Raw genomic sequence first — 69,656 nt, forward strand, 5'->3', positions numbered from 1 at the left:
GCCAGTCCCAACCCTCAACTCATCTTCTAGCTTCTAGCCTGTTATATAATCAGCTCTCTGTCTACACTTGGAAATAGTCATGGCTCAGCAGAGCGGGCTGAAGGTATGATGAATGATCCCGGCATCAACAGCTGACCATTAGATGCTCCCAAAGTGGCCTGAGTGCCTGCCATAGCTCAGGTTCTCCAGCCCTTCCTGGGAGGTGGCCTGCAGGAAACAGTCTTAAAGTGGCTCCAATGTTTGGACATTTATGGCCTGAGTGCCTGGTGGATCATCTTGCTTAGCCTGCGCAGCTGTGGATATGGGCAGCCATTCTAGTCCACTTTAGCCTCCTAGAAGGCTGACAGCCAGGTGTTCCCCACTTTGATGCCATCGGCACATCTGGGCATCCACTGTCCTGGGTCTTCTACCAAGGCCTTTGGGTAAAGAAGAAGGGGAGCCTAAGAAACTGGGTGAAGGGCTCTCTATCCTGGTTAAGCTTTAGGCTGCAGAATCCCACAGCTGCTCCATCCCATTCATCATAGACCACTGAATCACTGCCGTGCTGACACCAGTCCCCCCAGCCACAAGGAAGTAACCACACACTCTGATGCCTGCCCCCCCCCCAGAGGGACAGAGCCAAGCACACCCTCTGGGGACCAGTCACTAAGCTTTACCCCTCAGAGACCCATGGCTGGACTTTTAAAGACCACTCGGTCTTATCATGTGCAAGGTGAGTTGGACTTCATTCCCAGTACTAACAAAAACCATGATTATGATCACCCATTTCTGTATCTTTCAGTATCTTCCAGGCCTGATAACATATATCCATTATCCCAGTTACTCATGAAACTAAGGCAGGAGGCATTGGAAATCTAAGACTTGCCTGGGCTGTAGAGAATTCTATACTAGTCTCCAGAACCTGTATAGATTCCAAATGGAAAGTAAAGAGACTGGGGATATAGCTTAGAGGTTGAGCACTTGCCTAGAATGTGAGTGGCCCTGTTTTTAATCCCCAGAGCCACAGAAAATAAATAAACAAATGAGGCTGGGGGCGTAGCTCTGTGGGTAGAGCGCAGGACACAGGACTCTCTCCAATCTTCTGCACCTACCCACTCCCAGACCCTGTCCCTGCTCAGTACTGTCCAGTAGCCTGTACCTTCCTTGGGAGTTTACAGGTCCTGGATTTTCAGAGAACTGACACAGGCCCCACAGGTAACCTAGGTTCCCTAAGGGGAACCACCACCCTGCCTGTAAGGGAAGGACGTGGTCCTCTGGCACTTTCCTGCCTGTCTGACTCTTCAGGCATTCTCCCCAGGGGCCTGTCAGCAGTAACTGGAGCTGGCTCCAGCACACAGAGCCAATTAATCACCTTTGCCAGCAGGTCAATCCTCCCACAGCCTCCAGGGCGCCCCCTGCTGGCCAGATCCATGAATCCTTTCTACCCCGCATATCTAGTCGGAACTAGACACTTCCCATTTTTCTCTCTTTTTTCTGTTTCCTTAAAAAAATATGTGTGTGAATTTCTTGTCTAAATTCACACACATATTTTTGTTTTTCTAATATGTGTTAATGCTACGTGATAAGATGTTCTGGTTCCTAGTACCGAAGGTTCAACTTAATGTATATACTGAAATCCCATGCATGTGTGATTTTTTTTTTTTTTAATGGTGCTTGATGAAAACAGCCCATCCTCTGCAAATCCATCTTGTTCCTTAGGCATTCATTCTATCTTTGCTCAAATTGTTTTAGGATGGTGATTTGTTTCCTGGTTTTTTGTATTTGAGTCTAATGCACGTTCTAACATGATAGAGGCAATGCATTATTGTTTTGCCACAGTTTTCTGAAAAGTTGATATTTTAGGAATTGTATTTCAGATCTTAAATAAAACTTGTTTCTAAATTATGTGTGCGTGCGGGTATGTGTTTGTGTTCAGCAACCTTGCACACCAATGTGCTACACTCTTATCTTTCTTTCACATTTTACTTTGGTGTATGGGAGTGTTTTGCCTGAGGTGGTGGCTAGTTTTTATGTCAACTTGACACAGGCAAGAGTCATTTGGGAAGAAGGAACCTTAATTGAGAAAATACTCCCACCAGATTGGTCTATAGGCAAGCCTGTGGCACATTTTCTTAATTGGTGGTAGATGGGGAGGGCAGTGTTTGTGGGAGATGCCATCCCTGAGCTGGTAGTTCTGGGTACCATAAAAAGGGCACATTATTTTCTTTTTGGCCCCAGCTCTGTAGTAAGACATGGAAGTCAGAAGTAACTGACTCAGTTTCCTCTCTAGGAGCCAACAGCAGCCACCATTGCCTGTGAGGAGCCAGGAGCTGATATGTGAACCCTGCCCTGTTACTTCTCAGGGTGTGAGAGCCTCTTAGGGCCATGGTTTCTTCAATGCCAAAGCAGTGCTCACCTTACTGTGCCGGTGAAAGAGAGAAAGCAAAGAAAGCTGGCACAATCCTGCATGGTCCAGCAGCATTTCCTCCCCGAGCAGGTCCTCACCGCTCTCCTCTCTTGTCATCATGCTCTAGTCATTTGCCTTATTCGGTGTCAGACAAAGTCCCCTCTGTTTAAAAATTACTTCAGGCTGGACATGGTGGCCTCTAATCCCAGCACTTGGAAGGCAGGAGCAGGTGGCTGTCTGTGAAATCGAGGCCAGCCAAGGCTACATAGAGAGAGTCTGTCTCAGAAATAAACTAACAACTGCTTGGGTAGAGAGACACTTCTGTAGCCCTCTCTAAATAATAACTTCCAGTTAAATGTCTCCTTGACCTCCCATATTTTCTTTTTTTTCATTGTTGCTATAGTTAATTTTAATGTGTCAACCTGTGGTGTGGGATGTCCTTCTGTATGCTGTGAATGTGTGTTCCTTTTATTGGTTGATAATTAAAGCTGATTTGACCAATGGCCAGGCAAAATATAGCTAGGCAGGAAATCCAGAGTCATGGAGAAAAAGAAGGCAGAGTCAGGGAGATGTCATGTAGCCACCAAAGGAATAATGTGACAGAACATTACCAGTAAGCCACAGCCTTGTGGCAATACACATATTAATAGAAATGGGTTAATTTATAAGAGAGAGCTAGCCAGAAACATGTCTGAGTCATTGGCCGAACAATTATATTTAATATTAAGCCTCAGAGTGTTACTTCATAATTGGATTTGGGGACCTGGTGGACAGGGGAGAAACCAGTCCAGTGGGACCGGGAGAAGCAGAGAAAAAAAAAATCCAACTACAAACCTGATCAGAGGCTAAGGCATAGCTAGATAGCTAGTGGGATGTTATTTCTGGGTGTGCAAAAGGATGTTTGGAAGGTAACAGCATTTGAATGGTTAGACTGGGTCAAAATTGCCTTCAGTGGGCTGGTGAGATGGCTCAGCCACTGAAGATGCTTACCACACCAGCCTGGGACTGGAATCAGTGTAAAAGGATGGATGGAGTAGCACACATCTGTAATCCCAGCACCCCACAGCAAGACAAGAGGTACAAACAGGAGCAGAACCCTTCCAACTAGCTAGCCTGGAGTATGCTGCATAATGGTAGAAGCAAGAGAGATCCGGTCTCAACATGTGGTTGGAGAGAGAATCAACTCTTAAAAGTTGTCCTCTGACTTCCATACTTGTACTGTGACATGCTCACACCTGAACTCTCCCTCATTCCCTCCCTCTTCCTCCCACATACATCATATAAATGTGCACACTATAAACAATAAATAAAAGATTTAAAAAAGATAGTATTCAGCAAGCAGATACGAATTACTTGACCTACAGAGAGCCTGAACTGAGCAGGACTGTGTAAGTGAACAGGAGCTCATTTTCATCATGAACTCTGGCATTCACGTTCCACATGGAGCTCCTGGTCCTCCAGACTCACACTCACACTGGGATAATCTCTGTTCTTCTGGCTTCCCTGGGCTTCCTGTATGTGTACAGCAGATTTGGGCATTCTTGGTTCCCCAATTTCCTGAGATATTTCTTTACATCTCTATAGTCAGAGATCCTTGCTATTATTCACTGGGGATGTCCTAGAACTTCTCTGGGATGCCAGAATATGAGGAGTTCAATTCTTTATGCAAAACTGTGTAACATTCACATGTAACACATACACATTCTTCCCAATAATTATTTAGGTTTTAAAACAGCCTTACTGTATAGCCCAGGTTGGCCTCAAATTCAAGATCCTTTTACCCCAGCCTCCTGAGTGCTGGGATTACAAAACACTACACCTGGCTTCTTCTTTATACTTTAAAGCTTTGTATACTGATGTCTAGTGTGATAAGTGTTATGTGAATTATTGTAATAGTAAATTATTTAGGGAATAGTGACGGGGGGGGGGAACCTCTGTATAACAGGTGTAGTTTTATCTTGTTTTCCTGAGACATTGGAACCCACCCTTGTGACTGTGAGGCTATGGCATCTGGTTTTCAATAAAATGCCACTTATTGGTTACTTACAAAATTGCTGGACACCAGGCTCCTAAACTGAGCTCTGACTACATCCAGGGTAGAAAAGAGTCTCTTTTGTTCTCTGTGGTGTCCTCTCACAGGGCTTTGACCTGAGCATTCCCAAAGTGTGTTCCACCTTAGTGTATCTTATCATCTCTCATTTGTTTCTTCTCCCTGCTTCCAAATTGTGGTAATTTTTGCTGTTTTGCTTTAAAACAAAACCAAAACAAAACAAAAAGCAAAACAGAAACCTTACACATCTACTTGTTTCATATGTGTCAGTTTTGCCTGCATGTATGTATGTGCATCATGTGCATGCCTGGTGCTTGCTGAGGTTGAAGAGCGAGATGGATCTTGTGGACTGAAATCCAGGAGGACCCAAAACCCAGGTCCTCTTCGAGAGCAGCCAGCACTTTCGACAGCTGAGCCATTTCTCCCGCCCTTCTGTTTTGCTTTTCTTCGAGTCAGGGTTTCTTGTAAGCTCAGGCTGGCCAGCTCTCAAATGCTGATTATCACAGACGAGTGCTACCACGCCCAGCAATTAAGTTCATTTTTTGCACTAAGGCTTGTATGGGTCTAACGGAAAAGGGCCTAAGAATTAAGGGCATTCACCTTTAATCGCACTCTGTGCCCCTCGGGAGTGGCTGGAACAGATTTGGGATGCCAAGTCTCCAAACCAACCCCGCTGCAAGTTTCCACACACCCTCACTCACCCCCCTTATCCCCGGTCCTGGCCACCCCCACCCGGGCAATGACGTCTATTTGCATACACCGTAGCCAAAGGAAGCGTTGGCTCAACGACGATTTGCATAACCTCGTGCTATTGGCTGGGAGGGCGGCGCGGCAGCCAATGGTTGGCAGTAGTGTTTACAGCGCGGCTTGGGTGATGTAATGGAATCCTGGCTGGCTCGGCGGGCTCCCAGCGGACAGCGCGGTGACGTAGCGGCTTCCCCGGCCGCACCCCGCTCGCCCTGCTTGGTGCGGGCGGACAGCTGGGGCATGGCCTTACCCCGACACGGCACTGTTACGGGGACTGCCGCGTCCCTTCCGGCTCGGTGTTCCGGTGTCGGGTCCCAGGGAGGAGGGCTCGGGCCAGATCCGGTCACAGGCGAGGTGACAAATCTGGAACTTGACACCGGAGGATGACCGAGCTCCTGCTCATCTGGTAGTGCAATTACGGACTTCTCACGTTGTCAGCTCTGCAGCTCTGCAACCTTTGTTTTTGTTGACTGGAGGGAGTTTGATTTCGTAACACTAAGGTTGCAGAGGATTTTGGTGTGTTTTTAATCGAGAGCACTGGCTTTGATTTGTGGGAAATCTTGCGTTAACTTCCTCCATTTCCGGCCTGGTGACCTGGGCCACTTTCCCACGTTGGCCTGGATCATACTCAGTGGTAACAACAACAACAACAACAAAGGACAACAAATGTGGAAACACTTGATGAAGCGCCTGGAAGGAAGATACTCTTTGGTCCATCCCTATTCCAGTTCTTGCTTGCTTGCTTATTTATTTATTTATTTATTTATTTATTTATGGCTTTTTTTTTTTTCTAAGACAGGGTTTCACTGGGTAGCCCTGGCTGCCCTGGAACTCACTCTGTAGATCAGGCTGGCCCCAACTCAGAGATCTGCCTGCCAGTGGTCTTCTTGAACCCTGGGATAGCCCTTGGGAAACCCTCTCTAGGTGACCCCATTTATTTATTTATTTGTTTATTTACTTATTTAGTCTTTGAGTGTATGCTTAAACCTGGGAAGAGGTAGGGGCACCCCAGCCAAGTAATTCTTGATCCTAAGGCTGAGGAAGGGCCCTATAAAGGGAATTCCCCTTTCCAGCCCCAGGCAAATTCTGGGTGAGACCTAGGCAGGGGAGTCCCTTTTGGGCCCAGCAGGTTAGTTAACCCCCACATCCTCTCAATCAGGCAGGGAGGAAGTGAGATGTTGACTCCCCAGCGATGGGCTGAATCCAGGCCACTAGATGTGGTAGATGGGCTTGGGACTTATGGCTCACCATGACTTAATGTTTTTCAACCCTATCCTAACCCTGTCTCATACCTTGAAATTTGGGACAGCCTAACCTCCATGGGGTATCCTTTCTCCATTTCTAGGTCTGTACCCCACATCTTCTTCCTCCAGGGTGGCCTTGGGATTGAGCCTCTACACACTCTACACACCCCTCCTTAGCACCATGTCATCTGGAGGTCTCTTCATCTTCTGACAGCTTCTGCCTATACTGTACTGATATCCTATTACAGTAGAATCAGCTCAAAGCTGCAGCTCTTGCCTTCCTGTCTTAGAAGCTCTCTAGAATGTAGGTCAGTACTAGTGAGGACTGTGCTCATCCCTATCTGCTCCTGGAGGTCAAGCCTTACAAACCAGTGAGTGGTCCACCTGCCCCTTGGCTCTCCAGTCTACAGGAGTAGCTGGGAAGGGGCAGAAAGACATGGCAAGGATGAAGGGACACCATGGTTGAGTAGACAGTACTCTCTGAGAATTAGAAAACCAGGCTGGGGGGGGGGCGGTGCTGCTTGGCCACTGACTAACCGAGGAAGCCGGTTAAGGGAACCACAGTGGGGCTGTTTGTGGGGTATCTGTTATAACACTAAGAGGTCCACATTGTCCTGTCCTTGTACCCCCTTCCCAGAAACCACCAAATAAACACCAGCTGGGCAGAACTAGGCCAGGCACTTTGCAGGGACAGCTCCAAGGCAAGAATCGTAGCCCTGGCTCTCCCTCAGGTCTCCTTGAATGGCCACTGTCTGCTACCCTCATGTCTGCTATCAAAGGCACCGTCTTCATGATGGTGCTATGGAACAGGTATGTTACCATGCTTGTGCCTCCAAGGAGGAAAAAGGAGCTCAGAGCAGGCCAGTCACTCCTTTCAAGTCCCACATCTGGTGGAAGCTGGGGGGCCAGACAGTCTGACTCCTGGGAAAGAGCAAGTAGAGCTAAGTCTGAGTGCCTTCCGGCCAGGGGTGCCCTCCACGCCCAGGGGGTGCCCTCTGTGTCCAAGTTCCCTCCATAGCTGTTCAGATCGCTCGGTGACCTGTATCCATCACATGCCACTTGGACCTCAGCCCTCCTGCCCTCTTCTGCCATCTCAGCCAGTCTCTTCAAGCTATCCAAGACTGTTAGCATTTCACATTTTGCTATCTGCTTTATTTTATTTTATAGGGTAGATAATTGAGGCAGGTTGGGGTAAGAGTATTTATAGAGAGACCTCTGTGGGCTGGAAGCCTCCATGGAAAAACTGCTAACAGTTTTTTTTTCCATTCCTGTCTAAATAAATGTATTTCTCCTACACTGGCAAATATTTGAGAATGTATTTTCAAAAAGACTTGTGGAAAAATAAAAAGAGGGAGCAGGGGAGTGCCTTCTTTCCAGCTGTTGGAAAGGAACTGCTAGGGCAGGGGGGAAGCCATCCTGAGGCTCCTTCACTCCTGGCCACTGTTGTGCCTTGGCTCCTTTGTCTGCAAATGGATATACTGTTGAGTGTGGGGAAGAACAGAACTCATTCTGGGATTTTGACGTAAACCACAGATTCTAGGGTTGGCTAGAAGTAGGAGAAAAGGGGGTTGTGGGGTTACCAGAGAGTAGGGCAAATCCAGGACTTCTTGGGGGGGGAGAAGAATGTGACTCTGGGAGTGATTGCTGTGGAGTTTGGGGGTCTCCTGAGAAAACCTCTGAATGTAGAAGGGATTTTTGACCACGTGGTTCCTGGCTGGCAGCTGGTGCACTGCACAAAGCAGGATCCTTGAGGATGGATTATCACTCCCAAATGGGTCCCCTTCATCACCTCCCAGTCAAGCAGGGTAGGACAGAGACACAAGCCACCCCTTAGCTACCCTTGGGTTTTCCTTTCTGGCCTGAGGCTTTGTTAAGTTTTCTCCAAGATTGAAACATTTCATTTGGTAGAGTCGATCATTAAGCAGGAAGGGAAATGGCTTCAGGAAGTCCCTGAAACTGACCAGATTTACTGGGCCCCTCCCTGTCAGAGTAAACAATAAGAGCTGAGAATCTCTTTAGAGGAAGTGGTGCTGAGCTCCCTCAGAGTCTCAAACAAGCTGAACTGCAAGAAAACTCTTGAGACCAGCCAGCTGCCTGGAAGAAACAGAAACTGTTAGTCAAGTCTGCCTGCCTGGAAAAGGTTTAGGCCAACTGAGGCACCTGGAGAAGACACTCTTTGACACCTTGAGCTACCTTCAGGCTGTGCAGTGTCCTCCAGGTTCTCAGCTTTGTGAGCTGTCATCCATGCAGGGTAGGCTTTGGTGACACAGCTGTCTTAGAGTTATTTCTGCTCCTGTATGTAACCCCACATCCATATTCCTGTAAGTAACCACAATAAAAAAACCCATTCATTTGCCAAGTTGAGCTTCAGTGGTATCTGTAGTGAGTAGACTTGTGTATTGTGTCTCCCCAGGAAAAGTTTTGTCACACAAGGTAATTGGCACCCAAACAGGGTCTCACAGAACCGAAGATGAGTGGAGAGGTGTGAGTGCATGGTTCTGGCTATGGGTAGCAAGGCATATAACTGAGCCTGAGAAGCCTGAGCGGGTAACATTTGCTGGGAAAATTTCCATAGCGGTGTCCTTGCCTCTCTCTGTTAGTGTGCCTTTGTGCTATGACAGCAGTTGCATGGTTCTCACTCTGGATAGTGAGACATGCAACTAAGGCTGAACTGTCAGGGTTAGGAGTGTCTGTGGGAGGAATTACAGCATGGCAGTCGTCCCCTGTGTGGTATGGGTGGTATGAGTGGCATGCTTGCTTGATGAGCAGGGTCCACCATGTGAATATGGAGATACCCTGAGAAAGTTAAAGGTTATGGGGAAATGTTATAGTGTTTGAGATTAGCATACACGGGTCAAGACGGTTGGCAAGCAGTGGCAGAGGTTGTGTGCAGTTACAAATGTGTCTTAAATGGAGATGGTGGCCAAGCAGAAGCTTGTTTGTGTAAAGGGGCAAATGCAACAAGAGAGGGAGGTGGGACTAGCATCCTTCATGTTAGCCTCAGATCTGACAACTAAATTAGATAAACGAGAGGATGAGATAGGTAAAAGCAGTAAAAGATGCCCTTGAAGTCCAACCTTTTGTAGAAAACAAAGGGAAATCTATGTGTAACCCAGCATGCAGGGCATTAACCATGGCCCAATGCGAGACACTAGAGTGATCAAGAAATACTCAACCCTTCAGCTTCTGGAATTAGGGAAGATTTTTAAACAAGCAATGGAAGAGCCTGCCTCTGGCTGGCTTGAAATGCTGTGGGGCATGGGAGTGAATGGGATCAGTCTGACTGTAGAGGCAGGAAAACTGAGTGATGTAACTTCCCATCCCTCCTTAAGGCCAAGGCTATATGACCTGCCACAGTGTTAAGGAAATGAGTCCCTGATGGATTGGCTTATCAGAATCATTAGGGATACTTGGTTATCTTGGCCTGAAGTCTCAACAAATATCAGAGGCTGGAGGACCATAGAAGAAAGGCAGATGCTATGGAGGTCACTAGGAATAAGAGAAGTCATGTTGGAACCCCAGTTTCCTGGGCTAGATAGAACTGTGTTCACAGAGGAGTTAAGGAAAAGGCTGACCCAGCAGGGACCTCAAGGCTAGTTTGGACCTTTAGTAGCTTTGCTGGGCCCTTAGTTGGGGCAAGATCTTTATAAAGTAGAGCAGGCCTTGGCAGTGTAAAGAGTTTGTAAAGTGAGAGAGCAACTTAGAGGAGGTAATGAAAGGATAAGTCTGGCTGCAGTACTCAGGAAATGTGGTAAGATTTATGTCAAGCTGGAGTTCCTAAGGAAGAAGTTGACGAAGCCCAATTGTGTGCTGAGGGGCTTCTGGATGGCTGTAAAGCCTCAGGAGCACATTGTGATGGGACAATACAGGTAAAGATGATCAAGCCTGTCTCAGGGCTGAGTAACGATCTCCCCATACTAAGGAGAGTACATTTTCCTCCAGCAAAAGGTTATACTCGGGGCAGAGATGCTTTGCCCAGTTAGGAAGTTCCCCAACAGCCAGATATGGTGGCTGGAAAGTCAACAGCTACAGCTGCATCCACAGTGCCAACCCAGGCAACTCTGTTCTAGGGAGCCCGCAGGCACAACTGGCAGAGCATGCCCTTGATCTCCCCACCCTGGCCCTGAGTAGGTATGAGAAAATTAAGCCAGTTTAGGGAGGCCTGGTGGAAGAGCTCCAGGATATGGAAATGTAATGGCTCAGAAAGAATGATTAAGGATTACAAGGAGCTAATTAAGTTAGTGCCTCCTACCCGTGCTTTGTACCCAACCTTGATCTGTGGAGGAAGTAACTGATACAAATGGATGGAATCTTCCTGTGCTGTGTTAGACCTTGCTTCTGTTTGGCTTTTTTAGTATCTTAGTTGTGAACCTCTGGGCTCACTTCTTGACAGTGAGAACAGGTGAAAGCAGACTTGTAGAGTGCATCACCAAGGATATCTTTGTAACCCCACACATAGGCAGTTTGACAGGCACATCCCATCTATCTAGTTTGTTATGAGATGGGGGTGTGGGATGTTGCTTTGTCCTGCCATCCTCTGGCAAACATATAGATGATATAATGATATATAAATGATAAAATGCTGGCCTCTGAGTGTTTTGCATATTTGGAAAACCATTGGAGAGACAATCCAGTATGAAGGTACTTCTACCTACCTTACAATCCTACTGGGGCTGGGTTAATTGAAAGGAAAAAGAATCTAAAAGGACACTCCCAGTGGCTTGGGTTAATGAATGAAAACCCCAGTGCCAGGGTTGGGCTACCTTCCTATAGGCTGTTGGCCAGGAAAGCCCCCGAGGTCCCCACAAACCATAAAGGCCACTGTTACTGCTGTTGGTTGTGTGCCTGAACTAGATGGTAGGACCCTATTGATGAAGACACTGCATGTACATACTTTTGGCTGTAGGACATGGAGCAATCAAGCCAGGACTGAACTGGGAACTCCCAACATGCTGGCTGGCTTTCATAGTGCCAGAGGTGGCTATGTATGCTGCTAGTGGGAAACAGTCACCAACATTGCCGCTTGCCTATCAGTCCAGCATGACGAAATACTGACACGGCGGGCAGGACATGCCTGCTTGTGCTGTAGTGGCTCAGCTATCATGAGTAAGACCAACAGCCTTCCAGTTGGATTTAAGGCCCTCTCCTGAAGAGAGAGTTCACATCTGGTACAAAATTTAGGACAGAAACCTGTGGTTGGGGAGGTCTTAAGTCCTAATGGGAAGCAACTTCTATGGTTTTACCAGATAGATGGGATGTGCCTGTCAAACTGCCTATGTGTGTTTATGCCCATATATCACTTATTCTCAGCCTCAACTCATAATGATTGGTGATGCTCCCAAGAACAAGTGATCATTACTGTGGCACAGCAGCCTATTTCTTAGCCATAGTAGACATCATTAATCACTCCCTCCAGGCCAGGAATCATTGTTGAAGAGGGCCCCGAAAGAACTGTAGGAAGGGATAGAATGTTGTGTAATAGCTTTCTCTTGAGATATCAACATTCCACCCTACAGGAAATGATTGGAAATAGCTTCAGGAAGTCTCTGAAACAGACCAGATTCACTAGGCCCTTCTCTGCTAGAGTAAACAATAAAAGAGGAAGTGACGTTGAACTCCCATGAAGACTCTCAACACTAGGTGAACTGTAGAGAAGACCAAGACCAGAACAGCTGCCTGGAAGAGGTGTGTAGACCAACTGAGACACCTGCAAAGACACTCCAACCTTTTAAGGGCCTGCAGGCTGCCTTGGGGTGCTCCAGGTTCCCAGCTTTGTGAGCTGCCATCCGTGCCAGGGTGGACTGTGGCGATGCAGCTGTCTTTGGGTCACTTCTCCTGTAAGTAACCTTAGTAAAACTCATTGTTTCACCAAGTTGGTCTGTCTTGGGCTTCTGATCTGTGGCGAGTAGACCTGAATGTTGTATCTTGTCAAACAACAGGCTTTCCATATAGCCTGTGGGAATGGGCAGCTGTGTGGAGAGAGGCTTCCAAAGGATAGGGTGGCCCTCTTATTTTCAGAGGCCTAGGACCACCTTGACCCCTCATCCCGAAGGTCTTGGTGAAAGGTATGTGTTTAGCAATGGCAGTCAGAGATAGGATGCAGCCGTGGATCACAAAGTTCACGGACGAGCCTGGAAAACCCCAAACCTGGGTGCCTACTATGTGCAAGATTAATTACTCCACAGCTGCGTGGGTCTGGGAACTACAGAAGGTGGCCAAAGACTAGAGGCTCAGGTTAGGTGACTTATCCTAGGCCACTCAGGCCTATGGGAACAGCTGGATCAATGTCCCTGCCTCAGAAAGTAGTTTTTCAGGACATATTTCACCCTGTCAGAAGTCTTGTTACCTGCCTTCTCCCTTGGAAGCCCTGTACCCTGCTACCTAGGTTCCTGGCCTCCGGGGTGTTATACAGTCCCACAGGCTGAGTGGCTGGTGTCATCTTGGGGTGCCCACAGGCTCAGAGGTAGCCGGGGTCCTGACCTCCCAAGCAGCCTAATTGCTGTGTGATTTTGGGTTGCAGCCAAGTCCTTCTTGGCCTCAGTTTTTCCACCTAGTGCTCAGGGGAAGTCCCAGGCAGATGTATTCTTGAGTTGAATGTCGGGGCGGTGTCCGGGAGGCCTGAGAGGGCTCACCTGGAAACAGCAACCCCACCCTGGCTCCGGGAGGGGAGCGTTATGTAACGGGGTGTGCGGCGGGAGAGCTTTGGGAGGCGGGGGACGCGGGGCGGGACGCTCGCGGCTATTCCGGGCGCCGCTATTTTTAGCCCATTGATGAGGCTGCGTCGGCCGCCGCCGCCGGGATTCCGGAGACGTCAATGGGCGCGCGTCACGGTCCCCGCCCGGCCGCTCGCCGAGGGAGGAGTTGGGGGCGGGGGGCGCGGGCGCGGCCGGAACCGCGGGCGGGGGCGCCCGGCGCGGCGGGAGCTGGAGGCGGCAGCGGACTGGCATGGGCGACCCTACGGGCCCGAACGGGTTGCGAGCCCGGAAGGCGCGGGCGGAGACGCGAGCACAGCCCGCGGGGCCAGGTGAGGGCCCCGGGCGGCGGGGACCTGCGTCCACCGAGCAGTGGGTCAGCGCCGTCCTCTCCTGCCCGCCCCGGGTGCTTCTTGGGAGGGCGGGCGGTGCTGGACGCGGCCAGGCCCGAGGCATCCCTCCTGGTCCCGGTCCGCCGGAGCCAGCAGCCCAGGCCACCCGGTCGGGGAGGCTACACCAAGCTCCTGGAATCTATTTGGGCTTGGGGACAGCGGTGACTCCAGAGGGTGTTCTGCGTGGATGCAGGGCTCAACCCCCTTAGTTGGACACAGTCCCTCCTCCTGCGTCCGTTTGATTAAGTGACCCGAGGGACTAGATGTTGATTCACGGAAATCTGTCACCTGGGTTTGGGGCTAGTGCAGTAAGCACGCTCTGGTCGGCTGGTTCCCAAATGGTGCTGATGGACCCTGGACTCCAGAACTGTGGCATCACAACCAAGGGAAATGTACATATCAGTGACTTGGGCGAAGACTTGACAACGAAGCCAGCTGGCATTATGGTGACCCAGAGCTAAGAAGCCAGCTGGCATTGTGGTGACCCACAGCTAAGAAGATTGACAGAGTACTGATTTTTGATGATGGTGTTTGCTGGGCAGAAGAATGGCTCACACCGATGAGGCAAATGGCTGTGATAAGAAATGGTGAGCCCTTGGCTGTCAGCTCAGAAGTTCAGGCCCCAGTGCTCATCTTTGCAGCCACAGAGCTTCGCACCTGTTCCTTGGGAGGGGCTGAGACTACTCCATGTAGTGGAGCCAGGTTCCTGATGCACCCGGATAGAAGGATGGATGCCTGGCCAGACTCCCAGAGCTGGGGGGCCTGGGCTCTAACCACACCTTGGCCAGTTCCAATCTATATGACCTGGAGCAAGTGTCTTAACCTCTTAAGGTCTGGTCTTTCTCAGTGCATAATAAAAAACAGTCCTTTACTATGAGGCTGCATTGAGAAAATGCCAGCAAAGTTGTTAGCGTTGCTTTTATTTTGTACCCATTGTCCAGTGTGGAGTTGTGTCCAGGTTCACAGAGCTTCAAGATGTGGAGCTGTGATGTCCAGGCCCACAAGGGCTTCAGGAGGCCTGCCATTCATGCCTTGTTGGAAGATGCTTCGCAGGAAGGTCTAGCAGTTCTGGTGGGTTCTGGGGGCAGAGGGGTGGGGTATGCTGGCTAGCCCACGAGGTAAGATCTTCTGATTGATAATTTTGTGTTTCAAAGGAAAGACTCATGTTTCTGTTGGATCTGTCTGGAAGTGGAAGGGACAGTTCTGTAGCTGGAATGTTACCTTCACCTATCTGGCCTTCCCCCTCCAACTCAAGTGTACACCTGTGTGGGTCATCCCTTGCTCCCCAGCCTACAGGCCCCAGCATTTGCCCATCTCTGTTTCAGATTGAATGCTGTGTTGCTGGGCCCACAGCGTTGTTTTCTAGTAGGGAGACAGGTGACAGTCAAGTGGGAACTGAAGACAAGCGTGGGGGTAGGGCGGTAGGTAGAGGTCTTTGAGAAGGTTAGATGGAATGGAAACCTGATGTATGGGGAGGAAGCAGACAGACAGACAAACGTGGGGCAGTAACTTCCCACAGCCAATACCAAGGCTGTGGGTGGTGAACGAAGGCCCGTGTGACTGGAGAGTGTGGAGGAGGGCTGAGTGAGAAGTGAGAGCTGTACTGAAGTTGAGGCTGATGTATGCCCCCCTTTAGAGACCACCCTCCCCTCTTTTGAGCTGCTTTAGCCTTGGGTTGCCCTGTGCACAGGGCTTGTAACCGGTTCAATCCTGCATTTGTAGCTGGGCCCAGGGTGTTGGCTTGCTGCAGAAAGACCTCAAGGGCTCCTGGGTCTTCCCCTGCTCTGGGCACACTGCCCCCCTCACAGTAGTCCAGGAACGCTGACTATGTGACCGGTAGGAGGGAATTTTGATCTAGGGACAAGAGATGGGATAGGACATCTGTTCATCAGAGCTATGAGTCAACTTCTAGGTACAAGGTGCCAGGCTCTGGTCCCTATGTCAACAAGAGAGAGAAGACCTTGGGGCTCATGCCACCCTATGACAGCAGGTGCATGGGAGGGCAGCAGCACAGCCCCTCTGGGAGGCAGATTTAAAGCCTTTCAGACATGTGAAGGATGCCAGTTGCTCCTTTTTTTTTTTTTTTTTTTTTTTTTTTTCTGTAATACTAGAGAACCAAATACAGGGGCTCTGTGTCTGCTAGCCAGGGCCTGTACCACAGCTGGCAGTTCTTTGAGGGAAAATCTGGGTGTTTCGGCCACAGGAGTGTTCCTTAGCCGGTGACCTCGGAGCAGAGGTCAGGAGCATGTGACCCATCCTTGGGCCTTCCCCTGTCTCTGTTCTTCCACCTACTGTTGTGGAAATATCTACTTCTCTTTTCCCAGCCTTCTGGCCTGCAACAGCCAGATAGCTATGAAGACTTACCCTTGCTTTACTCTGCCCTCACTCTGGTCTCTAGAGGGGGGGGGGGATGAGGACCCAGAGTGGGAGAAGGCAGTGGAAGATAGGGCCAGGGTCAATAGCCAGTGCTGGAGGGGAGCTAGAAAATCTAGGGTTGGACGACACAGCCGTGCTCCACTCTGGAAGCAGAGCCCAGGTGCCCAGAAGTGCCTAGGATGGAGCCAGAGTCTGGAGTTAGCCTTTTCCTTTCCTATTATTTTTTTTCCTCCTCTCTTCTTCACCTCCTTTCCCTCCTCCTCCACCCCCTTTTCTACTTCTTGTTTCCTATACTGGGGGTTGAGCCTAGGACCTTGTCTTTGCCAAGCGAGCCCTTTACTATTATCTTTGTCCATTCTACTTTGAGACAGGTTCTCACCAAGTTGCCCAGAGTGGCCTTGAACTCTTCAAGTCGAGTCAGGCCCTGTTTTCTCCTGTTTTAGCCTCATGACAAACTGGAGGTTACAGGCTTCATGAAGAGGCCCACCTTGGGGAGGGTAGTTTTTGTATGTGTTCATTTTAGACTTCCCAATGATGATATATAGCAATATGTGTGCTTGGATCTGTTTTCTGAGACCAGTTTCACCATGTAGACTTGGCTGGCCTTGAACTACAGAGATCCGTGGTGATATTTTGTTTGTAATCTAACAAACAAAGCTTGCCTGAAGATCAGAGTGCAGAGCTAAGCCACTAGTTAGCCATAGAGTACAGGCAGTGGTGACCACATCTTTAATCCCAGCACTCGGGAGACAGAGGCAGATGGGTCTCTGTGAGTTCAAGACCATCCTGGGCTACATGAGAGTGAGTCAGTCTAAAAGAGAAACATCTCACACCTTTGACCCCAGCACTAGAGAGGATATAAGGCAGAAAGGAGCTCAGTGCAATCTCAATGAGTCTGAGGTAGGGTGGAGAGCATTGCAGTCTGAGGATTCATGCAGACAGGATTGTCAATTTTGGCCTGAGGTAGAGGCAAGAGCTAGTGCCTGGCTGCTTTGCTCCTCTGATCTTCAGGCAAGCATTAGTTTACAAACAAAATATCACCACAGAGATCCCCTCTCTGTGCCTCCCAACTTGTCCTGTTATAAATCCTTTACACGTTAAGCCTAATTAAAGCTGCTGGGTTTAGAGATGCATGTCACTTAGAGACGGTCATTGCTTCACCGAGAAAGGAGAAGCTGGGAGAGACTGTGTCACTTGTTGAGGGTCTATGTGCTGGGACCACGATTTGAACCTAGATACCCTGGTACCCCCTCACCTCACTGCCTGAAGTTGACCTTCCTGTTTAGGGACTGAGTTCCCATTATAGGAATTTGTGAGAGTCTCCTTGCTTAGGTTCGGGTTCCTTGAGACCAGGGAGGCCCAGGGAATCTTACCCTCTGCGGACCTCTGGGCTCTGGGGCCAAGCTGGAGGCCTGTAAGGCAGGAGAGTGGTTTTCCCTGCCCTTTCAGGGCCACTTTCTCTCTGCTACCCATCCCTATCTTCTCAGGGGCTTCAGGCAGGAGCAGCAGGAAGAGGGGCCACACTGGCAGCGGCAGCATGCCTTCTTGGCTCTGAAATACTCAGATGCATCTCCTGGCCACCTTCATGTCCTTAAGGGGCCATTGCCCAAATTGTCTTGTCCCGCCTGGGTGACCTAGGTCCTGCCCCCCATCCTGACCCCTTGTTTCCCAGTTATGTTTTTCAGGAGCATGTCCCTGATGGCTATTTGCTTGTCACTCATGCGGATTCCCTCCATAGGCCACCATGGACAGAGGCCAGCCCCTGCCCCTCCCTGGTGACTTGGCTGCATTGCTGGGCCCTGATGCCTGAGGGTATGCCTTGAGTGTTGACAGAGTCCTATTGGCCCATCCAGAGTGGTAAGTCCTGCTGCTGTCCTCGGTGCACCCCTGGGGCCCTTGAGCAGGTGGGGTAGAATGGGGACAGAGGTGGGTGCAGGGCTGCCTGGAGAGGATGTGGTCTGGGGGGCTGGAGGGGGAAGCCCTGCCGAGGCGGCAGGCAAGCCAAGCCGAGGTTGCTAAGCATGGGAACATCTGATTTCTTCAGAGGTGGGGTGATGCGGGGGTGGGGACGGGGAAGCCTTATGTTCTTAACAGCTTAGGCTGGAGGCTCTGGTCCTGCTCAGGGGTAGATGAGGGAGGGGGGTGACAGCTGCTCTCAAGGCAGCCTGTGCATGGTTCCAGGAAGCTGAAGGGTGGGGCGGGTAGCATAGCAGGGAGCATAGCAGGGGCATGTGGGTTTGAGGGTTGGCCTGTTTCCAGGGTGTAGGTACTGCATCAGGGAGATACAAGTCCTGGACTATATATATCTGCCAAGCATGGGGACCACCTCTGTCACCATGGCATTAGCCATCCAATATTCTTGAAAAGGAAAGTTCCAAACATGTGGCCATCCCTAAGGTGTCCTTTGCCATCAATTTGCCCCCCCCCCCTTTGAGAGAGTTACGGGGGAAGTGGCTTCTCATGGTCCTGCTAGGATAGAAACCGTGTGGGGTGAAACCAGGTGTGTGGGGCTCCTGGTGAGCCTAGAGGCTGGCATGGTGGAGGATGGGTGATCTGTAGTGGAGGGGATGGGCTTTCTTACAGGGTCCCTGAGACCTGGGACACTGGGTGAGGCCAAGGGAACGCAAGATTTGGTCACCGTGCAGAAGGGAGTTGGGATTCAATCTGGTGTCCTGGACATATGCCCTGGTACTCTCTCCTCTTTCCTTGGGTCATAGGACCAACAATGCCTCTGGTTTGGGAGACTTTAAAGCAGTGGTTCTCAACCTTCCTAATGCTATGACTCTAATACAGTTCATGTTGTGATGACCCCAACTATAAAATTATTCTCATTGCTACTTCATAACTGTAATTTTGCTACTGTTGTGAACCATAATACAGGCATGTGCATTTTTCCATGGCCGTAGGTGACCCCAGTGAAAGGTTGCTTTGCCCTAAAGGGGTTGTGACCCACAGGTTGAGAACTGCTGCTTTAGGTGATTGGGCTACTCATTGGCTCCCTCAGCATCCTCAGCCCTATTGTGTCATGCAGAGCTGGTGATTAAGGGGGGAAGCGGCTTGGGGAACAGCTCCTGGGAGCTGGGCTGAGTGTGCACTTGGGAGCCAGCTTCTTGCTGGTAGCAAGCTCCATACCATCAACTTAGGTTGGGGACAGGGAGAATTATTGTTAAGTGGAAGGGGCAGGTGGCCCTAGTGAGCAGAGAGATCTGGACTTGGGAAGCACGTGAGACAGGGTGGCAGCAGAGGCCAGGTGTCTGTCCTTTTGGCCCATGTTTCTGCCTCCAGCCTGGACCTGGCTCCCTGCATACCAAGTCTCCCAGCATTCTTGTTTGCCTTGTTGTCTGGGTGATGCGACTGGATGGAACTCCCCTGTCAAATATATTGCCAGTGCTACCCTGAGGGGCTGCCAGCCAGAGCCCCGTGAGTGTTAGAGCTGCTAGTCTTGTGACGTGGGCACCTGTTTGCCAGGCCTGGGCACAGGCCCAGGGTCACGCTCACTCTGGGGCTCCCGTCAGCTGACTATTTTGGGCTCTTGCTGACCTGGGCCAAAGTCAGGCCCCAGCCAAGAGGGCCCTGAGGCAGCTTTCCCGGTCCCCAGAGGCCAGCTCTGGTTTCTGCTATATAAACAGAAGAGGACACACTGGCTTGGGGACAGTTCCCATCCAGAGTCTGCTCTGCCAGTCTATGGCCTCAGCTGGGAAGTGCAGGCTGTCACAATTCCCCACTGGGTTTCTTGAGGCTGTGAAAAGATCCCCACTAACCCTGGATTCTTCCTTCATTGTCTGGGTTTGTGAGGACGAGAGCTGGTAAGTTTTGGGAGTAGGGATATTGAGGCACATGCACATGTGTGTGTGCGCGCGCATGTACACACATACACACACACACCTGAGTTGTTTGGATCTTTTTTCTTCTCTGCCCATCCTGCCAGATGTTTTCCATTGTGGATGGTATGCTGAGTCCTTTGGCTTTGAGGAGAGGGGGAAAGAGGAGGAAGTGAGGTTGTCAGACAGTCCTGGAAATGGAGTGTGCATGCAGCACTTGGTGATGGAAATCAGACTTGGGAACACTTTGAGACTGACAGTAGGGACATGGGGGACAGATTTGCCCTCTCCTTACTCAGAGAGTGCCAACTGGCTGTCCATATGGCCTGGTGGAGGCTTCCAGGTTACAGCTCAAACGGAGGAAGAAAGAAGTGTCTGTCTGGCTATCTGAAGGTTGCTCTCTGGGCTCTCAAGGCTCCCTGTCCTGTAGGAACTGGCAGCTGGGCTGAGGGGAGGTCTGTTAATCCCATATATTCTGAGTGCTGAGAAGCAAGGCTGTAGTGAATCCAGCTCACCACAGACATTCTCCCCGGGACCTGGGCCAGAGGCAGCCTCTTCCGTGGGAGCTCCCACACTCTCTCCTCTTCTTTGGTTCTTAGAAAAAAATTTCCTCTTCTGGACAGGGTCTCTAACTGAATCCAGAGCCTGCCACTAAAAATACTTTAACAATAGGAAAGTGTGGCGGCCTTCCGGCTGAGGCTTCTTATCAGGGAGGTTTTATTTTGAATTTGGCTTTGTGCTGGGGAGGTTGGGTGGGGAAGAGACCTTGGGTAGGGTTAAGGAAATTTGGTGGGTGTGGGAATCCTGCTGGGAGACCCTCCCACGTGTAGAACTGGCTGGTAGAGATGCACCTGAAGAGCTTGCGAGCAGGAGAAATGAGGTAGCCTTTCCCTGAGGACTTTGACATCTGTGCCTTCCTCCTCAGTCTGCCAGTTCTTCTTGAGTCTAACCTTATTCTTATATGCTGTGTATAAATTTCTTCTGCCTGGGAATTAGATGGGGTAGAAAAATCACAGATTTGCAAGTGGCTTCTGTGGCTATGCTGACTTCCTTCAGTACTCAGCCCCCCCCCCCCACACACACCCTGAGTATTAATCAAGCCTTTGTTGCATTCCTCAGTGCTGGATAGAACTTGCATCTCTTTTCTCTCAGCCCCTCAGAGGGGAGGGGGTTACTGTTTAATTTTCAGAGACCAAGATGGTAACCCAGGTCCTTGGTCTGTCCCTGTGTGTCCCCTGCTACTCTCAGGTTTCTGCTGCAGGTTCCTGGCGTCCATGTCCATCGGCTTTGCTTGCTCGGCCTTTCCCTCCCCCAGGGAACTGAATTCTCTCTCCACCAATGGTTTTGAGGGGGTCAAGGGATCCAGTCAGGTTTCAGTAGAAGGAGATTTGCTGGCCTGGAGCTCTTCTGATTGCCTGTATGAAGGGATCAGGGTGCATAAATGGGCTAACCTGGGAATTCAAACTGGGAACCTGTTTTTGTGTGTGAGGAGGGCCACAGGATATCTGGTCACTGCAGGGCCCAGAGAAGGACCAGGAGATGACAGAGACCTGGTCTTGATCCTTCACCTAGGTTCCCAGAGCTGCCATGGGAACCCCCTGAGGCAGCAGGTAGCACTTCTCTGCCCACAACACAAATCCCCTGCCCACTGTGAGGGCAGGAAGCGGAAGTGGCCTGGTCAGGGCTGGCAGCTTGGGGCTGAGCAGGGGAACCTCCCGGGGCCACTTCTCAGTGGGAGGAAACAAGGCTTATTCCCTCGACCCACCCCATGGGAAGATCATGGAGGCTGTGGGTGGGGACAGTCTCAGTGAAAGTGGGGGAGGTTCCTGCCTTCCACTTTACAGGGTGGGGCCCAGCCAAGGGGCATCGTGGGAAAGGGCTGTGTGAGTCTACTTCCCCTATTCCCTGTTTACCCAACTCTGCTCAGGAATGATGGGGTGGACATTGCTAGCTCAGGCTACTTACTGAAAAAGCCCTCTGCAGGGAAAGTCAGTGCTGTCACCCTCCTGTGGCTCACATATTGATGGGGATGGGGCTGAGCTTGAGTCTGTAATCCCTATCATACCGTTCCCTTGCCCTAAGACTGAGTTTGAATATGTGTACTAGGTTGCCCCTGGATTTCCAGTGATCCTCCTACCTCAGTGCTAGGATTACAAATGTGAGCCATTGTGCTTTTCTAATGTCATCATGGTGCAACTCCTAACTCCCTGTGTTCTGAGTAACCATTGATAGAACCAATGTCTAATGAGAAACAGCTACTATGATTTCAGAAACATACACTTGAATGAACTTGAACTCAGTCAAGTCCAGCAGCATGTGTATCCACTTAAACTAGTGCTTCTCAACCTTCCTAACACGGTGGCCCTTTAATACAGTTCCTCATGTCGTGGTGAACCCCCCCATAAAACTATTTTTGTTGCTACTTCATAACTGTAATTTAGGCACTGTTGGGAATTGTAAATGTTTGTGTTTTCCATGGTCTTAGGTGATACCTGGGAAAGGGGTCATGATCCACAGGTTGAGAACCATTGTCATAGGGCAAAAGCTTGGGAATAGAGTCTGATGACCTCGCTTGAGCTCCAACACACTTGGGGCAAAGTCATCTGCATCAGGAACTGGCATGCTTCCAGTCCTACCACAGACTCCCACAGAGACACCTGTAACAGAGCATGGTAGTAACTGCTTCTATGGTGGATTTACAGGAATCAGGGTCAAGGCAGTACAGTCAGCATGAGCATGAAACAGGAGTTAGAAGATCAGTTTCTAAAATGCAGGTTGTGATTTCAAGCTCAGGATGGGCAAGAAGAGGGCTGAATGGATGGATTCAGTTGTATCTTGGTCCAAAGGCTGGTCCTTGGTTAGTGTCTTGACCTCTCTGCACCAATGGGAAAAGGCTTACCTGGGAGTTGGGTGGCCCAGGAGCTAATGTCAGAGAGGGCCAGGCAGGCAGGATTCCAGGAGAGGGGAGAGAAAGAGTGTGCTGGTGGCTGAGACAGCACCACAGAGATGGCTGGTACCAGGACTTAGCTGAAGGACCTTGCTTAGGGGTGGGTGATGAGGTGCATTGGTAGGTTGGGCCCTGGTGTGGGCCCTGGTGTGGACAGCTTCTGTCTGCAGTGTGTTACATCTTCTCCCTGCCCTCTGTGGGTTTCAGGATGCAGCTCCTAGCATTACTCACTACTCCTACCTCCAGTGAACAGTTGACCCTGCTTTGAGTCATAAAAGCAAGACTTGGTGCTCTCCTGAGAGGTTTGCTCTAGGGCTCCCAAAGCTTGTATCGTTATGTACATGCTTTCACCTTGCAGAGCTCCAGGTCAGTCTTCTTGAGCAGCCTCCCTCCGGTCAGCTTTTCTTCTCTCTGTGCTAGGCTGTATGCTCCACCCAGGAATCTGCATGGGTGGCCCCAGCTATATCCCCACAGAGGGACTCTTTATTGATGGTACTTAAAATATAGTGAGTTTAGACCTCCAGCATCACACTTGTATGTAGCAGCTGCAGTTCCTTATCCTCCTCCAGCATTGAGGCAGCAAGAGGACAACCTCTACAATGTGGGGTGGCTCAAGGAGGTTGGCCTGGTTGAGGGTGCAGTGTGAGGGTATCCATAGTGAGTTCCCTGGTGCTTACATGTCAGCTTCTCCAACACGGTGGTGGTATGTGCCACTTTGTGCAAAGGCAAAATGGTGGGGAGGGAGGAGGATGCTGGAACTCAAGATGGGGCTAAGACTGGGCCTCACCTCACCCTGGTGAAGATGACAGTGCACCTGCTTTTGCTGGAGGAAAGGACCCTTCTGGTTTGTTATGCTCGCCTATTAGAAACCATTTTGGGAGTAGAGGGAGGCATCCAGGGCTGGATGAAGAGATAAGGTGGGGAGTCAGATGTGATATAAGCAGGGACAAGAATGTGTGTGCTTCCAAGCAGAAGTGCCATCATGGACCCCTGGGTCCTGTCTTCAAATGACAGTAGTGGCTTCACATATAAACAGAAGGCCCAAGGAGAGAGAAAAAAGTCTGACTGTGGAGCATGTGGAGGAACAGATCCAAGAGGGTTCCAGTTGACACCATCCTATCCACTGTTCATCTTCCCCCTGGTGGCCTGTACGTTCTTGAGAAGGTGGCTTGGGAAAATTCAGAGCTGTGGACTCAGTAACAGCAAGACAACTTGTTGGTTTGGGGGTTCTGGTAACTTCTGACTAGGTAGCTGAATGACACCAGCATTTTATGAAAGCTGCTCCATATGTAGGAGACAGTAAAGATTTAGAAGGGAGGTCTTTTCTGGTGCGGTGGATGGGCTCCAGGTTACAAATTCCAGGCAAACACTCTACTACAGATCTGTACTCCCAGCTCATTTTTTAAAAGGGGGTATTGTATGGTCGTATGGTCTTGGGTATTCCCAGTTAAGTCTGCTGCATCAGTGGGCTGACACTGGTTGTGGCTGGCAGCAGAAATTGGGAGGGGTTGGGGAGACAGATATTTCAAAGAGAATTCCAGATGGGGAAGTTGTAGGATATACTCTAAACCCTCTGAGCTATTTCTCCAGGCCTCTTTCTTTTTTGCTAGCAAATTGAAGGTTTGTTCCTTAAGCTTGGGCTGGTATGAACACATGTGCAAAGTGATAGACAGCTAAACTAGTTAGGGTTCCAGGTGGCTGCAGCCTGGTCTGCACTAGGATACAACCCTCCAAGGCTCTTCACTTCAAGCAGTAACTGGTTAGAGCTGCTTTCTTCATTGCTGCTGGAGTGGGGAGGCAGGTGCTTCCTTATCAGGGCCTGGGGCTAGGGACTTGGCAGGAAGGCATGAAAAGAGCCCCTTGGAGATGGCCCTGGGTTCTACCCCAGTGTGCCATCACCTAGCTGAGTGACCTTGAGCAAATGCCATTATGTCTCCAAGTCTATTTATAAAATGGGGAAGAGTTGGCATGAGTTTGGAGATTTCTCAGGCCCCACCCGGTTCTGAAATTCGGCAATTTCTCAACTAGGGTGCATCCATCCTGAGAGGGGTTAGGGAGGCCACTGGTGAGAAACCAATTCAGTCCAGAGCAGAGTCGTTGGGCCAGCATGGGCCTGGCAAAGCCAAGCCCATTGGGAAGAGACTTTAAAAGCCAGATCGCCAGGAGCAAGGCTAGGGTTCTAACTGCCATCCTTGTGCATTGCCAAGGCTGAGGCAGGGGCACTGCCCACCTTGCCGCCATCTCCTGGGTGTGTCCCAGAGTTGCTTGCCTCTGCTCTGGCTGCCCGAAGTGGCGACGAGTGACACTCTAGGTGCCCAGGACAGGCTGGAAAGGGGCAAAGGCGGAGCAGAAGGGAGCGGGCGCGGTAGGCTTTGGGAGCAGCTGGAGGGGAGGAGATCCTGCTCTGGGGAAGCCCTGCGGGTGCAGCTCAACAACACTCCCTCCTCCCGGTCGGTTATTTCGGACCCCGGGACCCGATCCCGGGTCCAGCTTGGGTAGCCTAGCGGGTCTGGAAGCTGCTATATTTAGCCCGCGCGGCGGGCGAGAGGAAAACTATTTATAGATCAAACAATCCGCGCTCCCTGCGTCAATGGAACCCCGCGTGCGTCACGCGCACAGACATTCCAGGCCCCCCTCTTCGCCCCGCCCCCTCGGGCTCCCCGTCTCCGCGCCTCCTCCTAGTCGCCTCCCGCCGGAACCGCGCCGCCCCCCGCGCCCTTGTATGGCCAAAGCTCGCCGGGCCGTGTGCGTCAGTGGCGCCCCCGCCCCTCCCTCTGCGTCACGGAGCGCTTAAGAGGAGGGTCGGGCTCGCCAGGGGAGCCCCAGTGCTGGAGGCTGTGAAAGTTGGGCAAGTGTGTGAGAAGGACTGCGGAGCGCACGCGGGACCGGGAAGCTACAGGGTCGCTGGTCCCGGCCAAGGAGAGCGGCAGCCGGCCGGGTAGGTACCACGCGGGAAATGTGCGTTTGTTTCTAGGGGTGGTGCATGAAAGAGATGGATGTACGCGCGGGGGAAACGGATGTTTTCGGGTGGCGTGCGAGGAGGGATGTGTAGAGTGCATCTGTGGTGTTAAAGGGTAGCTCTTAGAGTGGAGTGAGCGTGGACTTTAGGTTTGGGGAGTGAGTGAAGGGTCTGCAAGGTGGTTGGTGCCGGTAGGTATTGCAGGCTCATCCAGCGGTTGTTGTTTTGTTTTTCCCCAGGGCTCCCAAACAGGCACACCGCACTCTGGGTTTGGTTGCTGATTGTGGGGTGACGAGTGTCTGAGCATGTTGCAGGGAGAAAGTGTACAGTAGAGCTTCCGCGCTGCTGGGATCCATCCAACTCCATGTAGGACTGGATTTCCACGGGTCTCCTTCCCAGGCTATCAGCCTCTTCCCCAGTTGTTTACTCAACACTTTATAGGCTGTAGTTAAAATTTCAGATTCCCCTACTGAACTTTCTGGCTGAACAGTGCAGGAAGACCCGGGGTTTGCTGAAGGAAATGGCTAGCTAGATTGGCGGGGTGATTGTTGGCACAGTCAGGATATCTAGAGGCAAATAATTGTTTTTAGCTATACCCTGGTGCAGTCGCGAAAGGGGCACGTGGAGACTGGGTGGAAATTGCTCATGCTGTAGTCTTAGCATGGCACTGACTAGGGGATTACTCTCCTGTCAATCCAGACAGCTTGTGGATCACCCCAGTGGTCCCTGTTGAATCTGCTAAGTAGGGTGCAGCCCAAGGCTTATTCACCTAACAACAGGTGCAAGCCACTGTGTTGCCAGGACCTGCCCCAAGCCGGATTCTCCAACTCCTTCCTTCAACCCCGCCTCTTCCTCCTCCTCCCCTCCTGGGGGCTACTCCCCCAACACCCCAAGAGACTAGATGCAGGTCTGTATCTTGTGTTGCTGACTGTCTGAAGCAGGGTAGATTGGTGGGGGTTGATCCGGATGTAGGATGTCCAAGTGGAGAAACAGGATTTGAATGAGGCTGGAACAGATGCCCAGTCCTGACTGGCTGCCACCTTTCTTCCTCCACCCCCAACCCATCCCTGCCTAGGCAGAAGTGGCCATGTTTATTTCTCACAGGTGCTGTATGACTGAGGGACCTGCCACTGTGCAGGCAGGGCTGGAACTTGGAGGGGGGCACTGTTGTTTGAGAGGCTGCATGTCAGTCCAGGGGTGGAGCTGTCCTGTCCAAGCACCTAAGGGTGGAGTGGGGTTGGGAGAAATACTGGAGCTAGAGGGCTTCTAGGGCCTTCTGGCAAATAAGTAGTGACAGTTGTTGCCCCATTACTGCCTCATCCTCTGAACCAGCTTGAGTTTCTATGTGGCTTGTCTTCCCTACTAGAAAGGCTATACTATACAGACCCCAGACTTGGAGGTTGGAAGGGACATTAGGTCCTGGAGCTTCCTCTGCAGGACTTCTGACCAGATTAAACTTAAGCGTCTCATGGAATGGTACGGTCTCTGATATTTCAGTTTGGGTGTGTGGGGCTTTGCCAAATCCCTGGATGCTATAAGAAACAGACAGCTGTTTAACAGGGACATAGGTAGGGGTGGGTTGTCTTCATGCATCTACTAGTAGTCTTCTGTACTCTGCTTGTGTGTCTTCCTTGCTGGACTCTTATAAAAACGACCCGGTTAGCTGAGAAAACCCTCTTGGCAACAGTCCTTTTTCCTGTGTGTTCAGAGCCTCCTCTCTGGGTCTTCCTGCTCAGTCCCTCGCCTCCCTCCAGAATATACAATTTAAGACTTTATTCTTAACTACTTTTATTAACTCTTTGTGTGTATGTGTGTATGTGTGTTTGTGTGTGTGTGTGCGTGTGTGCGCGCATATGAGTCCTACAAAGCTACAGACATCAGATGTCCTGGAGCTGGAGTTAGAAATGGTTGTGAGCTACCTGATGTGGGTATTGGGAACTGAACTCAGGACCTCTGGAAGAGCAGCATGAGCTCTTAACCACTGAGCCATTTCTCCAGCCCCCAGTGTATGTGGTATTTAAATGGCTGTAGCCATGCTACCTAGTAATTCCCCTAACTCCTGGAAACATTCCAGAAAGTACAGAGTGGGTGCACAGTCTGAGATAGAAGGACTGGGTGCCTGTGGGATGAGCACAGGGGGCTGAAGTGGGGCTGGGCTCTGAGGCTGCTCTGCTCCTAAGGCAACACTGGTAGACAGTTGTACCGTGACCCACAGCTTCCCCTCCATCTCCAGGATGTCTGTCTCCACAGACACTGGGGGGGGGAGTGAGGAAGGGGTATGCAGAGCCTGGGGTATGCCTGGGAATGTATTCCCAGGAAGTGCCTGGTTGGAAATCAGCAGATCTGCTCCTGGGGGCCGGGCCTAAGCTCTGTGTATTGCCTCTCCCAGCCCCCACCCATGAACAGGAGGCTGGGGGTTGGAGGAACACAGCTTCCCCCTGTTCCTTCAGGGAAGTGCTGGCTAAATGCCTTCCCTAGGGTTCCCATGCCCACTGGGGTGTGGCTGGCCTTCTGACTAAGCCCTCTTGAACTGGGTCTTTGCCCAGGAGCTTTGAGGCTTGTAGACTGAGATAGTGCTTGGGCTGGGGGGGACCAGGGCTCCTAGGTTTTCTAGGTTTTGTGGTCCTGCCACCTGCCTCATTTCCAGGCCTGCCACCTGGCTGCCCTGGGTCTTACTGACTCCTCCCCTTCCCTCCCTTGGGTCTCCTCCCTCTCTAGAGATGCCCTGTATCCAGGCCCAATATGGAACACCAGCAACAAGCCCAGGACCGCGTGACCACCTGACAAGTGACCCCCTAGCCCTTGAGTTCAGCAAGCCGACCATGGAACTGGCCAGCCCCGAGGCAGCACCCACCGCACCCACTACCTTGCCCAGCTTCAGCACCTTCATGGACGGGTACACCGGAGAATTTGACACCTTCCTATACCAGCTGCCAGGGACAACCCAGCCATGCTCCTCAGCTTCATCAGCCTCGTCCACGTCTTCTTCCTCCTCTTCCGCCACCTCTCCCGCCTCTGCTTCCTTCAAGTTTGAGGACTTCCAGGTGTATGGCTGTTATCCTGGCACCCTGAGTGGCCCATTAGATGAGACCCTGTCCTCCAGTGGCAGTGATTACTACGGCAGTCCCTGCTCAGCCCCCTCGCCATCCACACCCAGCTTCCAGCCACCCCAGCTCTCTCCCTGGGATGGCTCATTTGGCCATTTCTCCCCCAGCCAGACTTATGAAGGCCTTCGGGCATGGACAGAGCAGTTGCCCAAGGCTTCTGGGCCTCCACCACCTCCAACCTTCTTCTCCTTCAGTCCCCCAACCGGTCCTAGCCCCAGCCTGGCCCAGAGCTCCCTGAAGTTGTTCCCTCCAGCAGCCACCCACCAGGTTGGGAAGGGAGAGAGCTATTCCATGCCAGCAGCTCTCCCTGGCCTGGCACCCACTTCTCCGAACCTTGACACTTCTGGAATCCTGGATGCACCTGTGACCTCCTCCAAGGCCCGGAGTGGGGCTTCAAGTGGCAGCGAGGGCCGCTGTGCCGTTTGTGGGGACAACGCTTCCTGTCAGCACTATGGGGTCCGCACCTGTGAGGGCTGCAAGGGTTTCTTCAAGGTATTTTACCACCTGTTGGAGGTGGGGAAGGAGTGGGCGGTCACATTGGGATCCGTAGTGACCTTCACAGTTGGCTCTGTCCTGCAGGTAGGGGACAGGTGTTATCATTTTCCCAGGGACTCACCAATGTCAGACCTGGGACCCTTCATTCATGAGGGCATGCAGCTCTCTAGGGCTGCAGAAAGCTGGGGAAGGGGGCAGAAGGTGTGGCCTGTAGTGGTGTGCAGCAGCAGACATTCTAGTGGGCGGTCTCTGGTTCTCCCCTGCCCCTGCCCCTGCCCTCGTCCTGGTGGCAAGGGGGCCACAGGCACTTGTGTTCTTGGCACGGGATGAAAGGATTCAGGCAGAGGGTTTGGTTCTTGCAGGCTGGGGGTGGACTTGGGAACAGGCTGTGTGTTTGTCCCAGTGCTGGGTGCCTGCTTGGCTTCCCTTCCCATCCCACCCCCCACACCCATAGCTCTCTCTTTCTTGCCCCAGGAAAGGGCAGGTGGACACGGGCAGACACCTGTTCAGAACAGGTGTCTGGACAGCCTCGGAAGTTGCTAGCCTCTAGTCTTGGGTTCTGGGATCTTTCTTTGGAGGCAGAACCCTCCCCCAATGTGTCCCAGACTTCTCTCCCCCCCCCCTCTGGCCCTTGATTTCTCCCTCCCCTGCACCCAAATGTTAGGAAAACAGCTATGGACAGAGGGTTCTTTTGTCTGCGTCGGCTGCAGGATCTGGACAGTCCCCTCCTCTGGGTTCCCCCCCCCCAACCCCATGCTCTGACAGCCTGTTCCGTGTTGCCCCCCCTCCAGCGCACAGTGCAGAAAAGTGCCAAGTACATCTGCCTGGCAAACAAGGACTGCCCTGTGGACAAGAGGCGGCGGAACCGCTGCCAGTTCTGCCGCTTCCAGAAGTGCCTGGCTGTGGGCATGGTGAAGGAAGGTGGGTGGTAGGGTGGGGCCCTGGGCATAGAAGGACTGATAGGGTGGGACAGCCAGGGTCACCAGGCATTTGCACCTCATTCTGGTTCCCACCTCTAGATTCCAGCCCCTAAAAGCGGATGCCGGTTCCACCTGCCTTGCTGGCAAGGGTGGGGTGGGTCTGGGTTCCCCATCTTTTACTTCAGGAGTGGGATATACATTGTGGGCTGAAGACCCCTTCTCCGGGTTCCTTTATTTCATTCCTCAATACTGCCTGTTTTTCTGCAGTTGTCCGGACAGACAGCCTAAAGGGCCGGCGGGGCCGGCTGCCTTCAAAACCCAAACAGTCCCCAGATGCCTCCCCTACCAATCTCCTCACTTCTCTCATCCGGGCACATTTGGACTCCGGGCCTAGCACTGCCAAGTTGGATTATTCCAAGGTGAGGTCCCGCCCATCTGACCTGCCCCTGGGAACATATGGAATGCCTTTGTACATGTTGGAAAGGTTCTCCTTCTGGGGGTGACATCAGAAAATGGGGAGCCTCCTCAGCACTGACAGGCTGGAGAAATGCACTGGGGTGGGTGTGGGATGGGGGAGCCAATTACAAACAGTTGCCATAGTCTTAGGGTTTTCCTGTGGAGATTGACAAGCACATGGGCCCAATCCAGGGTTAATCTGCATTCCTGGATTTGGCACGGTTGTGCGTGGTTCAGTGGCAGCTTGTGATGCTCACCTCTTTGTCATGGTCCCTTTCAGTTCCAGGAGCTGGTGCTGCCCCGGTTTGGGAAGGAAGACGCTGGTGATGTGCAGCAGTTTTATGACTTGCTCACGGGTTCCCTGGACGTTATCCGGAAGTGGGCAGAGAAGATCCCTGGCTTTGCTGAACTTTCCCCAGGAGACCAAGACCTGCTGCTGGAGTCAGCTTTCCTGGAGCTCTTCATTCTCCGCCTGGCCTACCGGTGAGCTGCCACCCTGACATCCTCCTGGCCCTAACCCTGCTGCCCCAGCCTGGTGCCCCAGGACACCCAAGTCCTGACTGTCATCTGCCACCTCCAGATCTAAGCCAGGTGAAGGGAAGCTCGTCTTTTGCTCAGGCCTGGTGCTGCACAGGCTACAGTGTGCCCGAGGTTTTGGTGACTGGATTGACAGCATCCTAGCCTTCTCACGGTCCCTGCATAGCTTGGCTGTTGATGTTCCTGCCTTTGCCTGCCTGTCTGCTCTGGTCCTTATAACTGGTGAGTGGCAAGCACAGACAGGGCCCGAGGGTTGCAGGGCCATTGGGTAGGTGGCATCTAGCACTTTGGGACCCCTAGAGTGCTTGCAGCATTTGAAATTTCATGATCAGGAAAGGGACTCTGCTGTATCTGCCTCTTGCCTTTGAATGACCCCAGACTCTTGAGATACAGCCATACGTGCATGCTGAGTATCTGGTGTAAAGTTCAGTTTGTTTTGAAACCTCCCTGTTAATCTCTCAGTACACAGGAAAGTGCATGTGGGAATTTTTCACACAATGCACTTGGATAGCCAGCACTGTGGTCCAGAAGTTAGGCTCCCTCCAGTTCGTTCCTTTCTCTGCAAGAGACAGCCACTCTGCCAGCCACAATTGTGTCTGTCATGGGTGTTAGTATGTATATCACAGGGGATGGGCTTTGGAGATAACTGTAGAGGTTGCTCATCTCTTTTGCTTCTACCCACTTTCCATTTAAATCTCTTAGGCGACCCACCTGAATAGAACAAAGATCACAGAAGAGCTGGGGTTTGAAGAGGTAGTGAGGTCTACACTCAGCTCTCCCTGGTGACAGCCCTAAGTCACTCCTGAGCTTTCTCAGAACTGTGTGGAACCTGTACCCCAGAAACTCTGGACTAGGGTTTTATTTCCTTTGTCTGAACTTAGGCTAAGTCATTCAAGCTGTCTGGGCATTCTGTGCCCTGGGATACTGAAACAATGGTTTCAAATGCCAACCAGTCTGGGGAATGGGTTCCTGGTGGGGCATGCTAGAGGAGTTGGGCGCTTGTGGGGAGAAGGGATCCACTGAGTGCCTTACCCTGTACTCCCTGCTGCAGACCGGCATGGCCTACAGGAGCCTCGGCGGGTGGAGGAGCTGCAGAATCGCATTGCCAGCTGCCTGAAGGAGCACATGGCTACTGTGGCAGGAGAGCCACAGCCAGCCAGCTGCCTGTCACGCCTGCTGGGCAAATTGCCTGAGCTTCGGACCCTCTGCACCCAAGGCCTGCAGCGTATCTTCTACCTCAAGCTGGAGGACTTGGTGACTCCTCCACCTATTGTGGACAAGATCTTTATGGACACATTGTCTTTCTGATCCCTACCCTGAACACGTGTGCACACGTGTGTGCTCTTATGTCACCCATGTGCCTTTCAGCCCACGGACCCCCAGAGCACCCCAGCCTGGTTCTGAGCTAAGACTGACTCACCTCTTCACTCCAGAAGATGGACAGGGGGCTCAGGACCTGGGAGGAGGGTGTGCATTTGCGGGGGTGACCCCACTGTTTGTCTTATCCTTGTAGCTCAGTCCTGGCCTTCGTGGTTTTTTTGTTTTTTTTTTTTTTTTTTTTTTTGTAAATAAAACATTTTTAACACATACCATCCTGCTGTAAATAAGCTGAAGTTGGTGTAAATACAGAAAGGAAGAGGTTGAAGTGGGGGTTTGGAGGAAGGATTGGGGCCCCCACCAGCCGGTCAAGCCTTCCAGCCTCCAACTGGAGATCTCTTCTATCTTCCTTCCACATGTATGTAACTGCCACTCAAGGTGAATGGCAGGTTCTGATTTATATTTGTGTATTTTTCTTGGATTTATAGAATGTGACTTTTCTGATTAATATATTTAATATATTGAATAAAAAATAGACATGTAGCTAAAATTGAGTCTTTCTCTGATGTCACTGCACAATCTGCTACAGTTACATAAGCCATGGCACTAGTGCCGCTGGTGTGCCTCTTTTACTCACGTGTAGGTGCTAGGTCATGATGCAGCCTGCTTCCTGTCACTAAGCAAAGCATGGGGACTACTTTCCTCTCATGCACACGTACACATCTCACTGTGCAGCACAGATGGTATAGACTTGCTGTGGAGCTCAGTTGGCTTCAAGCTGTCCATCCTCCTACTCCTCTTCCTGAGTATCGGATTATAGATGTGCACCCTATACCTACCTGCATTTGGAACTAGTTCCTAATGTGGGAAGTCTCTGGTAACTGCTGTTGACAGGCCCACAGTGGATGGCCACTGTCCCAGGGATTAGAGTAGCAGACATAGAAGCCTCAGGTCTTAGGTCTGTCTCTCAGGGTTCTGATCCTGGGGTAAAGGATAATTTATAATTTAGGCTTGGGGGTGAGGTGTTAAGAAAGGTATCCCTGTGTAAGCCTGGCGATCCTGGAACTCTGTAGACTAGACTGACCTTGAGCTCACAGAGATCTGCCTGCCTCTGCCTCCTGAGTGCTGAGATTAAAGGCGTGCATCACCACACTTTTTAAAAATATTTATTGGTTAAGAAAAAAAAAATCATGGTTTTAGCCAGATGGTTGGGGGCACATGCCTTTGATTCCAGCACTTGGGAGGCAGACGCAGGTGAATCTCTTGAATTAAAGGCCAGCCTGGTCTATAAAATGAGTTCCAGGACAGCCAGGGCTACACAGAGAAACCCTGTCTTGAAACACAAAAACAAAAAATATTGCTGTTTGTGTTAACGCACATGAGCATGCATGCCCATGTGTGTATGTGTGTGTGTGTATATGCTATAGCATGTGTGTGGAAGTCAGAAAATAACTTGTAGGAGTTGGGTCTTTTATACCATGTGAGTCCCAGCTTGGGGATAAGTGCTTTTTTTTTAATTTTATTTAACTCATTTTATGAGCATTGGTGTTTTGCTTGCTTTATGTCCTTGTGAGGGTATCAGGTTCTCTGAAACTGAAGTTACAGATAGTTGTGAGCTGCCATGTGGGTGCTGGGAATTGACCCCACAACCTCTGGAAGAGCAGCCAGTGTTTAACCACTGAGCCATCTTTCCAGCCCCAGCAGTAGTGCTTTTACCACCTAAGCCATCTCACCAGTCCTTTCTAATTCGGGAGTGATGGAGTAGAAGGGATGATGCTGGGGGCCTCACGTACACTCAGCAAGGACTCTTATCACTAAGCTGTATCCCCAGACCTCTGATTTTTTCATTTGTATCTTTGTAGAAACAGGAGGAACAGGCCTATCCTCATAGCATTTTCAGGGTTGGGGGAGTGTTTTGATGTGTATTTGCGAGCTTAGGGACTATGGCAGCTGGTGTTAATGTAAATTCTATCTAATCTCCATCCTTAAGTGATACCTCTGCCAATCGCAGAGATCCATGCTAATGGGGTCCATGCAGCCGGCAGTGCTTGGATTCTTGGCAGGAAGATTGTTCTTAAGTGGTAACTTGTGCCTGTGTCCTACCAAAAACGTTCTCTGGCCTATGAGCTCATCAGTGTCTTCAATTAGCTGATTCAGAAGCAGGTTTCAGCCCTGGAGTCATATCTCAGTGAAGGAATGTTTGTCCCAGATGTGTGAGGTCCTGGGTTTGATACTTAGAACTGGAGAAGATGACTAGAGAACCCTGAATCTAAACTGATAGCAACCTAAGGCTGTGGCAGGCCGCAAGATGCAGGGCCTGGCCACCTTCACTATGTTAACATAGATTTATTTCCAGAATTTCACAGGAGCCCTGAAGGCAGGGCCCTCACAGCACAGCCTGTCCTAAGACAAGACAACATCTCTGACCTGTTGATGTGGGGAACTGGATTAGGGAGGGCAAAATGGTCTGCTCTGGAATCAGGAAGAAGTGAGAGCCCCTCCCAGGCTCTGAATCCACTCCCTAAGGATCTCTGCCTGTGCACCCTTACTTAAGATCTGGGAATACATTCCTGCCTCAGGCCTGAGAAAGGTCCATGGGAAGCCCATGCCTGGCATGGTGGATTGACTCCCACTTAGTGCTGCAGTCGTCCAAGCATATTCCTGGGACACTAGTCCTGAGTGAGCTCTAACAGCAACCCTAGCACCTGTCTTTCTCCTCTTTGCTGTCAAGAAAGCCACTCCCTAGCCAGGTGGTGATGATGCACGCCTTTAATCCCGGCATTTGGGAGGCAGAGGCAGGAGGATCTCTGTGAGTTCGAGGCCAGCAATGTCTACAAAGTGGGTTCTAGGACAAGCTCCAAAGCTACACAGAGAAACTGTCTCAAAAAGCAAAACAAACAAACGAAAGCCACTTCCTCACCCATTCTCATTTTCCCCGTCTCTTCAATGATGCTGGCTGGGAGCAGAATGGTAGTAGCTGACCATCAGACCAGTTCCCTCTTATTGTCCTTGTACCGTTAGTACTGATAAATGTAAAGACAGGGTAGCCCCAGAGAAAAGCAGAAGGATTGATACTTCCATGCTATTGTGGTGGGGCAAAGGAGAATCTTGGTCCTTACAGGACTGTAAGCTAGCCTGTTGAGAGCTGCAGTCTATTTTGTCCTCCACCAGCTGGATCCTTTTTACTGGAAGGAGGTGGAGGCAGGTGAGGACGATTGAGAATCCCCATCTTGCCTCTACTACCTTAGAGTCAGGAGCCACCATGACCTGCTTTCTATTTGTTTTGAGACAGTTTCACAGTGAAGCTCAGGCTGACCTTAAACTCACAGTAATTCTCCTGCCTCATCGTCCTGAGTGCTGGGATTATAGGCTAGCACTCATTAACCACTGTATTTTACTGGAGGGTGATTTTCTTCCGAGGAAGGAAATTACTTCCCCAGGGTTTGTAAGTGGCTATGCTGGGTGTGTGCAGTTTCTTGACCACTGGGCTGCCCAGCCCATGCTTTGCAAATAAAAGAGTTCTCCAGTGACAGTAATTCCTTTCCAGGACTCTGGCACTTGGGGCACAGGATGGGGGCTGATCTGCTCCTCCTGCCCTGCCCCACCCGAAGGCTGGAGCCTGGAGGCAGGCCCTTTCTTTCCACCAGCAACTGGAAGAACTGGCCTCCAAGTCTTGCTAGGGGCTGAGAGGACGAACAAGGGGGCATTGAGCCTATTGGGGCCTCACAATGGCGGCTCTGTCCCTGCTGGTCGGGGGCTGGGCCCATTTCCGACGGGGACAATAGTCAAAAGGCAGTGACGCTGGCAGGGCCTGGAATCCCGGGCGGGATTTTCCAAGGCCTCAAAGCCTGCTGTTTGTCCTCATGGGAGACCCAGGAAACCTGCCTCCCTACTGCCCCCCACCCACGCTGGGCCCACTGCCCAGAGGCCCTGGTCCCCTCCCCAGCCCTGAGGTGACTGTGTTTGGGGAAGGGTGGGTTCTGAGGTGGGCACAGCAGCACCTTGTTCTCTCTTTAGATCTGAGGTGGATGAGGATTGCCTCACATCTGGTCTCTGGCCACCCGGTCTCCATCATAGGGGGAGGTGGTGGACGTCAGCTTTGAGATGAGGAACTTCTGAAAGTCACTATGCTGTCGTTGAGTTGTGCCGTCTACAGGGTCCACTCTTACCAGCATACTGTGCTTCATGGCCCAGTGCTAGACTGGGAAGCATGAGAGGGCCTGTGAGGCCGGAGGCCACTTTGTGGTCCTGGGCAGTGAGCAGGCAAATGAGGCAGGTTGTTGTTGTGCCCTGGCCAAGGGTGGTTCTGAATGTTGTCATATGTGAGTTGAGCCAAGGATTCTAGAGGTCTTCAGCTTCAATATCTGAGTGAGCCTGGTCCCTCCCCAATAAGTTTCTGACTTGAGAGACCCCCAGGACCAAGGGGTCTCCTCGAAGCATAGTGACGATAGGTGAACCTCTGCCTACTTGGTGCCCAGTCATGTCCACACTTGTTTCTACCGCCCCATAGCTCAGCTAGCAGCGCTTTCCCTTCATAGGAACCTGTGTTCAGCCTCAGGCTGCCTCTAGCTCTGTGCTAGACAGACTCTCAGGCTTCTGCCAATGCCCTTCCCTAGCCCCAAGCTTGAGGGACTGTCTGGTGAGGGCCTCGGATGGCCAGCAGGAGCTTGGAACTTCAGAGTCAGGTGAAGGAAAAAAAGCCTCTTTACTGTCCCTTCTGAGGACAGAAGGCTCATTCTACGCTCCCCAGCTGGACTCGAGGCTGGCCCTGCATTCCTGGGGCCCCAGGAGCCCTTGGCCTTGACCTCTGCCTGCCTCCTCTGGGCTCTTTCTGGATCATCTTCCTCACCACTCTGGCTCCCCTCTTGTCCTGCTGGGCCCCAAACCTGGCAGGCTGGGGGCCACTTGAGGTCTCTTCAAGGTCTGACCCAGACACTGGCAATTATCTATCCTCCACTCAGGACCATAAATCAGGCTCTCTGTGGCTGTGGAGATTGTGGGTGGCAGCTGAGCCACTTAGGGGAGGGTGTTTGGGGGGGGGGCTGTCCTGGTTAGTACATGCTGTGTTAGCAGGATGAGTGCCCAGCTGCTAGCCAGGCAGATTTGGTGTTGACTGGCCCTGCTTACCCAGCTTGGGGCCCCCACCCAGGAGACCATCTTTGGGGTAACCAAGCAGGGAATCTGGATCCTTTCTCAGGGTGTCAGGGAGCTAGAATACCATATAGATAGATAGTTCCTATCTAGCATGAAACCAGCGCCAGGGAGAGATACAGACCCCAACCCTAACCGGAGTGATGCCAAGGTGATCACATAGACTCCTTCCCCAGGAATGATAGATACACACAGGCTCTCAAAGAGACAAATGCATGGCTTTTTATGGAGAAATTTCTCACCCAAAGGACAGACACACAGAAATAAAGTCCCACTCGCAACCACAAGTTGGCCAGATGTACAGGGCTTTACAGGGAATGAATGCACAGTACTTGAAACAAGAAGGGCAGATTCCTTAAAGTTCTGAGGTCCAGGCAGAGGACATGAACACCCAGCCCAGGGATGCTGGAAAGTTGGAGTGGGAAGTCTGATTTGTCACAATCCTTGCTACTTTCTCTACTGTCTTTTTCTACTTTCTCCTCTGTTCAGCCACTTCCTTGGTTAAAGAGGCCGGAGGTGGAAGATGGAGGAATTCTTGCTTTTGATCCCAGGGGACCCTTCTCAGAAAGGGACATCTGGTTTTCTTTGCTCCCTCATGGCCTAGACAGAGGGTCAGCAGACAGGGTTCTGGATATCCAGCAAGGCTGGCCCTCGTCAGGAGCCCCCAGCCTGACGTCAGTCCAATTCATTGTTGTTGCTGGGGCTTGAGTCACACCCTGTGACGCCACTGGGGTCAGCTCTGCAACAGCTGGAATGGCCTTCGGGGCCAGCTTCAGGGCTTAGCTCTCCCCCTGGGTACTCCCCAGGATGAGGTGGGGCCATCTGAGGCCACATTCATCAGGCAACGCCAGCTGCCTGCTTCCAAGGACTTGGGTTGGTCTTCAAGGTCCCTCCCTGGGCCTTCGCTGCATTCATGGCTGATAGCACCCTAGTCATGGCCTGCTGCCTGGCTGCTGGGACACCAGACTCTTGCTGAGAAGTCTGCTGCTTCTGTCTCTGCCTGTGCTGCCCCAGAGCTTCACTCTGAACGTTCAGTAAGCCCTCCCTGCCAGCCTCTTCATCTTCTCCAGAAAACCCTGAAGCTCCACAGCTTCCTGGCGCCCTCTCCTTCCTGCCCAGGTGCTCAAGTTGCTGTCCTATGTTCTCTGCAGTGGCCTGACTTTTCTTATGGTAACTAGGCACTTCCCACCTTTCTGAGAATGGGACTTGCTATTTCTCTTAACACTGGTGGATTTCTTTCTGTTTTGTTTTGAGATGGTCTTTCTTGCCATGTGATCCAGGTTGGCCTCATACCTATTCTGTAGGTCAGGCTAAACTTGAATTTTCCATCCTTTTGCCTCAGGTTCCCAAGGGCTGGAATTATAGGTCTGTATTACCAGGCCTGGTCCCCTCTTCTCTGAATGTGCCCCTTTACTTTCCAGGCCACCAGCATCTTAGTAACTTAGTAACTGCCCTCCTCACTCTTTTTGGCCCCACAGAACCTGCTGTCATTTCTTACAAACTATCTCTTTTTCTTTTAAGTTCTTGTTTTGTTTTGTTTTTCTAGACGGGGTTTCTCTGTGTAGCTTTGGAGCCTGTCCTGGAACTCACTCTGTAGACCAGGCTGGACTGGAATTCACAAAAAATCTACTTGCCTCTTCATCCAGAGTGCTGGGATTAAAGGCATGCATCACCACCACTGGCTTTTAATTTTAAAGACTTAAAAATGTATGTGTATGAATGTTTTGCTTACATGTGTGTCTTATACCACTTGCATGTCAGAAGAGGGCACCAGATCCCTTGGAACTGTATCAATCTTGTGGGTTCTGGGAATCAAACCCAAGTCCTCTCCAAGAACAAGTGCTTTTAACCACTGGGCCATCTCTCCAGGTCTCAGACCATTTCTTGAGGCTTCCTGGCCAGGTGTGTCTCCTGGCTCATCTTTGTTGTAAGCCTTGGAACTTCCAGGAGCTAGACTTTGTTAATTTGTTCTATGTGGTATTACATGGGTCTGATGATGGACAAATGCTCTACCACTTAGCTGTATTCTCAGAACTCTTTTTTTTTTTTATTATGCTTTTATTTTTTGGGATATAATTGTTTTTTGCCTGAGTGTATGTATATGCGTGTGTGGCTGGTACCTAGTGCTCTGGGAGGCCAGAAGAGGGCACTGGATCCCCTGGACCTAGAGTTGTGAACTTCCATGTGGGTGAACCCAGGTCCTCTGAAAGAGCAGCAAGTGCTCTTAACCACCAATAAAGACACCTCCCAAGCCGTTATTATACTACTAATTTTGAGACAAGTCTCTCTAGTTGCCTAGGCTGACCTTGAACTCACTCTATATCCCAGATTGGATTTGACCAGTCATGAGCTACCAGGCCTGACTAAACAGTTGCATTTTGATCATAGGGGTCAAGGCATAGAATTGGAGAACTCATGCCACACACAACCATGCTTTTTGGCGAAGACTGGAATATTCAGATAAGGCTGGGACTCAATGTCTGGGTGTCCTGAAAGAAGTCGGGAAGGTCTGAGGGGGCAAGGCTTGGCCAGCATGGGAAACCAGAGTGGTGAAAGGACCCAGCCACGAAGAAAGGCAGCAAAGGCTCAACAGGGAGGGTGGGTGGCTCATGGAGCATGGAGAAGAGTGATGGGAAGAATATAGGCATGCTACAGGCCTGTCATTTCATGGGGGTGGGGGTTCAAGAATCACAGGCCAGCCTTGGAATGAGGCTCTCTCAAAATCACCAATGAAATAGCAACAATAAAAACAACAATGAAGCCGGGAAATAGCAACAATAAATGAAGCCGGGCGTTGGTGGCACACGCCTTTAATCCTAGCACTCAGGAGGCAGAGGCAGGAGGATCTCTGTGAGTTTTAGTCCAGCTTGGCCTACATAGTGAGTGCTAGGACAAGCTCAAAAACAATACAGAGAAACCCTGTCTCGAAAAACCAAAAACCAAAACAAACCAAAAGAAAAACAAAAAACCCCAAAAACAAAAAACAATCCCTCCAAAACAAAACAAAAAAACCAACGAAACAACAATAGCAACAAGGTGACCAAAAACATCAGTAGAGAGAGGAAAAAGCAGCTGTAGACTACAAGGGGGTGATATATGTGAGGAATGGATGTTTATTTTATTTTGGGTTTTCGAGACAGGGTTTCTTTGTAGCTTTGGAGCCTGTCCTGCAACTTGCTCTGTAGACCAGACTAGCCAAAAACTCACAGAGATCTGCCTGCCTTTGTCTCCTGAGTGCTGGGATTAAAGGCGTGCCTCACCACCACCTAGCATGATGGATGTTTATTACAGGGAATAGTTTACACCATTACAGTGAAGGTCCAAAAGCCGATGGCAGCAATGGGAAAGCTGGGAGAGCAGAGGTTTAGTTTGAGTCTGAGTGCTGCAGTCTGGTGATCTGGAGACTCAAGAAGGGCTGATGTCCCAGCCCTAAAGCAGTAAAGAATGCCCCTTGCAGGAGAGCAAGGCTTGGTGTTTTTATCAGATCTATGCCTGATCGGATGATGCCCACCACACTAGGAAGGACCATCTACTTCATTTAGTCTACCACTCTCAAAAGAAACACCTTCACTGCCTATCTGACAAATGTCTGGGTGTGTTCCACTCAGGCTGACACATACAATGAGCCACCACAGTAAACCACTGCACACCATGGGGCTGGTAAGGGGAGTTTTATCTCACTCGAAAGGTACATTTGTAGATTAGTCAGCACTGCAGTCAGGGCTTCTGAAGTGCTGGCATGACGGTTACCAAGGCTGAATGGTGTCCTCAGGAAGGTGCCAGCAAAGTGCTTGAGACAGAGGTAGGATCAAGTTCTGGCTTAAAGGTAGAGATTTCACCTAGGAAATACAAGGCCCTAGGTTCAATCACACACACACACACACACACACACACACACACACACACACACACACACACCCCTGGCTCTAGGCTCTAACCCTCAGGAACCTATTGATTGATCCTGATTTATCAATAGAATAATCCTTGATGCACTTTAGATTCAATTTTGTCAGTATCCTGTGGCTTTAAATTGACATGGTGGAAAGTTGGCAAAGATACTATTAATCAAGGCACTACTAGACAGTAGGTGCTGTACAGTTGACATATTCCTCCCTGGTTGGTATTAGAGAATGATATCATATGTGGCTGCTGAAGCCAGACAGGTGATTGTCTGTATTGGTAAAATGCACCGGTTTGAACCAGGTCTACTATTTAGTCACTGATCCAAGTAAGTGACTTTTCTATTGTCAATTTCTCATTCACCTTGTAGAATAGCTAGATACAACGCACATTCACTTGCTTTTGGAAATGACATGTGTTTGGAAACCTATCTTCATTCAGCCTCACGTTAAACAACTCAGGAGTGCCCCCTGTTGGAGCCAACTCTATCTAGGAGACAAAAGCAACTGACCAAACCCTGTAGGCTCTGGCTTACCAATCAAGCACAAAGACAACTAAACAGGCTCTGAGAAATTATACAGCAGGAACACTTAATTTGCATTCACAGAACACCTTACAGATCACAAAGGTCTCTCTTGTGATCCCTCACAGAAGCTCCCCGTTTATGAGGGACTTCAGAAAGGATGGGGTGATGTAGGAGAAGCAACCGCGTATTCGTTAAAGACAAGCCTGTCACCTGCTCGGCACCGGGCAGTGATTTTGTATGAAGATAACTTAGGGACATTAAGTTCCTTTTTTGAAATCTTCCTGTGGGTCTAAGCTCAGTAAGCCTAACTGTTACGCACTTTGAGCCAGCATAAATTCGGCCACCAATCAGCATCGTGCAGCAGCACACCGGCCTGCACTCATCTCTTGGGAGCCCTTCAGATGTTGGGATCTTGGAATCTCTGTTGTCTTGGGGCTGTCACCGCCTGCCGGGGACCACGCCTTGGTCGCAGGGGAGAGAGTTCTCCGTCGATGACTCAGCTCGGCCACCAGAGGCAGCGCAGAGTTCACCAGTCCCTTCTTTCCCTCTTGTCTCGATGGCGGAAGTGAGTTGTCCCAGCACAAACAACGTAGTCGCTGGTAGGAGTGAATGGACTCGTCCAAAGGAGGGGGTTATTTTTCTCACCGAATCTTGTGGCCCGAAGGAAAAAAATCAAGAAAAAGCCTACTACTTAAGTGATTGATCATCTTAATAGTGTCTGTGGCTCGTTTGAGCTTCCCGACGATGCGCCTGCAGCGGTATAGGGCTGGGTCCAACCGAGCCGGGTCAGCATCCACTATAGGCACGGATGGTTCCTTCCGGTTCCGCCCCCAGCCGCGGAAAACTTCCGGTCTGCGAGCCGCTCTGGCGGAGGGGTCGCCGGCTGGAGGGACCTGTGTTGGCTGTCCTGTTCGCTCGGGACAGGTGTCCGAGCCACAGTCCTCGTCGTCTGCGTTGCTGCCCCGAGACGGCGCGAGTTGGCGGGCGGCGTCCCTGACGTCCGGTCCGAATTCTCGGTACGGATCCAAATAGTCTGTTTTTGCTTTTAGTCTGTTCCCGAACACACGGCGTTCGCATGTGGGTTGGAGCGGCCCTGTGGGAGGAGCGTCTGAAGGAGGATCCGAAGCTAAGTGACATTTGCTGTAGTCCATAGATGGAGGGTGGGGGATTGGCGTGTTCCGGATCAGCAGGACTAAAGCGTGATCTTTAGGACCAGAGGGAAGTGTAGTCCCCTCGTAAGCTCACTGAAATTGGAAGGAGGGGTGGGTCCTGGAGTAATGCTGAAAACGAGGGAAGTTGCTGGTTAGAGGGAGGAATGGAAGAAAGGGCTGGGCCAGAACTGGGAATCTCTAGGTGGGGAATTGGCAGGCTGGAGGTAAACAAGAGAAAAATAATGAGTAAGAGAGCTGTCACATCCTTGATCCTAGAGAAAAGAACCCTTGGAAGAAGCTGGAATTCTGGGTCAGGATGCATTGAGCGGTTAAGAGGAGCCGGTTTATAGTGAGGAGTGGGATATAGTTCCTTTCTTATAGGAACTATTGGGAGAGGCAGAAAACACCTGATGGTAATTATGCCTGAGCTGATGACCAGGTGAGAAGGAGAGCCAGCCTGATGGCAGACAGGTCCACACACTTGCCTTGTGCCCAGAGGAGAATACTACTATTTAAGAGCAGGAGACAAAGCCCAGCATTTGGGAAGTTGAGGCAGAAGATTGCCGTGACTTAGAGGCAAGCCTGGATCAAATGAAGGCCTGCCTCCAAAAAATAACAAAACCCCAGCTAAAACACACTACCAAAGCAGGTAGCAAAATTAAAACCAGTGGGTTGAAGCCTGAGGTATAGATTCCTTTTGTAAAAGAGATAATTTAACTGTTGCCCTCTAAAAGAATCTAAAGGTCTGTATATGAGGTGGTGAGAAGTCAGTCACCAAGAAACTGGCAGGCAAGCAAAGTACACATCTTAGAAATGTAACTGCATTCCCTGTGGGCTCAGTATGTTTGTTTACCTTCTAAGTTTCCCCCCAAGTGTTTAGTATTTTTTACATTACTGTGCGGGTGTTTGCCTGCCTGGATGACTGCACTGTGTGTGTGCAGTGCCCACAGATGAGGTTGTTGGATGTTCTAGGACTGGAGCTACAGATGGTTGTGAGTCACCCCATGGGTGCTGGGAATTGAACCCAGGTCCTTTGGATGAGCAGTCAGTGTTCTTAATCACTGAGCCATCTTTCCAGCTTCTGCCTTCTAGGTTCTTTTCCCAACCCACATCCCAGTGTATCGATTCGTGGTTGCCAGGTAGTAACAGTATAATAATGAATGTTAACCCCTGCTTTGGGAATGTTTGCTACTCGCCAGGCCCAGTTTTAGGTGGTATGCACATTTAATTCTTTTCAGATTGCTTTGTTATCACTAGCTCGCTTTTTTTTTTTTTTTTAATGAGTACTGGAGATTTAGAGCACTTCACACATATTACATCCCCAGTCTTGCCTTTCTATTGTCTTATGCTGGAGGATAAGTGTTAAGCAGCTTTGAAATCTAATCCTGGACACCTGGTATTTGAGTCATTGCTTTCAGCCAGTAGGACTGTTTTACATGTATTATCTTAATTAAATCTTTGCTGAATCCCAATATATAGGTGGAAAACTGCGGTTCAGAGAGGCTGAATGATTTGATTAGGATCTGAGAGTGTTAGCTTCTCTATTTCTGTCACAAAATACCTAAAGACTGCCAGGTGATGGTGGCACACACCTTTAATTCCAGCATCGGGAGGCAGAGGCAGGCGGATCTCTGAGTTCCAGGACAGAATGGGCTGCAGAGAAGAAACCCTGTCTCAGGAAAACAAAAACAAAAAACAAACAACTAAACCAAACCAAAACATAAAAACAACAACAACAAAACACCAAAAAACTAAAACCAAACAAACAGATCCAAAACATTGCACACAGGAAGGTGTAGGAGAGCCAGGCTCACCCTGTAGTCCCAACCACCCAGGATGTGGAGGCAGGAAGGCCGTTGGGGTCTAGGAGTTACAGGTCAGTTTGGGAAATAGACCTTGTCTGTCTGTCTGTCTGTTCACCTTCCTCTGCCTCCTACATGCTGCCCTAAAGGTGTGCACCACTCCCATTTCAGACCTTGTCTCATAAAATATCGAAGGGAAGTAGAAGGGCTGGTCTGTGGTGCTGAACCCCAGGACTATTGGACATGAGTATTTTCACCCCATTTCTAGGTCTACTTCTGGCTGGTCTTGCTGCCCCACCTTTCTGTATTCAATATATTTTACATGAGAGTCTAGATGGCTCTAAAGATAGGTGGATTTGGAGTGTGTGCATTATTTGGGTTCTAAAGCCCAGCCTTTACAGCTTTCTAGGGACTTGTCAAAGTGGCTTGTGACCCTAGTGGCTTAAAGAGCTGACTTTCTGATGTAGAGATTCGATGTTGACACAAGGGTTTAGTGTCTTTTTTTGCCCTTGGGACAGTCCAGATGCTTTAACTTGGCCATTAAGGTCCCAGAAAATTGACTTGGGCCTTTTTCTTTGTGCTCCCAACTCACATTCTTGCCATTATACCATTTCCCTTGCTGGCTTTCTGCACATGCAGCTTCCGAGGGCAGAGTCCCCTGTGCTCATGCTGACTCTGCCTGCCTGAGGCGGCACAGTGGCTCTTGGCTGCACTGGATTGAGTGCCACAAATGGAATGCTTGTCTTACCTCACCTGGTAGTTGGACTGGGGACTTTTTGGCCCCTTGCTGGGTCCAAGGGTCTGTGGGTTCCTCATAAAATGTGCTACCAGAACACAGAAGGGCCAGAAGAGGCAGGCTGAGCCTGGTTGAGCAGGAAGTGGACAGGACCTTCTAGATGATCTGAGCTGGTTCTTGCAGGCTGCCCCCTAGGTGGGGTGAAGTGTCCTGTCTTCTGCCTTTGCTCCGGTGCCAGCTGCAGGATGAACTGTCGATCAGAAGTGCTGGAAGTGTCGGTGGAGGGGCGGCAGGTGGAGGAGGCCATGCTGGCCGTGCTGCACACAGTGCTCCTACACCGCAGCACGGGCAAGTTTCACTACAAGAAAGAGGGGACCTACTCCATTGGCACTGTGGGCATCCAGGATGTTGACTGTGACTTCATTGACTTCACATATGTGCGTGTCTCCTCTGAGGAGCTGGACCGGGCCTTGCGCAAGGTCGTTGGGGAATTCAAGGTAAGTGAATGGCCCAGCCAGTGCCAGGTGGAATGTGTAGCCCTCCACCCTGGCGGTGTGGCAGGCCAGCTTGCCCTTCCAAAGAGCAGGAGTCAGTTGTTCAATGCTCAAAAGAACGGATGTGTCGAGAGCTTCTTTGGGGGAGGTGAGCTCTGTGTGTCTGGGAGGGTGCTGGAAAGGGCGAGCTGAACTACCTCAGTCCCTCAGCTTAAGCAGTGAGGTCCCTGGGAGGTGGTTACGGCTCCCATGGTCTTGACTGCCCTGGCTCCACAGCTGTTTATGACAGCTCTCTCTTAGTTTGGGTCTTTCCCCTCTGGTCTGAAACTCTTAAGAGGGAGAAGTGTTTCGCTGAGTGCCTTCTCTCCAAATGTGCAATCTTTTTGGGCATTGTGACCTGTGCTGAGTACACCCGTGTTGGCAGGGAGAAAGCGGTGAGGGACACATCAGGCTGTTCATGTTGGTCACACCACTCCAGCGATGAACCGGCCCTGAATTGTTAATTTTTTTAAGATACTATATAAAATACTGACTTTCATCATGACATCTTCATACACGTATGCCATTGTACCTTGCTCTTACCCATCCCTTTCTTGATGGTCTCCTTTCTCTCCTAAATAGTCTTCCCTTCTTGTCATTTGTATGTGTATGCACATATTTGATCTCGATTTTGCATATGAGAGACAACTCGTGATAATGTTGTCTTTTATTTCTCCCGAATTGCCCTACTCCCCGCCTCTCTGGCAATGTGATTTTTATCTTTGTTTTGAGAAGCTTAGTTTTAGAGTACTGTAGGGAAATCCTTCTCCATTACTTTGTTCCCCGAGTCTCTCCATTCCTAGGCACTGTGTTCTTATTGCAGGGTTTGCATGGATGGAAGTTGTCCAAGGCTACAGCATTTATACTCCATCACTTTCCTTTTAAGCTTAGGCAGGGTGAGGTGTGAGGTTCCCTAGTCACTCTTGAAGATGTGCAGGTGACTCAGACATAGAAAAGAGTGCTTAAGCGTAGGGACTAGCTGGGCGTGGTGGCTTATGCCTTTAATCCTAGGCACACCTAATTTTGAGTTCAGCCTGGTCTACATAGTGGGTTCCAGGATAGCTAGAGCTACCCAGTAAGACCTTGTCTAAAAAGGGGGGTGAGTGAGTAGGAATTAGGGACTAGAGCCATCCTTCCTCCTTAACAAGGCTGAACTTGTACAGGTGACATCACAGAAAATGACCTGCCTTGTGGGTACCACAAGGATTAAGATGTACCTAGTGTTTGAATGGAGCCTGATACTATTACAGAATTGTTAGCCATTGTCACTACCAGTCAGGATTGTGTGAATGTGTATCTACAAAGGAAAGACTGTACCCACGGGAGAGGCATTTCTGCCTTCTGCTGCTCAGGGGCCCAGCCCAGCCCAGCCCAGCCCAGCCCAGCCCAGCCCAGCCCAGCCCAGCCTGGAGCAGTAGCCCACAGGACAGAAGAGAACACATGAAGCCCCCAGATCTGTTTTATCCTTCTCTTTTCTTAAATTATCCCTTGACTTTCTCTTTTCCAAACCAGTCCCTAAGGCTTTATCGTTTGTTCCTCCTGCTTTTTAAAAAGAGACTGAGTTTGGATTGTCATGAAGTAGAAAGGCAAGTGGGGTTTATCTGGGAGGAGATGCTGAAGGGTTTTCAGAGGAGATTGTATTTTGTTTATGTGTATGTCTGTGTAAATATGTGCCACGTATGTCTGTAAGCCTGTGTCACACATGTGTCTATGTAAGCACATGCCAGTTGTGTGTGTGTGTAAGCATGTACCACATGTGTGTTGATGTAAGTGTGTGCACATATGTGCAGGTTCCTGTGGGAGCAGAGGAGGCTGTCAGATTCCCTAAAGCTGGACTTAGATGCGGCTGTGGATCTGATGGGATGTTGGAACTACTAGGGTTCTCTGCATGTACCCTTAACTAGTGAGCCATCCTATGGCTCCGGGAAAATGATCTGAGGGTTGTGGAGGACCCGGGAATGGGGTGGTGGAAAGAGGAGGCCCTTAATGTGATGTTGAAGTGACAGGTGTTGAGATCTGACAACTTGGAGTCAAACTTTGATACGGGTCTTCACACGATCACTTTGGCAAATGATCTTTTTTTTTTTTTTTTTTTTTAAATATCTGTATGCATATGTATGTGTGAACACATGAGCAGGGTGCACAAGGAGGCCAAGTGACAGCCTAGTTGTCATCCTTCGAGATAGTCTCTCGAAGTTCTGGAAGCTCACAGATTAGGCTGGCCTGGTTGGTGATCAAGCCGGGCCATCCTCCTGCCCCTGCCTCCCCAGTGCTGGAGCTATAAACATCCATACCGTGTCTAGCCATGTCCAGCATCTTTATGTGGCTCTGGGGATCACACTCAGGCTTCTGAGCAAGCTCTTCCTTCCCGAGCTGCCTGCTCGCCCATGTGCTGTTTCTTCTGTGAGCCTCATTTTTACCTTAGTAAAATGAATGTAACCTACCTCGCTTCTGCAATTGTTAGAGAAGCCAGTGATGTTGAAAGTCCTTGACTCAGAATAGATGCCTCTAGACCTGGTAGCCCCCTTGATTGCCCCATTCCCCTGCTTTTATCTCCCATTCTGGGATTATAGACACCCTGTCTTGGTTACATCACGGCCAACACGACAGTTAAAGTGGGTTATTTGGAGTTTGTAGTTTCAGAGGGTTAAATCCATGACATCATGGGAGCATGACAACAGGCAGGCATGGCTCTGAAACAGTACCTGAAACTTGTATCTTAATCCATGAGCACAAGACAGAGATGGGGCCTTTGAAACCTCAAAGCCTGCCCCTAGTGGCACACCTCTTCCAACAAGGCCACACTTTAGTCCTTCCCAACAGTTCTACCAACTAGGGACTATATATAAGCTTGATTCAAACCACATAGTTAACTCCCTGGCCCCAGAGGCTTTGGGCCATATCATAATGCAAGATGTGTTTAGTTAAACTTCAGGTATCTCTATGGTGTTTCACAGTCTCAACATCTTTTTTTGGTCTTGTTTATCAATGTAGGGTTTCTTGTGTAAACCTTGATAACAGAGTTACGATTTTGCAGTTTAACAGAGAAACCTCAGGTCAGCATCTTCAAGGTTATATAAATGCCTGAGGCATTGGAACAGGCTTTGCCCTATTTTCTAGAAACGGAGGCAGGCCACAGGCATTCCCATGCTCTTTCTCACATGTGCTGGCATTCCAAATTCCCTTCTTAAGAAATACAGTATTGGATGTTTCCATATCCATGTCACAAATTCCTTACATTCTCACATAACTTTAACTCAAATCCCAACAGTTCTACCAACTAGGATATTCAAATATACAAATATACAAAAAATAGCCTGTGGGGCCATTCTCATTCAGCCCCTGCTTATAACACAATAATTTCTTATGTGTGAGTGTGTACACTTGTGTACGTGTGTGTCTGCACCTCAGCCCACATTTGATAAGCGCCACTTCTTAAAGCTGGAGCTGGGCAGTGTGTCCAAGCCTTTAGCCCCAGGTGGATCTCTGAGTTTCAGGCCAGCCTGGTCTACTGAGCCAGTTCCAGGACAGGCTCCAAAGCTACAGAGAAACCCTGTGTCAAAGCAAGCAAGCAAACAAACAAATAGCTGGAGCTGGGCAAGGAGAAGGGTGTTAGTTTGCTTGAACCAGTTTTAGGCTAGCGTTATTTTATGTCACCTCACACAAGTCCTTTACCTTCTATAGGTTTCATTCTCTGCCGTGTTTAGAAGATAGGGTGGGTACAAATGAAAATGAATTCCCCAGGGTGTGGAAATCAGGCCTCATGGGTTAAGAACCTTCCACGGCCATGGCTTGCTCATCTGTTGTGTCTTCCCTAGGATGCACTACGAAATTCAGGTGGTGATGGGCTAGGCCAGATGTCCTTGGAATTTTATCAGAAGAAGAAGTCTCGATGGCCTTTTTCAGATGAGTGCATCCCTTGGGAGGTGTGGACAGTCAAGGTGCATGTGGTAGCCCTGGCCACAGAGCAGGAGCGGCAGATCTGCCGAGAGAAGGTGGGTGAGAAGCTCTGTGAGAAGATCATCAATATTGTGGAGGTGATGAGCCGGCATGAGTACCTGCCCAAGATGCCCACTCAGTCAGAGGTGGACAACGTGTTTGACACAGGCTTGCGGGACGTGCAGCCCTATCTCTACAAGATCTCCTTTCAGATCACTGATGCCCTGGGCACCTCAGTCACCACCACCATGCGCAGGCTCATCAAAGACACCCTTGCCCTGTAGGCCTTGCTGGAGTCTTGGCGACTCCGTGATGGCTCTGGGAGTCCAATGCGGGGGTCTTGGGGCTCTGGAACCTGCTCTGGACCCTTGATAAGACTTGAAGAGAAGCTCCTGGTGTCCTTGTTTTGTAGTTACTGGCTTCTGGTGACCTTGCCACCTTTGTAGTGGTTCTGTCCTGGATGCAGCCTCTCCACACCTTCCTTGGTGGGGTTCTCTTTCTACACTGTGCAGGACTACCATGAAGGTGGCAAATAAAGTTGAGATGTGAGTTTGGCTCAGCTGTCTTGGCCTGTGTCCTGCCCTGGAACATGAACACTTCCTGACATTCTCATGAGGACACACATGTATGTTGAAGACATTATTCCATACTGAGAGGAGTGGATTGATGCAGTTAAGGACAGGTTAAAACTGATGGAGCTTGTGCTCTGTTAGACATTCACATGTATAGGTGTTACCCAACAGATGTTACCATGACTTGGCCCGTGAAAGGGCAATGGAGTGTTTTGTCATTTAACACGGGGGTGTCTAAGGAAAGGCGGTGACACTGCCCAGGTTGGCCTGACTCATTGTTGCGGCAGTTTTGGGAACACACTCGTTCTTACACAGGTGTATCCAGTTTCCGCTGCTGCACTTTGTTCATTCTGTATTTTGTGATGCTGTTGGCTACTCCTGGGGAGATCTGAGCACAAAAGAGTGAGCTGCCCATAGGGAGGAACACTGCAGCTTCCTGGGGGCCTGGTCACAGTCCTGGGGCAGGGAGCTGGGATGACCAGAGGACTGTGCAGGGTTTTCCAGGCCACATGTACATTGCCTCTGGCTGTTTTCATGACAGGCTGTGGTGTTCTCAGTTTCTGGGCATTCTGAAGGATGGACAGGTCTGAGGGTCTTGGAGCTAGAGCAGGTGTCTTTCCAAGCTTCCCTGCCTGCTACAGTCATTGACATTGACTAGAGGTGACTTTTTAGGGGATGTTTGAGACAGGGTCTCTATATAGCTGAGATATTCCTGGCTCATTCTACATTTCTGGCTGTCCTAGAACTTTGTAAGTTTTGTAACTGGCTGGCCTCAGATTTCAGAAATTCACCAGTCTGCCTGGGATTAAAGTCATAACCAGGCTTTTTGTTGTTGTTTTTGGAGATTTTGGCTGTCCTGGATCTCACTCTGAAGATCAGGCTGACTGGTCTTGAACTCAGAGATCTGCCTGCATCTGCCTCCCAAGTTCTGGGATTAAAGGCGTGCGCACCACTGCCAGACTTGGTTGTTTGTTTTTGAGACAAAGGTAGTCCCAGCTGGCCTCAAACTCATCATGTAGTCTGACCTTGGATTTCTTATGTTCTATATACAAATGCTGGGATTGGGCAAGTTGCTAGGCAAGCACTCTACCAACTGATCTATACCCCAAGCCTCTCCACAGTGACTTTATTTTTGAAAAGGGAATTTAAAGGGTTGGAGAGACGACTCAGCCATTAAAAGCACTAGCTGTTTTTCCTGAGGTCCTGAGTTCAATTCCAGCACCCACATGGTAGTTCACAACCATCTATTGTGAGATCTGGTGCCTTCTAGCATGCAGGCATACATGCAGACAGATCACTTACATCAAAAAAGAAAGAAAGGAAGGAAGGAAAGAAAGAAAGAAAGAAAGAAAGGGAACTTAAAATCTTCTCAAGGACTTTCTAGGAGACCTGGGCAGGCTCCTATGCATTTGAATTGCACTGGTCTCCCCCACCCTGGCTAGGTCATGGATAACAACCTGGCAGTGGCCTGTCTTCCAAGACAGCAATGCCCCTGCCCTTGAGCATTATGATTCTCCTGAGGTGGGGACAGTGGGCTAGAACTATCTCCCTTTTTTAAATTATTTTTTGGAAATCATAATTACATCATCCCCCTCCTTTGCTCCCTCCAAACCCTCCCACGTAACCCTCCTTGCTCTCTGTCTGCTCTTTTCTTGGTAAATAGGACTCTTTGGCCAAAAAGACAGGAGAAAAAGAGTGGAGATAGGCCTTGCCATTTGGGTTCCTTGTTCTACCCATTCTCTTTGCCCTGGGGTCTGAAGGAATCCCGTGTTCTACTTGCCTGCCCATTTGGGCTGCCCATTTGACTGTGTCCCTGGGGGCTAGAAGTGTTGAGCTTCTAGTTCAGGCACAGAAAGCTCAGAGTGGTCAGTGCTCAACCAGCACCTGGGAGGGGTGGGGTCTAAGACTCTCAAAAGCTGAAACCCCTGAGAGAAAGGGAAGCCTTGAGGAAGCCTCCTGGGTTTACCTGGAAGTTTTAAAATTTTACGGGCATGGGATTAGAAAGCAGATAGGCTAGGCCTAGAAAAAGACCTACAGGCTACTCTGGAGGAGCCTGTCTAGGAGGGGCCTGAGCATTCACTCATTCTGCACAGAGTTGGGCAGAGCGGGGCGGTAGAGCCCTGGGAGGCCCGCCCCTTGAATACATCTCACAGGGCCTCAGCTCTCGGGATAGTGTGCACATCTGGGCAGCTGGTGGGAACATGAACGCCTCACAGGTGGGAGCTGTGGCTAAGGCTGCCTGGCTGAGCTGCTGTAACCAGTCTGGGTTGCCATTCCGGCCGCCGGAGGGGACACGGATGGTGCAGGCGGTAGTGCTGGGTGTGCTGTCGCTTCTGGTTCTCTGCGGGATCCTGTTCCTGGGTGGTGGACTCCTCCTCCGAGCTCAGGGCCTGATAGCACCACTGGCTCGGGAAAGGCAGGCATCCCACGAGGCCGAGCCTGGTGCCTGTGGAGGGAATGACTCCTAGGTGTCATCCTGTCTTGAGAGGTTCAGCTGCTTCTGTACCTTCCAGAGCCCATTTCTGTGGAGCACAGTAGAAGGTCCATCCCACAAGCTCTGATCTCCTGCACAGGTGAGAGCCTTGAGGCACAGGGAGAGTAGGGGTGGGGCTGGGTGGGGTGGGCACAGTGATGACCTCTACCCTCACCAAGCCAGACAGCTGCAAGTCCAGGGTGGGGCTGGAGGAAATGCGCCTGTCCCCTAGGCACAGACAGCCTTTGTGTTCTCATGTACATAAAGGAGGAGGCTGGAGGGGCCTGGTGATGGGAGCTTTTTCTAGTACCTGTGTTTCCCCACCTCTGCATCTGCCCAGTCCAACTTGTAGTGTGCGTGCTGAGTTCAGCTTAACCTTTTGTACTGGAGCCTTGGCTTGCTCCGAGCCTTTGTCCATGCACAGGAGCGGGCAGACGGACCAGCCAAGGTGAAGGTGGAGGAGGGGAGGTAGGAGATTCTTTACTCCCACTGAAGGTATCCCTGGTCGTTTGGGGGAACCTTGTGGGTAGAGAGGTGTGCCAAGGCCCCCTCCCCTGACCCCTGCTTTGTGTGCTGTGTGTTGGGGTGGTGATGGCAAGGTTCCTGGCAGGAGCAGATGCTGCGGGAAGTAGAAGTGGGGCTGAGGATTCCCAGCTGTGGGGGCTGTGTCTGGTCTCCTGTCTCCATCTCTCTAAGGATGGGAACCATCTGGAGAGAAGGGCCTGGGTGGCCCAAAGGACAAAGTAATCCCAGTCCAAGGCCACCTCAGACTGAGCCATGAAAGGGGGGTGCTTTTGCTGTCTCATCAATATTCAGCTGTGTGTGGGGACTCCTGGGGGCTTGTGTGAGAGGCTGTTTCTCGGTGACTCGCGCCCCACCTGCTTTCAAGTTGCTGCCAGAAAGGCAGTAGTGCAGGGCGCCTGTGAAGTTGGCCTGGTAAGGGGCCCCGGGTGTGGGCAGGTGCAGCTAATCAGCTGTGAAGCCGACGATGTGTGATCCTTGCTTAGCAGCTAAGGGTTTGGCACCAGTTCCCAACAGCCGTGCCACACTAGCCTTGAGAGTGACAGATTTCTCACATTCAAGATGCCAGGGCAGTGTGTGTGTGTGCGCGCGCACGTGTGTGTATGTGTGCTACTGGCATCAGGGTAGTGGGCGGGGCCCAGGAACTGTCCCACCCCCTTTCCTGGTCTTGGGCACTGGGGATCTTCTCTTGTACCAGGTTCCTCTGAGCCCACTGCCTGATACTCTGCTATCTTCCACCATGTGCTTTACTTCTCTCTCCTCAGTGAAATGGAGGGTCTCTAAGTTCCTGCAAACCCCTTCGCTGACAAACGGGGGAGCTCAGAGAACTTTGAGAAGGTAAAACTCACAGACAAGCACGTGGCATACTCAGGAGAGTGGCAGAGTCGGAACTGGACCGTGGGACTCCGGGTTAAGCCCTCTCCTGAGTCTGTCCTCCCACCACAAGGGAGACATACAGGCACATGGGCGGCCTTCAGCTTGAGTCAAGGACAAACCCTAAGTCTCGTCATTGACCACTCTTGTCCCTATTCCCTCAGCAGCCTTGCCAGGTACCTTTTTCTCCTAGAGCAGTCCTCAAATGCCAGGAGACAGCCCCTTACCAGCTGGGTGCAGCCTTCTTGGCTTGAACCTGAGGAATGGGGGAGGGGCTCAGGCTTATTGGAGTAAACATGGATGTGACAGATCTAAGCCATCCGCTCAAATCCCCATGGTGTTAGGAATGTGTGGCGATTGGGCAGCAGGAATGGCTGTGTCTCTAGCAAGGCTGTCTCCAGCATCATCTTGTCTGCTCACACCCAGGAGGGAGACAGAGCTGGGAGAGGGGTAGGCCAAAGCTTTCTTCACCCTACTTCCTGCCTTTGATGGCCCTCCGGCTCAGTGTTTGGAAATGGGTACAGCATGTTCAGAAGTTCCCTACAGATCTCTGGTCAAGGCCGTTAGGCTGGGTCGGGGATGGGGGTGGGGGGAGAAGGGATGCTGCAGTCAACTCCTTTCAGGGTAAAAAGAGGTGGGGGCTGGGGGCAGGTCTGAGGGACAGAGAAGTGGCACCTTGGCTCCCTGTGCACTCTGTTAGCCGGAGCCTGTGCCACACGGGCTGGGGCAATTGGGTGACTGGCATTCTGCCCTGCCCTATCATTCTGAGTTCATCGTGTACAGGGCCCCATCTGATCTCCTCAGCTGACTGCACACTCCCTCCAGTCAAGATAGGCCACCATGTCTTGCAGACGCTGGAGCAAGCCGTGCCCCTCGGAGAGCTCTCCCTCCACCCGCCATCGCACCAGGAAACCCCTGCCACCCACCCTCACCCCATTTGTGCTGCCAATGGCTGACTGAAGATACCTGGACTGTGGTGCCTGCCCACTCCCTGATGCCTGGAGGGGGTCCGGGAGACTCATGCTCCAGGAGCAAGAGAGTCTGCTTGCTGACTGCTGCGTGCCCTGGGCACTGAAGTGGTTTTACATCCCAACTGCTTGGACATGAGTGTGTCCTCTGCACACCAGGCCCCTGTGGACAAGAGTGCAGCTCCTGTCCTGCCTGATGCTAGACAGGAGTGCCGTACAACCCAGCAGCCTATTGTAGTCTGTTGCTGCTGAGAACTGTTGGTTAGTAGCTCCCATTTGGAGAGCATGTCAGCCACCAGTAACACACCATCACTTTCCATGGCTTGCTATTAAATTATCCAGCAATGCAGTTCTGAGTGTCTGGTCTGTTTCCAGCCCTTGACCCTTGGGATTCCTGGTTTGTTTCCCCACTCCCCTCCAATTTGGCCTCCTTCTATCAGTTTTTTATTAATTGTTTGAAATAGGGTTTACTACAATAGCCCAAGCTGGCCGAAACTCACTGTATGCTCTAGGATGAACTTGAACTCACAGTAATCCTCCTACCTTAGCCCTTCAGGCATTATAGGTGGGGGCCACCACAGCTGGTTTACAAGCAAGACTTTGTGAGGGTGGATGTGATGTGGGCTGGGAGTGACTCTAGTGCCCTCATGTGGCCGCCTCCTGACCCCCCAGTGGTCAGTGCAATCAAGAGTTTGGCTTTCTTCAACCTCTGACAAGAGCCAGGGCTCTGAGAGTGGGTTTTGTAAATGTATGCTCTTCTGAATCACAGTCCCCTCATCTGTGAAATAGAAATGACAATGTCAGTGTGAAAACCTAGTGGGTAATGTACTTGTTTTGTATACTAAATATTACCCATATAAGGTTTTGTATACTGCAATTAAGGGCCACTGTTTGCCCCAATCCCACCTCTATTGTTTTTCTGTTGTGATAAAAAACATCATGACCAAGGCAACTTATGGAAGAAAGAGTATATTTTGGACTTATGGTTTCAGAGGGTTAGGTCCATAATGGCTGGAAGAGGTAGCTAGCATGATGGTTGGAGTCAGAAGCTGAGAGTTGATAGCTCACATCTTGAACCACAACCAGGAAACAGCACACTGGAAATGCTGTTTTAAAGGCTTTTAAACCCTCAGAGCCTGCCCCTAACATGCTTGCTCCAACAAGGACACACCTCCTAAATCTTCCAAACTGTGCCACCAACAAGGACCAAGTATTCAAATGTCCAAGACTATGGACATTCTCATTCAATTTCAGCAGGAGGGAGGAGAGAATGGTGGCTTGAATGAGAATAGCCCCCATAAGCCCACATGTTTGAATGCTTGGTCCACAGTTGATGGAACTTTTTGGGAAGGATTAGGAGGTGTGGCCTTGTTGGAGGAGGTGAGTCACTGGGGGTACTCTTTGAGATGTCTAAAGATTTGACCAGTTAGGGCTCTCTCTGCCTCGTGGTTGTGCCTCAAGATGAAAGCTCTCAGCTTCCTTTATCTGCAGCCTTCACCCGTGGGGAGAGCAGAGAACCCAGTGGTGGGGCACGGGGGTGTGGGGGCTTGGGTTGGGTGAGCTTGTGTAAGGGGAGTGAGACCCAGGGGCAGTGGCAATCTGGCAGCTGGAGGCTTTCACTGGAGATCTGGACCTTAGTGAGCTGGGGCACATTGGAGAGTGGAACAGATGGAAATGAAAAGGCAGCAAGGACACGATGGTCAAAAAGCAGCCAAAGTGACAGTAGCTGGGGCCTGGGATGCAGGCTCTGTCAGCAGCTGCATGGGAGGGGTAAGGGAGACAGAGACGGGAGGTGGGTGATGGTTGTGGCCTGATGTCCCTCACTGAGGTGATGGGTCATTCAGTCAGGGCTTCTCAGGTCTGAATTCACAGAGAACAAATGGCTTGGTTTAGAGAAGACAATTTACCAACCCACTTAAGAGACAAGTCTGAAGGTTGGTCTGGACTCAAGCCTAGTTGACTAGGCCCAAACCAAGAGAGCAGTCCTGCCTTTCTCCTCTCCTAGCTTCTTCTGCCCCTCAGTTTGCTTCGGTCAGCCTCCAGCTCAGCTTTGGAGTGTCATCTAGCAGTGTCATGCTGCCTGGGTGTGCACTCTGTAGTGCATGTTCTGACCATGGCCTGAGATGGCACTTGACTTCTATGGTACCTTCCCTCATCTTTAGATCAAGGAAAACAGGACATGGCTCATGCTGGTTTTTTCCATAGGACAAAAGAAAGTTCATACAGATGAGATGTGAATGCACAGTGTGTGCTGCCCTCATATGTGGCCTCCTGGCTTCAAGTCTATCAGGACAAATGGAATCATATCCAAGTGATGCTAGCCAAGTCCTGGGTCTGTTGTGAATGAAGCTGAATCACCGTTATCCTGTATCCTGAGAGTATAGAATGTTCCAGACCTTGGTCACATGACTGCTTGACTTGTGGCTGAGAAATACCACGAACTACAGGATCCAAAGCAAGGGCATATCTCCTGTTTAATGCTGGGGCCAACCGAGGCTCTTGGCTGCTGCAGAGGTGGAGGGGTCTGCTCTCAGCTCAGCTCCAAGACACCTCAGGGACAATTAGCTCTGGGGATGGAGCTTAACAGGGAGTTCTGGGCCATGATGTTGCTAGAGCCACACATGAAGCTTGGATGGATCAGGCTGAGGCAAAATAGCAGGAGTACTTGGTGTACTGTCACTTAAATGAAGGCAGGAGAGAAGAGCCAGAGAGCCGGGGAAGTTGGTGATGGGTTAGTCTGTGTGTTGGAGAAGAGTGGGTTTTGGAAACTGGGGTCTTGGCCAACAGGTCTGGGGTGCTGGGAGGAGCTTGTACCTTTGGAGGGAGGCCGTGTGGGAGGTTCCAGCCCATCTGAGCTGTACTTGTTTGCTAGACAATTCTCACTTTGTAGCTTGATGGTTTGTTTGCTATATAGACCAGACTGGCTAGGACTCTGCTGTTTCCCCTAGTGCTGTGATAAGACACACATCACCATGTGTTGTCAGCGTGCTTTCTTCTGCTTTTTATTCCCCTGAGGCAGGTTTTGTCTGTGTAGCTCCGGCTGTCCTGGAACTCACTTCGTAGACAAGGCTGGCCTTACACTCACAGAAATCCACCTGCTTCTGCCTTCCAAGTGCTGGGATTAAAATTATCATGCCCAGGAAAAATTTTTCAAGAGTTACAGGCTGGGCAGTAGTGCATGCCTTTAATCCCAACAATGGGAGGCAGAGGCAGGAGGATCTCTGTGAGTTGGAGGCCAGCCTGGTTTACAAAGTTACACAGAGAAACCCTGTCTTGAAAATAACAAAAACAAACAAACAAAAATTACATTTTGATTTTGTATGTGTGTGTGTGTGTGTGTGTATGTGTGTGTTTGTCTGCCTGCATGTGTGTGCACAGCACATATGTGGAAGTCAGAGGACAACTTTGAGGAATCAGTCCCCTTTTTCCACATGTCAGTTCTGGGTATTGAACTCAGGTCTTGGTGGCAGGTGCCCTTACATGGCGGGCTATCTTGTTGGCCCAGTACCTAGACTTTCTATGCGGGTTGTGGGGATGTGAACTCTGGTCTTGATGCATACACAGTAAGTAGTTTATTCACAGAAGTATCTACCCAGCCCCCTGAAAGACACCTCTTTGGTTGTGTGAATGCTCTGCCATGCACCTGTCTCTCTTAGGTAACCCAAACCTGAAGCATACTCCTCCCATGCTTCCCATGCAGCTGCTGCACTTGGGCCCCGTGGGATCGCTGACCCATAGGTCACACTCTGTGTCTGTCCCTCTTGTGTCTGACAGCTATGACCCCATTCAGAGCCCCTCCCTCTCTTGAGAGCCCTTGGTCACCTTGTCCTTTCAAATGCTCGTGTAAACTTTTTTTCTTATCACATTTATTTTTGCTCTGTTTTGTTTTTGTTTTTCGAGACAGGGTCTCTCTGTATTGTTTTGGAGCCTGTCCTGGAACTTGCTCTGTAGACCAGGCTGACCTCAAACTCACAGAGATCTGCCTGCCTCTGCCTCCCGAGTGCTGGGATTAAAGGCGTGCACCATCAATGCCTGGCTTCTTATTACATTTATTTAGTGTGTGTCTGTGCACACCCTGGCACACACAGAGAAGTCAGAAGACAACTTATAGGAGTTGGTTCTCTCCTTCCAACATGTAGGCTCCAGGGATTGAACTCAGGTCATCAGGCTTAGTGGCATGTGCCTTTATTCACTAAGCCATCTGACTGGTCCATCAGACAACCATTTTCGTGACAGCTTCCTGACCCATGGCCTCTATGTCTGCCCTGTCTCTTACTCCCTCCCTGTGGAATTTACCTGTCCATTTGCTTCAGTCACTTTTGCTGTGTCCTAACTTCATTCCTTCCACAGAACTGTTCCAGAAATCTTCATCCTCAGATGATTGCCGTAGTCTATGCTTTGACTTGGAGTGGATGCTGGGTGACCTCAGACGATGTAGCACATCTCTGGCTAAGTGGGTGGTGCTGAGCCTGGTTGCCACCTCTGCTTCTCACCTCTACCCCACTGTTCCAGAAAGTTCTCCCCCTCACACGGGCCTTCAAGGCTCCCTGTCTCAGACCTTGAGCTTCCTGCTAACCTCCTTCACCTCACTTCTTCAGTTGCTCCTCATTGGCTCTGGTGTCCCAACACTCAGGTTTCTCTGCCTTAAAATAGCCCGTGTTCACCCCACAGCCTCCTCCAGTTACTCTTGGGCAGCCAAGCTTCTCAGATCGACCCCACTTGCCACCCCCGCTCTTTGGGCTCCCAACTGGTTCTAGGACTTTCCCAGGCCAGGCTTTACCCTCCCCTCCAGCAGCCACTTCTCGGTCCTCATGTTGGCTGCCCTTCTGGCCACTCCTTTGTCACCTCTCTCCTCCTCCAGTGTCCACACTCCCTTTGCTAACATTTTTGAGGCACCTGGAGACCATGGGATTTAGGATGACACTGGGGCCCAACCATGTCTGCCCCTTACAGGGTCACCTACGTTCCCCACCTGTTTGGAAAACAGGGTAATGGTAGCAGACACTTGGGGACTGTCTTAGTCACTGTTCTCTTACCATGAAGAGACACCATGATAAAAGAAAGCATTTGATTAGGGGCTTGCTTACAGTTTCAGAGGTGAGCCCAGGACCATCATGGTGGGGAGCATGGCTGTAGACGAGCAGGCATGGTGCTGGAGCAGTAGCTGAGAGCTCACATCTGACCCACAAGCAGGAGGCAGGGGAACTGGGTCTGGTGAGGGCTTTGGAACCTTCATAGCACCCCCAAATGCACATCTCCTCCAACAAAGTGCCACACCTCCTAGTCCTTCCCAAACAGTTCTACCAACTGTGGAGCAAGCATCCAAACATAAGAACCTATGGGAGCCATTGCCATTCAAATCACCACAGTGACACAGAGGGGAGGGGATAGAGGAGGGGATGGGGAGGGGATGAGGGAGGGATGGCGGAGGGGATGGGAAGGGGATGGGGGGATGGGGTGGGGAGGGGATGAGGGAGGGATGGGGGAGAGGATGGGGGAGGGGATGGGGTTGCTCACTGTGTGCTCTCTTGCACCTGTCTGGGCTTTTGATGCTTTGCCTGTGCCCTGGGGAGCTTGTTTACCTCCTGCCTGCCTTTCTCTCTTTGGAATGGGCCAGCATTGTTCCTATCTTCTCTCTCTCTCTCTCTCTCTCTCTCTCTCTCTCTCTCTGTCTCTCTCTCTCTCTCTGCTTCCTGTCCAGCTCCTCAGGGTTCTATCCTGCCCTCCTCCTAACTTACCCCTCTTGCATTTCTTTCTCCCGGTGCTGGATTGACTCACACTATGATGGTGACAGTCCAGCTTCGTCTGGGTCCTGAAGCCTTGCAGAGCCTTATGGAACGGTTGCCCAGGGAGCTACTGCCCTAGTACTAGAGAACAGCTCCCTGCCCAAAAGGCCTCAGGTTTCGGTGTAAGGGACATCGCATGGGCCTATAAAAAGAGGCATGTGAAGTATTTGCAGGTGGTAATTGTACCATGTTAGGAGCATCATCAGTGAAGATGGCAGGGAAAGCGTCTGTGGGAGGTGACATTTTAGCTGAGATCTGACCCATGGGGAGACCCAGCCAGGGAAGAGCCAGGACATGATGTTCCTGTCAGAGGGACGGCGGGTGAAAAGGTCCGTGCTCGGAATCTGCCCCGTCTGAGCAGCCAGTGTGTCAGGAGAGGACCTGGGCCACACCTGGCAGGAAGGTGCTGCCTGTGAGCGGTGCTGTCTTACTCCTCAGCTCCTGTCTTCTGCCTTTCTCCCTCAGCCAGACCATCTCCACAGTGGTCCTTTTGACCTCCTGGAGGGTTTCCCTCCATCTCCTATGACCCAGCCCCCAAGTCACTGGAACTTCTGAGTCTGTCATTCCCCACTGATGTCATGGTGTCTTTTCTTTTTTTTTCAAAGATATATTTTATGTGTATGAGCGTCTTGCATGTATATATGTATACTGTGTGTGTGTGTGTTGGGGGGGGGGTGCCTGTGGAAACCAGAAAATGTTAGACCTCCTGGAACTATGGTTATAGATGGTTCTGAGCTGCTTAATGTGGGTGCTGCAAACTGAACCCAGGTTTTCTGTAAGAGCAAGTGCTCTAAACACTGAACTGTGTCTCCACCCCCCATCATGGTGTCTTTATAAAGAAGCACCCACCAGGCCACTTCCCTGTGAGCTAAAACCTCCAGACCTCCTGGTCCCCTGCTCCTCCCCCTCTAACTTGTTAGGTCCTCTGGGCCTTTGAAAATGCTGTTGCCACCCACCCCAGATGCCCTTGCATGACTGACTCAGGTCTCATCTTATCCTTCAGGTCTGGGGTGTCCCTTGCTTTCTGATAATCTTCCAGACAGCTGGGGTCTCTGTCAGACATTCCTTGCAGGGCCCTTGAGCCCTTCCTGTGTGTTTAGTTACACAATGAGTGTGTTTTCTTCAAAGTTCTGTAAACCCTGGGAGAACAGGGCCTTTGACTGTATATGCTCAGGGCCGTAGCTGGTGTCTGCGTCTGGTTTTCATGGTTGTGCCTGGTTCTGTGCCTGCTGTTTATGGTTGTGCCTGGTGTATGATGTTCATGGTTGCGTGTGGTACACATGATGTTCACAGTCATGCTTGGTACATCGTAGGTGTCAGTAGACATGTGCTGGATGCATGAATGATCTCTGTAGAGAACTCTGGGAGAACAGATGGAGAAGCATCCTCAACCTGCCCACACACTACAGTTTACTCACCCTTATTCACCACCCCTTACCTTTCAAGATAAGGCTTGCATTGCCCGATATCTTCCTGGCCTCTGTCTCCATCCCATTACAGTTTGGGGTACCGTTTCCTACCCGGCTTTCGCACCTCAGCTTGGGCAAGTGATTCAGCCCCAGGGTACCAGCCCTGTTTTTCTAGACAAGGGGAATGTTTTTCTGAAGGCACCTGTGCTCAAGATAAGCAGGTCCTGGGTCTAGCCCCAAAACCAACCTCTGGGCTAGCTCGAGGTGATGCCCAATCAGGGAATTATACACTCACAGGCCTGTGGTCAAAGCAGAGAGTGAGGGCAAAATGAAGATGGCATTGGACCTCTCTCTTGTCCTGTGAGAGAGGAAGGCTGGGGTACTCAGCCTTCTGAATTCTGTGCTGGGTGTCTGTGTCTGTTGGCCGAGGGCCTTGTGTCCAAGGGGACACTTCCAGCGGTGGCTCTTTCTCTTCTTTTTCTTTCTTCTTTCTTTCTTTAAAAAGAAGAATCTTGTTACAGAGCTGTGGCTGGCATTGAGCTCACATTCTTTTCTCAGTCTCCTCTCCTCTGAGAGCTGAGATTACAGGTGTGTGTCACCATGGCCAGTAAAGCTCTTCCTTGAACTGTGATCATCCCTGCTGCCAGCTGCTTGACACCACTAATGGCCATTAGGGAAGAATGAAGCAAGGCTTCCAGATCCCCGGGATGACTTCACTTAGCCAATTGTCCCTCTCACCATGCAAGGTCCCTGCTGTTTTCTATTTCCCTGTCCTGCTGCTGGCTTCTGCTCAGTCACCATGCCATTCATGCATAATGCTGCCTTTAGGTCCTCACCCTGAGCCTGGGCCATTTCCACCTGTCACTCCCCTTCAGGCCTCTCTTCTACTTCCAGGTCCACTGGCCTTTGAGAGTCACTCAAATTGAGGCTGATGGTCCACGTGGACTTTCACATCTTCAGGGACTTTCAACCCATCCCTTACATAACAACTAGTCTCAAGATGTGTGCCTCCTTGGACTGGATTTATGATAAGAGCCATCTTATTAACTAGAAAGTTCTCTGCCTGAGCCATCTGCTCAATACCAGCTCCATTAGCTGTTTTAAAAAGATTATTAAAATCTTATGTGTTTGCATGTTTTGCCCGCATGTATATATGTGTACCATGGCCTGGTGCTCATGGGGGTCTGCAGGGAGGGTTGATATCCTGGAACTGGAGTGGTAAACAACCTTCTTGTGGGTACTGGGAAGTGAACCTGGATCCTCCACAAGAGCAACAGGTGCTCGTAATCACTGAGCCAACTCTCCAGCCCCAAGTTTATCTGTTTTGTTCACTGCATACCGATAGCTGCTAGGGAGTAGTAAGCTTCTGAAGCCATGGCACCATCTCCTCCATTTCTCCATTGATCACAGGTTGGCAAGAAGGGAGACTGTAACTGTGTCATGCTTTCTTAACCTTCTAAAGCAAACAAACAAAATGTACCTCCCAGCATGTGCTAGAACCTACCAGAGGCACACTGGAACGATCGTATGCTACTCTACTGTCAAGGCCAGAAGACTCATGGGGGAGTTAGGGAGGAATTAGTCGATTTGCATACTTCATACTCTATCTTTTGGATTTGGCAGTAAGAACACTCCGTGAAAAAAGTTCAGAATGTTTCGAGCACTGTCAGTTCCCAGACTGACAACTCTCAATGGAGTTTAAAAAAAAAAAAAAAAATAAGAAACTGCATTTTTTCTGTGTGTGCAGTCTAGTTGCCCAGAGGTGACAGGCATCTTGGGCATGAACACAGAAACCTCAAAGGCACAGGTGGGTGCAGAACAGTTTGCTGCCTGTTGGTTCCTGGTTTTGAGTGCATCCTTTTGTTAAGAATGCCTTTATCACATACCAAATGTTACAGGAATTGTAGGGGAAATGAACTAAAAGTAGAAGCAATATTTCATCATTTGTTATTTGAGAGCATTGATGAATATTTCAAAAACCATTTGGCAGGAAGCAGAGGATTACAGCCCAACTTCCTCCCCCAGGGGCTAAAGCAGCATTTCTTCAAATGGGTTCCAAACTCCAGGAGCCCCGCGGGACTCTAGGGAGACTCACACAGGAATCAAAGGGTTCCATTGTCTAATACTTTGGGGATTGTTGGGCTTTTCAGAGTCAAGCTCTGACCCTCTCCCAAATATGTTTAAGTTTTTTTCTTTTTAAAGTTTTATTTTAAAAGTTAGCATGTAAAGTAATTGGTGTCATTGTGGTGCTTTCCTACGTATGTACCATAGCATACCGCATTCTAATGTGTCTCCTCCCCATCACCCACTTTTCCCATCAAATAGGTTTTTTTTTTTTTTTAATTTTAATATTCCCCCCTCTTACTTAGGCCAGTTAATTTTTAAATTAGTGTTTTTGTGTGTGACAGGGTCTCTTTCATGTACCTTAGGCTAGCGTGGAACTGACATCCATACTACCTCAGTTTCCTGATTGCTGGGATTACAGGTGTGATCCGCCATGCCTAGCTGCTATGCCAGCACAGGGGTAAATCTGAAAGCAAGGTTGGGAGGCTTAGCAGGAGGACTCTTTAAGCCTACAAGTTGAAGACCAGCTTGGGCAACACAGCCAGACCCCTGTCTTTAAAACAGAACAGGTAGGCACAATGTGGTAGGCCTGCAGTCCTGGGACCAGGGACATAAACACAGGAAAACAATGAGCTCAAGGCCCTCCTCTGCCCCACAGGGAGCCTGAGGCCAGCCTGGGCTACATGAGAACTTAGGCCATGAAACCACACGAGGGCTGGAGAGGTGGCTCAGTAGTTAAGAGCAGGTACTGCTCTCGCAGAGGAACCAAATCTGTAACTCTAGTTCCAGTGGGTCCAAATGCTCGTGTAGACTACAGACTAAGGAAGTCATCACTCATGAGCACACATGCCCTAACCTTCAACACCCACACCCCCACTCAGTCTGAAAGAAACTTAAAAGCTCAAACAAACTAGTGAAACAAACGAGAACTGTGTGTGTGCGCGTGTAAGAGAGATAGATCATATTTCCAAGTAGATTTGACCAAAGAATTACTTTTTCTCCCCTCCTTTGTTTTATTTATCTATTTTAGACAGGTCTCATTGTGTAGCCCTGGCTGGCCTGAAACTTACTGTGTGACCTATCTGGCCTCGAACTCACAGAGATCCACCAGCCTCTGCCTTCTGAGTGCTGGGGTCAAGTAAGATGTTTTTCTCCTTTGTTTTCGGTGCTGGGACTGCAGTGAGAGTTAGCAACTGTGGCTTTGCTCAGCAGACTCTGTTGGGAACCAGCTACCTTAGCTCCCTCTTAGCTGCTTGCTTCTTTCTGCTTTTCCTCTGTTTCGACAGGGTCTTGATGTGTAGTCCTGGCTGCCCTAGAACTCACTATGTAGACCTGGCTGGCTTGTACCTGCTCCAGAGTGCTGGGATTAAAGGTGTGTGCTATCACACCCTGCATTTTCTTTTCTATCCTTTAAAATTATTTTTTAATACAATTCAACTCATATTTTTATTTCATGTGTAAACAATTTATTATTTTATGCATATGAGTGCTTTGCCTGCAAGTATGTCTGTGTACCATGTGCATGCACGGTGCCTTTACAGGCCAGGTGTCATCAGATCTCCTGGAACTGGAATCAGTCAGCTGTGAGTCCCATTTGAGTGCTGAGAGCTGAACCTGGATCATTTATTAGAGCTATTTATTTTTTTCAGAATTAAACAATTTTATTTTTATTAACTCACAAAACTCAATACAGTTGGTTCAAGGAGGCCATCATTTGCCCAGTCCCCAGCACTACAAACCTGAGTGAATATCTATACAGTTAGGACTCATTCATGGCTATTCTGAAGCAATGGAGCTATTAGCAATAAGGGTCCACACTTGCACTATAAACTAGGCAGAGCCCGTTTCAATTTCTTCAGTTTCAGCTTTTGATTAGATTACAACATCTGCAATTTTGCATTGTCACAACACCTCATTGAAGCCCTTGCAGAGCTTTAGGTCACTCTGGGCATGCTCCAGAAACTGTTCGATCTCAAGAGAGCAAGGCCCATGAGAATGCTGGTCCAGCAGCTGGGCCTCTGAGGCTCCTGGGGCTTCTGGTAAGTGATGTCAGGCTTTGCAGGCTCAGCACCGCCCCCTCCACCAAAGCCCCCAGGGATGGCATGACTGAGGGTGTGACCCACCGCAGAGCCCACAGCCACACCAGCTGCAGTGGTTGCCATCTGAGCCATCAGGCCTGGCTGCCTGGGTGCAGCAGCAGGTGAGCCAATGGCAGATGGTGCAGCTGCTGCTGGAGGCTGAGCTACAGGTGCATGTCTCAGAGCAGCTATCATCTGAGGAGCCTGGCTGGCTGGAGGAGCCACCCGGGAAGAGCAGCTTCGGCTTCCACTCGCCTTCCTAGGTCCTCACACACTTGGAGTCCAAAGACGACAAACTCTAGAGCTATTTTTTAAAAATTATTTATTATTTATGTATACAGTATTCTGCCTGCATGTATGATGCCTGCACTGCCAGAAGAGGGCACAAGATTTCATTACAGGTAGTTGGGAGCTACCATGTGCTTGCTGGGATTTGAACTAAGGACCTCTGGAAGAGCAGCCTGTACATGAAGAATAAATGACCCAGAGACTGATATCGGGGTTCAAGCTTCAAGCTGAATATCAGAAAAGCAAAACAGCTGGACACTAGCTCTCACCTCCAGCTCAGTCTGTGATCCATGAATGAGCTCTTCACCTAGTCTCAAACTGCTACCTCTCCTCAGTGTGGCTGGAGAATGAATGCCTTCCTGAGACCTTGCTTCTGTCTTATATACTTCCCTAACATTGGGATTAAAGGTGTTATCTATAATTCTCTTCTAGACTGATTCACTCTTGTGTAGATCTGGGTGGCCTTGAACTCACAGAGATCTGTCTACCTCTTAATTCTGAGTCCTAGGATTAAAGATGTGTGCCATCACTTCCTAGCTTCTGGCTGCTGGCATTAAAGGTGTGTGCCTGGCTTCTATGGCCTGTGGCAGACTTTGCTTTTCTGAATCATCAACCAAGCTTTAATAAATCATAAATAATATGTCACTATAGCAGCCTGTGCTCTTAATTGCTGAGCCATCTCTCCAGCCCCAAAATGTTTTTTTTTTCTCCTCCTTTTTTTCCCCCCATGACAGGGTTTCTCTGTGAAACAGTCCTGGCTGTCTTGAACTCACTCTGTAGATGAGGCTGGCTTTGAACTCACAGAGATCTGCCTGCCTTTGCCTCCCAAGTGATGGGATTAAAGATGTGCACCACCACTGCCCAGTGCATTAAGTGCTCTTAACTTCACTTGTGAGCCCTTCTTCCAGCACCTCAAAATTTACTTTACTGTATTGTGTGTGTGTGTGTGTGTGTGTGTGTGTGTGTGTGTGTGTGTGTGAAGGTGTAATGTAGCTTAGGCTGTCCTCTGTGTTATGCTTGGGTCCACCCCACTGGCTGAACATGGGGCAGGAGCTCATGTAGCCCAGGCTAACCTCAAACTCACTAGGTAGCTAAGGATGACAGAGCTCCTGATCCTTCTGCCTCTGCTTGAGAGCTGAGAATCTTCCTGTCCTCCTCTTCACTTTGGTGTCAGTGTCTTGTGTATCTAAGGCTAGCCTTGAACTTGCTATGTAGCTGAGACTGGCCCTAAATTCCTGATCATCATGCTTACACTTACCAATTGTTGGGAAGTGTCACCATGCTCCGCTTGAAGGGTGATTTTCCAGGAGCATCTTCTGAGGCATCATCTGATGAATATGTTTTGGGAAACATAGTGCTAGAACCTTCCTTCTGGAAGAGAAGAAAAACTTAAAAAAAAAAAAAGTATCATTTCACTTGGGAGCTTCCCTACTTCTGTCAGAACAACAGTACAAGACTCACTTTATTTCCAAAGATTGTAATGTCAAGTTACTAAATTTAAGTCCTTTTCCTCCCTAAAGAGCAATTTAAAAACATATTTCCGAGCTGTAACTTAGAAGAGACAGCCTCTGCACGAAGCAATGACCAAATGTGTTCACCAGTTTTATGTAGGATGCAAATGTCCTGGAATTTGTTTTTGCTGCAGTGATCATCCGCCAAGTCCCCTGTGCTCTGTGGTTCCGGTCCTGTTCTGGAAGCTCAGTAGAAGTTGGCTGTTGTTGCACCAGCATGGCTGTCATAAAGAGAGTCCGGCCTCCTGGAGCCATAGCAGCCCAGGCAACACTATTGGCTAAAATGAACTGACCCAGAGCCTGGGGGTCAGTGCCTGGCTCTTCCCCAGGGCGTGGGAGCAGGGGGAGGTAGGGAGGCCTGACTGGCCTGCTCTGTGGGAAGCTGGCTGCCTCTGATGGGGACAGGTAATTGTTTGCTGGTCTGGGTTTGTCTTGTCAGTTTTATCATCTTATTGCTTCTGAATGTCAGTTTGAGTGTGATGCTGTCCTCTGTGTTATGGTTGGGTCCACCCCACTGGCTGAACATGGGGCAGGAGTTCATGTAGCCCAGGCTAACCTCAAACTCACTAGGTAGCTAAGGATGACAGAGCTCCTGATCCTCCTGCCTCTGCTTGAGAGCTGAGAGTGAGGGTGTGTGTCATGGGGATGGCTAATCTTCGCTGTCACCTGGATTGCATCTGGAATCAACTAAAATTCAAGTCACTGGCACTCCTGTGAGGGGTCTCTCTTCCCCCCTCTCCCTCCCTCCCTCCCTCTCCCTCTCTCTCTCTCTCTCTCTCTCTCTCTCTCTCTCTCTCTCTCTCTCTCTCTCTCTCTTTCTCCCTCATGGTCCTGGCTGGGACTGGCTTTGTAGACCAGGCTGGCCTCAAACTCATAGAGATCTGCTTGCCTCTGCCTCCCAAATGCTGGGATTAAAGGTGTGCACCAT

At 50.3% G+C, this 69,656-nt stretch overlaps 2 protein-coding genes and 1 long non-coding RNA gene across 7 annotated transcripts; all 3 read left to right on the forward strand.

The window, feature by feature from the left end:
- Positions 1 to 13,321: 13,321 nt before the first annotated feature.
- On the forward strand, positions 13,322 to 32,659 carry Nr4a1 (nuclear receptor subfamily 4 group A member 1). Of its 5 annotated transcripts, none has more exons than XM_051189939.1 (8): positions 13,322 to 13,451; positions 17,626 to 17,744; positions 28,333 to 29,213; positions 30,008 to 30,137; positions 30,404 to 30,555; positions 30,873 to 31,075; positions 31,173 to 31,351; positions 32,181 to 32,659. In XM_051189939.1, the coding sequence occupies exons 3-8, from the start codon at positions 28,335 to 28,337 to the stop codon at positions 32,435 to 32,437; spliced, it is 1,800 nt and encodes a 599-aa protein (XP_051045896.1). In that variant the 5' UTR covers positions 13,322 to 13,451; positions 17,626 to 17,744; positions 28,333 to 28,334; the 3' UTR covers positions 32,438 to 32,659. The 5 variants fall into 5 exon arrangements, with proteins under 5 accessions (XP_051045896.1, XP_051045894.1, XP_051045895.1 ...); XM_051189937.1 differs by lacking the exon at positions 13,322 to 13,451 and adding an exon at positions 13,858 to 14,098; XM_051189938.1 differs by lacking the exon at positions 13,322 to 13,451 and adding an exon at positions 14,012 to 14,098 and having other exon boundaries at positions 17,560 to 17,744.
- Positions 32,660 to 42,849: 10,190 nt separating this feature from the next.
- Atg101 (autophagy related 101) lies at positions 42,850 to 50,738 on the forward strand. The gene is made up of 3 exons (XM_051189947.1): positions 42,850 to 43,039; positions 45,896 to 46,209; positions 50,064 to 50,738. Exons 2-3 carry the CDS (start codon positions 45,958 to 45,960, stop codon positions 50,466 to 50,468), a joined length of 657 nt encoding a protein of 218 aa, XP_051045904.1. The 5' UTR covers positions 42,850 to 43,039; positions 45,896 to 45,957; the 3' UTR covers positions 50,469 to 50,738.
- Positions 50,739 to 52,787: 2,049 nt separating this feature from the next.
- Positions 52,788 to 56,080, forward strand: LOC127226102 (uncharacterized). Its single transcript, XR_007834850.1, has 3 exons — positions 52,788 to 52,972; positions 53,270 to 53,329; positions 55,476 to 56,080. It is a non-coding gene; the product is annotated as an uncharacterized LOC127226102 (long non-coding RNA).
- The last annotated feature ends 13,576 nt before the right edge of the window (positions 56,081 to 69,656 follow it).

Source organism: Phodopus roborovskii, unplaced genomic scaffold (genome assembly GCF_943737965.1).
Source record: "Phodopus roborovskii unplaced genomic scaffold, PHOROB, whole genome shotgun sequence".
Taxonomy (NCBI): Eukaryota; Metazoa; Chordata; class Mammalia; order Rodentia; family Cricetidae; genus Phodopus; species Phodopus roborovskii.

Coding starts and splice junctions, on each gene's coding strand:
- Nr4a1 (XM_051189939.1), top strand. CDS start 28,335: ATGCCCTGTATCCAGGCCCAATATGGAACACCAGCAACAAGCCCAGGA. Junction 30,556..30,872: donor CCAAGTTGGATTATTCCAAG/GTGAGGTCCCGC, acceptor GGTCCCTTTCAG/TTCCAGGAGCTGGTGCTGCC. Junction 31,076..31,172: donor ATTCTCCGCCTGGCCTACCG/GTGAGCTGCCAC, acceptor TGCCACCTCCAG/ATCTAAGCCAGGTGAAGGGA.
- Atg101 (XM_051189947.1), top strand. CDS start 45,958: ATGAACTGTCGATCAGAAGTGCTGGAAGTGTCGGTGGAGGGGCGGCAG. Junction 46,210..50,063: donor AGGTCGTTGGGGAATTCAAG/GTAAGTGAATGG, acceptor TGTCTTCCCTAG/GATGCACTACGAAATTCAGG.